This window comes from Zophobas morio, unplaced genomic scaffold (assembly GCF_036711695.1).
Source record: "Zophobas morio isolate AGI-343-1 ecotype UQ-CSIRO unplaced genomic scaffold, CSIRO_AGI_Zmor_V1 ptg000194l, whole genome shotgun sequence".
Classification (NCBI taxonomy): Eukaryota; Metazoa; Arthropoda; class Insecta; order Coleoptera; family Tenebrionidae; genus Zophobas; species Zophobas morio.
This window is the reverse complement of record NW_026972298.1, coordinates 1-54,635: the sequence shown is the minus strand read 5'-3', so window position 1 is coordinate 54,635 and position 54,635 is coordinate 1. Positions and strand designations below refer to the sequence as shown.

Here is a 54,635-nt window from a genome sequence, read left to right as displayed (position 1 = left end):
CTGATATATAAAAGGAAAAGTTTGATTGAAATTGAAACCACGAAGAAGCTTTACATCAAAGAGGCAACGTACTAAGATAACTTTTTTCTTACAGGATACCAAAGGGTTGGGGCGTTAAAAAGTAAAAAGCAAGGAAATGGAATACTTAATAGTAAAATTTATTGGTTCAAAAGTGATACTATCTAAGGTGGTAACGCAAGTTATTATATCAATTTAAAAAGTCCCGAAAAAAAAATTGTGTAGCGTTGCCTAAAAGAACAAGTGTTTATTAAAGCCCACTAAAAAAAAGATGTACTGGGTGCCGCTCAGTCAATTAAAAGTTTATGCTTATGCTTATAAGCAGTAATGCAATTTACTGTTTGCGTGGCGTTGCTTTTAGTTAGTTTAAATATGCGTGTAAACATCTTCACTCACCCCAAGCGGTTATGAAAGCAAAGCAATTCAACAAGCCTATTTCCTCTCTTACTTAACACCCTAGTTCTAGGCGCTACAGTTTAACCTTGACTACGCCCACGGTTAGCTAGAATTAACAAAAGTAACAAAAGAAAAATTTTTAGAAGTAAAAGCGATTGTCCTTACAATTTTAACTCGTTAACAACGCCAAATAACTCTATTATGAGGAGAAAATCGACATTATAGTTTATATCGTGCCTTCACAATGTTGAAAGAATAAGGGTACATTGTAAAGTGCTACTTACAAACTGTGAACGCGTTATTTCATATTAAAAGTTTGATACACATCACAGCTTTGTGAACGCATACCTTTATAGTGCTAGTTGTTGAATGCGAAAAAAAGCATATATTAATATGCTTATAGAGTTGAAGTTATGAGACTATAATTGTTAAAAAAAGATTAGATAAATTAAGTTGGCAATCTACATGGCAGCAAGAGTTTAAATTAGTACAGAAGAGGTTAAAACTTTAAAGAGTATGTTTAATTATAAAATAAAGGAAACTCTTAAAGCCATTATATTATTAACAGTGCGATTGTTACCAAACGGCTTTTTCAAACTATTACGAAGCAAGGTCCCAACAATAAGTAATAGGCTCCAAGAACACAATAAATCTTCGCTTAACTTAACAAAAGAAAGGTTTATCCTAAAAAAATGCTTTATAAACAAGAATTCAAATGGAACAAGGATAATTTAATGTAAAACTATAACGAAAGTTGTTAGAGAACCAGAACTAAAACTGATCTTAAAATGAAATAAACTAGACTAAAATAGCAGAACTTCCAATAAAAATTAAAAGCAAAACTTGAAGCTTGACAAAAGCGACAAGCGTTTAATTTAAGAGAAAATAACAGAATTTGAGTTTTATATTTATTAATAAAAAACAACAATAAGAAAGCTTTTACCAAATTTGGAAATGAAAATGTAGGCAGATTTATGATTAATTTTTCGTTTTTAATTGAAAGAATTCCCACCACGCCGGAAAGTGGAGAGTTATCTTGAGGGGGCAGGCATTCATTATTGAGTCATAGAGACCTGACACCTTACTAAATAACTTTGATTTTAACTTCAATTTAAGAGCGTTACCCTTACATTAATCCAAATTTAGTAAAAACTAATTTTCGGGGAGTGGGGGCCTCTAATAAGTTAGATACGTAAAGCCATTAACACCTGTATTGAGAGTTGTCGTGGTAGCTCAGCGCTCAAGAGTATTGGCTGGAAAACTCAAGGCCGTAGGTCCAATTCCACTCACGCGATTTACAATTTCGGCTTCGATGGTTGCGCTAATAACCTCGCTCTCCTAAATTTTGGTAGAACCAAACTAGAAGGTTATACCAGTAAAAGGCTTATCTAATTATAATTAAAGATGTTAAAGGGACCATTAAGCGGTAAAATGGTAAAGACCATTCTTTCTATTACTTGCATACTTTTATAAATTAAGAGCAGAAATCAAAAGATTTTTAAATGGTAGTCATTATATTATCCATTCATCTTAAGCAAGCCAAAAAACAATTATTAATTAGAGTGGGGAGCTCCATAAAAATAGCAGTTTTGGGGTTGGTGAAAGTTATAGCAAAAGCGATAATTAACCTGTGCAAATTTATTGACATTTTTATCTAAAATCAATTCAATTAAGTCCCTCCCTAATTTTCGAGGTTTCCTAAATAATAATAACGAACTTAGTGACACTTAACACCACTAGAATTTTTGAAGTAGTAACTATAAGAGATACACAAAGACCATGAATTACGCCATTAGTTTCAAGTGGTAAACCGCCGTGTAACTTATCTCATACGCATCTCCTTGTTTTAACAGATATTTCTTCAGTTCGTACTATTACTTTTAATGTTTCAACTACCCTTAAAACTTTCTTCCTTTTTTATTAATAAAAAGACAATTACTTTAGTGAAATTTCAACGCTCATGTAAGGATGTTATATGTCATTTAATTCTCTGTTATTAGTTTTTCTAATAGTTTACGTAACAATGGAGCCCTTTCAAGATTCTTTCAGGTGGAAATATGGCTTGCAACCTCTGGAATACGATGATGCTGGTCTAATAATTGTGCCATTTATAAATTTATAATTAATGTTTCCATATATTTTGCAATATGACGTTTTTCAGGTAAAGTTGTTAGTGCTTACTGCAAGTTTTGTAGAAGTGCTACTCTGACAGGTGCCTCTTTTTCACTAAAGTTGTTGTAAATATTTTTATACCTCTACTTAGATTCTTCAGTTCATTCATCTGATAAGGACGAACAGGTACCTTTCATAAAGTATTTCAAAAGTTTCTTTTTTAAGTTTATTTATATAAAATAACAGGGGACTCCCTTAAAAAAAAGGTCATTCAATTTTAAATAATTTTTTCCTTCCTATATAAATCTCTCTTTGAAGAAGTCAAGTGGTTGTGACAGTTTTTGAAAACTTTCAAGACAATAATATCGTTTCACACTTGGAGTCGGCCCATCACACTATCTGGAAAAGTTTCAAGCAAAAATCGGAAAATGAAAAAAAGAATTTTTTTTCAGGTTATTTATATTTTACTCTCTGTTATTTATAAGGACATATACTTTTAACTACCTTTTTAACTCTTAATTTTTATACTTTAGTTTATTCAAGTATATTATCTTATATAAATAGATCATTTAGTTATTACGTTAATTTTTACTAGTGTGCCAACCTTTTTGTTTATTTTTTCGTCAGATTACTTTTTTGATTTCAATTTTTTGTGAGATTTTATATCGTATAATAAAAAATAAATTTATAAAATTTAATTTTATTACAATAGAAAAAGACCTCTCTGGACCTAGCCGCTGTCGTACTGAAAGTGATTCCATGGGAGACATAGAGATTGATACTGCGAACTATTGGGGTGCGCAGACTCAGCGTTCGTTATATTTTTTTAATATTGGAAACGACCATTTTCCCAGAGGTACTAACAACGCAGTGCTTCTTTCTCTTTACAATATATAGATATATATAGTAGTGCTTGTTGTATTTTTACTTTCGAGTTATATATTATTAATTTTTTTTACGTTTGCTCAGTAATGATAAGAGCTTTGGGCATATTAAAAAAGGCTGCCGCGCTCACCAACAAGCGTGAGCATATTTTATAATACTTTGCACGCTTACATTATTATACTTGATATAAAAGAACTCGGGCTTCTTACTTCAGAAAAGGCCCATCTCATCTGCACTGCGGCGGATGAAGTAATTGAAGGTTTACTTACATAAATCAATTTTTTTTTTACCTTCTTCTTTATGTAAGATTCACATTCTTTTATTTATGTAAAAGTTGTTCGGCATTTATATTATAATTAAAATATATATTATAAGGAAGGTGATATATATTTGTAGTTATATATAATTTTAAAAAAACCCCCTTTTCATATATTTCGCTTATTTAAATGCTATTAATCACACTTTATATAATATAAAGGATTTCATAATTGTTATTTTTTGTATTTAAATATTTTTAATCAATTTGGTTGATCTTTTACTTTCTGGTTATATATATATCGCAATTATTTGTATATCTTCCATACAGGAAAACTGGATGCACATTTTCCTTTGCACGTTTGGCAAACAGGAAGTGGCACTCAAACAAACATGAACGCGAACGAAGTATTTTTTCGTTTTTTATCGCTTCATTATATTGCCTACAAGTACTGTAGTGTATACACCCTTTGGGTTATTTCGTAGATTTATAAGAAATGGTAAACCGCCCTTTAAAACTTTTTCATTGTATTTATTTTTGTTTACTTTCTTATAATATCTTGAAGGTAATAGCAAACCGGGCCATCGAGCTTAGCGGCGGAAAGGTCGGCTCAAAGACTCCAATTCACCCTAACGACGACGGTTAACTTTATCATTGGCTGTTACCTTAATAGAGCATATATAGTTGTATACTGAGCCCCCTCTTTATCCAATCGGCTTTAGTTATCAACACGCGCTAATGTTTTGATTCGTGTAGTTAACCGCGGGCAATCGTCCAACGACACGTTTCCGACGGCCATGCATATTGCTGCTGCCGAAGTGACTGTTTACCGCGTTCTGCCAAACGTACGTACATACAAGATATAGGCTTTATTTGGCCTGAGTTGTTGTACTTCTTTGTACTTTTGCTTTCAGGTAAAGTCCCTCAGAAACGCCCTCGAAGCAAAGTCTGCCGAGTTCAAAGGTATTATCAAGTGCGGAAGGACGCACATGATGGTATGAAGATGTGCTACTGGTAAATAAACTTGTACTAAGGCGTATACTCCGTGGCTACAGGATGCTGTTCCTTTGTCGCTCGAGCAGGAATTCGGCGGGTACTTGTATGGCTGTTTTATTATTGTGCAATTCTTATAAATTATGTAGTTACGTTGCTATGCTTGATATCGGAATTCAACAGCTGGAAACATCACTAAATTTTGTAATAATATATTATCTTTATTAAAACCGTGATTGTCGTGATTGGCTCTCTTTAAATATCATTTTACCAATGGATATGCGCTGATTATTTTTTTATAAGGTTTACCAATTGGCGCTTGGAGGGACTGCGGTGGGGACAGGCCTGAACACTCATAAAGACTATGCAACGGTTTGCTTTTCACACGCTTGTTTTGCTTATTATTATATTAGTGGTAAACCAATGAACTTTTGTGCAAGCACCAATATAATATATAATAAACCTAAAAGTTTCATTAAAAGATCAGCGCTCAATTCATAAGCAAATTGACGGGGCTCCCCTTTGTGACTGCTCCCAACAAATTTCAAGTTTGTTGCATATAAACTATTTTTCTCTGAATATTTAGCCGACCGACACTGTTATTAAAGACAAGTTCACTATTATAGGCGTTGAGCGGGCACGAGCCATTGGTTGGTCTTCATGCGTCGTTCCGGTGCATTGCGTCTTCCCTTCATAAAATCGGTATTGTTTATTCTTTTCATTATTTAGTACGCATATTGTTGGCTTAATCTTTCAATTAGCCAATGATATCAGGTTAATGGGGAGCGGCCCACGATGTGGTATTCACTATATTTTTGCTTATAATACTTGACTTATTTATTGTAAAGGAATAAGTGAACTTGTGTTGCCTGCGAACGAGCCTGGTAGTTCTATAATGCCCGGAAAAGTCAATCCGACTCAGTGCGAAGCGCTCACAATGGTTGCCGCTCAGATCGCAGGTTTATCGCTTGATCCATTTACTGAGTGCCCACAACGTTGCTCAACATTTGACCTTTAAGCAAGCATGTGCGAGACTATACTAATGTTTAAAGCTTTTATCCATTGTTAGTGTTTTATTTTATTATTGTGCAAGTCTATAAGTTATTTTAATGAAGTTGGCTACTACTATATATCAACTTTTAAGAAAACTTAAGAGAAAAGGTTACTCGGTGCATTGGTATAGGCTTCCTTCCTGCACAGACTTGTCTCTATAATGAACTTTATATTTCGTAATTGTAAAGATATTTGTGCTATAAAGTGGTTTCATTAATTATATAGAAGTTGGATATCTGCGATGGTTGTAAGCATGTGATTGTTTGACTCTTCTCAAAACTATGATGTTTCTTTGTGCAGGAAACGACGTTGCTGTTGGCTTTGGGGCCATGTGCGGTCATTTCGAGCTCAATGTTTACAAGCCGCTCATCATTCACAACATCTTGCAGAGTGCGACTTTACTTGCTGATAGTACTCGCAATTTTGAACGCCACTGCGTGAAAGGTTGTGAGTTGTTATTTTATATTACCTAAAAAATCCTTAAAAATTATCCTCTTTAGGAATTCGTGCGAATAAAGAAATGATACAAAAGCATCTCTCCAATTCATTGATGCTGGTAACTGCCCTCAACCCGCACATTGGCTACGACAATGCCGCAAAAATAGCTAAACTGGCTAACTCAAAGGTTATATCATTATTATTACTATATTTTCCAAATTAATTTTTGCGGATTTTTCTTATGTACCTTATATTATGAAGCTTCAGCTTTATTGCTAGTGATTTATAGAGACTGCTATAACAATGCTAATTTTCGATCAATAACTATTTGATTACACTGCGCACTAAAGGGAATTTCTCTCCGCGAGGCCGCCGTCTTGAGCGACTTATTAACTGGAGAGCAGTTCGACGAGCTCGTCAAACCAGAAAACATGATTTAAAACATGACTTGCCCTTAAACTTTCTTTGCATTTTTATATAAATAAAATATTATCATCAGTGCGCTCTGCTCTTTCCAGAATATTATAACGACTTTATCGAAGGAGACCGATTGCATACTGTTTGTGTAATCGCAAATTGTAGTAGAGAAAAGAAAGATAGGCATGAACAAAAAGTTGCAGGATGTGTAACAAAGTTAGAGCGTTTGTTTGATCGTAATGACTTTTTATTATCATTACGATTCCGACACTTTCCACATGCGAACAACATTACCCGTTAGTAAAGTAAAGAAGAAAGTGAGCAGTACGGAAGTCAGGGAAACGACGTTGTACGGCATTGAAAAGTCCGGCGCTGGAATGAGCACCACAAGGTTTGACGAGTACATCACAACAGCCCTTCAGAGTCGCAGTAAGCATATTACAGCCAACTTATTACGACAACTACTCGTACACAAATTTTAGCGACCAAATAAAAACATAGAGAACCTTTTGTTAGTAACTTGGAAGAATTCTGCAGGAAGACCCCGGATTATTAAAGCCGCCGGACCCATATGGAATCCTTATAAATCATAAAATATTAAGAAATCTAACGGAAGAATCCATTTTTGCGTAAGTATTCTAATAAAACAGAGCAGTGCAGTAGAGTACCTCTGTGAGGGTCGTAAGGATATTCCAAGTACCTCAAAAACTTTGTATACATGTCGAATGAGATGGTAACTTCGCTGGCAGAAGGCAGTACACAGACCTGAAATATACAGAAAACTCTGAATGTTAATTTTATAAATCCTTATAAATAAATTAGTTAGCCTATAACCAGTTCAAGCAAAGCTGATCTATTGCGATCGATAGAAGGAATATAGTTCACAAACTGAAGAATATTTTCTCGATTTCCTTGGAAAGTATAAAAAAGAGATACGGTTTCTACTGAATAGTCATAATCACAAAATAATTTCATAAAACCAGCTTTGGAAGTCACTGCCAAGGAGTGCAGAAAAGGCTGCATTTGCCAGGGAAGCGTTTCTAGATAAGTAACCGATATATTTCCCTTCATGTTGTTTCGTAGGTGCACTAATATTCCTAAAGGTTATCAAAGTTTATATTTATTTATTTATTTTTGCGTAAAATATAGATGTAAAAGCTGACGAGTTTTAATATATAAAAACCATATGACCTCTCTTTTGTTTTCCCGAGCCAGTTAGACGTCGTTCCATTTCCACAGGAAACTTACTATCCCAAAGCCAATACTTTCGTTCTTTTTCTTTTTCTTTTTCTTTCTGTAAAAAAGTGTTGTTCTCGTCCATCAGTAGTCCATCTTTAACTTCTTGAATTGTTTTAGTTATAGCAAATATTCCGCTTCCATCCGGATCGAACGATACATAACTTTGCTCAGCCAGAGCACAGGAGTCCAGCTGAGAAAAAGACTAAAGACAAACAATAATACCTTTTCAGTGACGATACATCATTTCATAATAATAAAAGTATACAAAACAAGAAAGAACCATAATAATACGTTCTTTTTAATGAATAATAAACAATATACATTTTTGAACAAGAAATGCAACAAAGAATTTCCCAACGAGAGCGGCTCTCTTTCCGTTACGTATGAAACAGTAACAACCAATTCACCGCTCCGCACGTCACAAAGAGACTTTTCATATGGACAATAGCGCTTCCAAAATAGCGATAACGAAGTGTACTTGGCAGAAAATAGTTTTGAGGGGTCTATGAGGGAAGAAAGTCCTTGCGCCTATTGAAAAATAAGAGTTAGCCAAAGTTTATCAATAACTTTTAATATATTTTTTTACATCAACAAAAAAGTTTTCACTCTCGTAAAAGAAATTATGTTAGAGTTGTAAAGTTATCAAGTATATGTAACTAATAATCGATGGCTTTCACGAAAATGTATTACAAAATGGTAGCGAAAGTCATACAATCCGCAATGTTTTCAAAATGTGAAGTTATAATTTGTTTTATTAATGCGCCACTGCTGCCCAGTCCCTTAAGCGTGTACCGCTACCCCAAACACGTGTGTGCGCTTCGATTAAATATACCAGATGACTCCGTGATATACTAGTTTCTGAGCGGCTGTTCTAACAAATGAAGAAAATTTTGTGGTGACTTTTGTGAAGCCTGCAGTTAAATCTCCCCATGCCCAACTTATTTACTATTATATATCAATTTTTTTCCGGCTATAATAAAAATAATTCACTGCTCTTGTAACCAAAAGTGACGCTATTCATAGTTAAAAGATTACTAAATTGTATAAAACTAAATCTATAGAAGAATGCAATAAAGAAGTGAAAGATACAAATTAAAAATAATGAAAAGTCTACAAGTAATTTTAGGTAACCGTGTTTTACTCCAAAAGTAGCAATTTTTTATTATATATATTACTTGGTATTGTGTTTCTTTATATATAAATAATATTTGATTTCAATTAAATGTTTATAAACAGAAAAATAATAAAGTTCAGAAATTATTATAAACTCCTACTGCAATGCTTATTTTAATTTCATATATTAGTGAAAGGTAAAATTCGATAAAGCTATAAAAAAAGTACGGAGCGACAAGGCAAAAGCCTCAAAAGAGGCAGAAGATTTTCAGTACAAACTCGTTCTATTGGATAGTGGGATAAAAATAATTTCTGATTGGCCCTCTTTTTCTCACATGGATTTTTTTTAGAAACAGAAGAGGAAAACAGCGAATCAAGCCACATCGAGTAGCGCTTGCTTTTATGCGTGCGCAATAAAAGTTGTTCTATCGCACAATATAAAAGTTAGCGGAACCAAGTCTTTTCTTTAATCTATAAAGCAGTTGCAAGGTCAACCTCTTTTATAGGAACCCTCAGAGGAAAAATGTGCCTTTCCGGTCGGTTCAAAGGAGAAAGACGGGCTGAATGTATTATGCTGATCTTCAATAAAACTAAAAGAGCCGCACAGATAGCCTGACAAACTACTACTGAGAAGCTTCCACTGCGACTGCAACTGCGTCTCCTTATAGAAATAATAATTCCTTTAAAAAAAAACACATGTGAATAGAACTGCTTAACTTCCTCGCGAAGCAAAGAAATATCGTGTAAATTTGAGTCGTCCACATCGAACCAAGCTGTCAGACGTCCTCCGAAGGGCGCCGCTTCCGAGATGGGGGCGCCCCACTGTTTCCATCTTGAAAAGGTTTATCAATAAGTAACACACGTATTATAAGAAATCTATAATAAAGGTCTCTCTATTTTCGTCTTAGAAGATCAGTAAAGGATTAACAAAACTTCAAAGTGTGAAGCAATATTTCCACAATATTTCAACTTCTCATATCCTTTAACAGAAAAGAATATGCATTTTCGATGACTACTACATATTTTTGATGGTCCACTTTAACATATATAAACAAATGCAGTAAAGCTGCTTGCTTTCTAACTTTTTTATTGATACTTTTTTTCTAAAAACAGTTTCATTCTAGTTTTAAGCTCAAGAATTCGGCAAACAAGTTTTTATTTACATTCTATTTTTTAATTCGCACTCGAAACTGATCCCTTAATTCTGCTCTGCTGGATTAGCGAGCTTCAACTTTATTAAAAAAGAGAATTTGTGATGCTTAGCAGTTGTAGATTACCGTACAAAAGCAGTGAATCGTTTTGTATTTTGTAACTAATTTTGCGAAAATTAAAGTGAATAATATTTTAAAAATTATAGAATATTAATAGAGAATTTGCTAACACACCACAATAAGATAGACAATTATAATATTTAAATAAAATATATAACAAATCCGTAAAAGGTAGAGCATATATATAATTTGCCAAAAAAAAAATATATAAACGTAATAAATTATGTAATAACTATAGATTGTCTGCATTAAATTTAATCCAATTAATATTCAATTATTTGGATGAGCAATAAATCTTGAGTTTAAAGAAAACTTTAAAAGACTGAAATGCAAGAAAAAAAAATAGTGGTTATTAAGCCAAAATATAAATATTTGAAACTACTTATATAAAGGTAAAAATCTGCAAGCTAAAATAATATATTCTTCTTTAAATCTTTTATATAAATAATATTAAAAAAAAACTTACAAGCAAATGTATAGCGACTTAAAAAATAATAATATAAAGAAAATTTCAAAAGATCATTAAAACCGATCACACAAAGATAAAAAAAGTTTTTAAAAAAAATCTTGGAAAAGGATTGTCTATGAAGTGCTCAACCTCAAGCAAATAGTTCAAATATTATATACTTAAGTATGTAAAATATAATAAAACCTCCAATTGCCTTGTGTTAATGAGACCTTAAATTCCGAAACGTTTGAAGGTTCTACAAGTTGAGCGAAACTTCTAGGGAAAATATCAAAATTCCTATATAGGAATAAACACAAAAATACTTAAAAAAATTATTAAAGTGAAAAAGCCAAATGAAGAATAAACCTGTACTGATATATATCCACTGAGGAACGGTTAAAAAACCGACGCAAAATAAACTCAAATTCAACTTGTACAAGATTGTGAGAAAGTGGTTTCACCTTTAAATTTTCATTAAAAGAATCTTTACAATGAGCAATAATGAAAAGACCTATTAAAAATAATTTATATTTAAGTGATATGCAACAAAGTTTATAAAGTAATATATTGTAAATGCATAAGTGACAAAAATATATAAAAACTAAAAGAAGCAACCTATAGAACTAACTATTTAATAAGAGTACCATCAAAAATAAATTGAAAATCACAAAGACAATAAAACTAGTGTAAGGTGATAACCGTAAAACTTGCTTATTACAAAGTAAATTATCAAGTTGAAGTTTTTCATCTTTTGCTAATTGTGTGACGAGAATAATAACGACTATGATAAAGGAGTGAAGCAAGACATCGCCCACAAATAGTGCAACTCTGTGTCATTAGCAATAATTTACAATGTAACTATAAAAGAGTAGGGGGGACAACTACTGAATACCTACTGATTGAAGCGTTATATATTAAAGTTAGGCCTTAGAGAAAAATTGGCGACCGAGTCTGGTATTAGGCCAAGAAGAGGCCCCCACTTTTTCTTGCAAGTAAAATCTTTTGTTGTATCTCTATAAAACTCTGCAATTCCCAAGTGGTGGAGCGCTCTACAAAATTTGCTTTAAGATATACATGGGGCGTATTTTCTTAACCTTGTTAAAATATCTAAAATTTTGTACAAAAATAGCTCGCTTTTTAGACAAAATTAATGTTTGAAACTCATTATTTAATATATAGTCTATACCTAACACTAGGTGTATGTTAACGATGCCTATAACGAATTAATTTCGCCAGTAAATATTGCACCTTACTTTACGGAAACTCTTTTCTAAAAATTCTTGCGGATCTTATATACCTTCTGGAGCTATTCAGAACGTGCTCTTTAATCTCCTTAACTCTGTAATTGTGCATGCTCTCTAGACATTGGACTCCCCTTGCTTGACTACCTACAGTATAAACGATACAACTTTGTCTTTAAATTGCACTTAAGACTAAAAGAACGTCACAAAACAACTGAATAAAATTAAAAAAAAAAAAATTTCTGTTGCTTGAATGGGTCGTAAAAAAATTTCCAAGTTCTCAACAGGATGCAAATGTACAACCTAGACAATTTTTTTTACTTTTTGCCCTAGCCCTTATAATAAATACAACAAAAATTTAAAGCGCGCTGTGCGATCGACGATGGCATGTGCCTTCCCAAGGTTCATAGCTGAGCTATTCTGCCAGTACTCATTTAATTTACTGAAAAAAGGGTAGCCAGAAGCTCAACTGGAGGTCATTGTAGAGCATATCAAACTAACAACATATATAATTAACCCTCAATTACATAGAGAAACCCCATATATATTACCCTCTAAATAATTGTACATACTATACAAACTTAAAGGAATCATATACATTTCATATATAGAACAAGAGATTGTTGAGATTAACTCCAATCTTTCTGATGACATAAATACAACGAAAATTTAGAGGCAAAGTTTAGAGCAAAACTCAAATACCAATGAAAATAATCAAACATAGAATCACAACTAATTAAAAATCTTTTTTTTCACTTTACTTAACAAAAAAAACCTTTAACTAATTTTACTTAAATGAAACCAAATTAAATGAGCGCTATATAATTGTTTTTTTCAACTAAACGGAGATACAAAATGGAAAAATTAATTTAAATCCTCGTTTTAGAAAAAAAAAAAGGAAGATTAAAAACATAGCAATATTCGTAACAAATAACCGGAAAAAATGTATAAATACGCGCCATGTTGAGGCTAATTGAATGATTGCTAACATTTACTAGCATTTACGAATTTTTTTTATTACAAACAACCACAACGCGCCCGTCATACATTATGGCAATAGCATCGTATCAGCGCTCTCTAATGACTTATTAGATTAATCTGTTTTTCTTAAAATAATTATATACGAGTGTTTTTATATAGCTGACGCCAAACTAGTGTCTAGCATAAATATTAACCTCATTTATTGTAATGAGCACCCAATTTTAGTTTCTCTTCTTCTCTTGCAGGTATATAAATTAAACGTCTTCTTCTGAAAGGAACGGGATTCTGCTTATTCTTATAATAAAGCGCTATCTTTACGCATTTTAAGTTCTTTTGTTTTCAATTATTGTTCTGCGATCTTCTTAACTCTATTTCTACGATCTTAGTAACCTTATTGTCCTCGTTTAGTTTCCTATTTTCTACCTTGCTTAACGGTAGTTCCTTCTATCTAATGTTAGTTACACTCTTGCATTTGTTACTCTATCACATAATTTTGCGGTTTTTTTTTTATCTTCATAGGACTTTATAATCGGCTTGGTTATAACATCGTGAGACGTAGCAGATGGTTTTGTCTTACTAGAAGGGAAGTAGACCTTCTCTTTGAATCGTCAGAGGAAGCAGACTCGTGTTTCTATAGATTTTGAATATCTATATACAAAGGGTTGAGATTAATTCTCCCAGATCTAATTAGTTTTAACGCTGGGGCTAAAATTCGGTGATACTAATGCATTAAAAAAAAATTCGACAAATGTGCTAATTTAACTGCTTTCTGACAGACAAATATTCATCAATATAAAATGTGGTAAATTGTGGCGCGTCAGCCTCCCTCTTGTCTTTAACATAATTTTTAAAGTTAAAATTATAAAAGTAGGATTATTTTATTATTTCTTAGTCTTTAACAGTATCCAGAACGAAATACCGCAGAGATAAACTTTATATTATTAAAAAATACAGATTTTTTAATACACTCTAGTATTGGTAATCTTTGCGTTTTTTCCATTTAAATTCCAAGATATGCTTACTTTGTTCAGTTAAGTAAATTAAGTATTCTTAAATTTCTTTAGGGTTAAGGTTAGGCTTACAACACGCTTAACCCCCATCATGCTGATTGTAATAAAAGTTTTTTTCGCATAATTAATAATTTCGTAAAGGAACTATCTAAGTCCTTAGCACTATAGATCAAACTCCGACCCGAAGTTCAGATTGGTAAGCTAGAATATTACTAAAAAATTCTTAGAGCTCCAATTAGATGTTTAGAAGAGTTTACATGCTACAACTACCACCAAGTGTTATAACGCGTTTTCCCATGCAAAACTTAAAACATGTTTAATAAAAACCCCGTTCAACAGAAAAACAATAACTAAAACACTACTTTACTTGAAATAAAAATTTCGAATTTACTCAGTGACTAAGGATTTTTTAAAAAGAAATAAGAGCCATAATATATATAACGTAGATTCCTTAGATTCATGTGTTTCGAAAATAGTTTAATCGAAACTCGTGATTCACAGTAATTAGAGACTAAATACAGCTACACAATAAATTTCGAAATCAATAAAATTTTTTTGATATTCGGGGAAATTTTATTTGTTATACTTTTTCTAACAGCGTACGGCCCAAGTAAGAAATGATATATTTTAAAGCAAACAAGCTCAATTTTATTTTTATAAAAATATGGTCTAACCTAGCATGAATAAAACATCGGTAAAGCCCACTTTTTTCTTTTGTTTTGACTATACCAATTCCAATCAGTAGCCACATTGAGATTGGAGCAAAAGTTGTTATATTAAATAGTAAAATTTAGTTGTTCCAGTGAAGCTTCTTTTTACTCAGTTGTAGGCTGCCTGCATTTGCATATAAGCTTCTATGTGTAAACTTATACTATTTGTTAGCACGTACGTCCATTGAGTTAGCATACCATGGATATATATAGAGATAGCACACTCCTGTAGGAGGGGATCTAACCTTTTCTACTCTTTATTTCCCGCGTAGAACGTGTGGTGGTATAGAGAGGCCATCTAATTTTCGTATTATCTTGTAAATTTATTTATACATATATCTACTCTTTTGCAGTCACTATCCGCGTGAGACTACCATTCTAGGGATAACACAGTCGCCAATGATTCCCCTTTAATAAAGCTTTTTCATTATTATTTTTTTTTAGCACTGGCAAACTACGATCGGTCTCCTTAAACCATAAGCCGCTTAATCTGAATTCCCCTCTACTGCAGGGGTTGGGACACGAGTGCCCACTAGTGTACGCTTTGGAGACACCTGCCAGCACCACTACCAGCCAGGCCTCCCTGACTATGAGCTCCTCACCAGAAGGGTGGAACCCGTTAGTAAGACTTTTTACTTTTCATAATATCATTTAAGGGTTGCACGCCTTAAACATCTGACTTCAAAGTGAGGGTTACGTTTTTAACCACCATTATCACCAAGTCCTTTTAAATGTATTCGTTGATAGAATTATACAAAGGCATTTTTTGCATACAATTTACAATGTGGAAAACATCAATATATTTATAAAAAAAATTGCGTATATTTAGAAAACCCTTCCATATAAGTGTTTTCAATGCCTTCCTTCCATAGTCTTTTGGGCAACTAATAATAAAATAAAAAAGATTGAAAATAATTAGTATGATTCACTAGAGGGGGAATGGTTAAAGTTTTGCAAGCTTTAGCAGTGTTCCAGCAATAAAGCTACCGTGATAAACATAGAATTCATGTTTAATTTGATGTGTTTTAAGGGTGAGCGTAATTTGCACTAACTTAAGACAAGTTTTTAGCACGGGGTAAAATATAGAATACATGCTTCCAACTACATTAGATGGTAACAACATATGAACTAACTAACTTAAAAATTCTGATAATAGTGCTATTATGAAAAAAAAAGCAAGCAGCTTACTGAACTAAACTATCAAGCGTACACTCAAATTACAATTATTAGTTTCAAGTTTCGCTTTTATCAAAGCAGCATACTTGGACCAACAGGTTTTCCACTACGTAACAATAAGTAGAACTCTCCGTTTGAAATTAATTCATTTTTGCTACATTTATTTTTAAGTATTTTGTCGAATGTGGTTCTTGCATGTGACCTAAAGCTAGCATTGGAAAAATTCTACTGTAATATTAATTCTGCACACTAAGACATCGCTGATATTTCCTTGTTCCATTAATAACGAAAATACTGAAGTATAACGGAAAATATATTAATATTTCGAGGATCTTAGAGTAAAAAACTGTTGTATTCTACTTTATAGATGATTTGTGGGCACTCCTTGATTGTCTTTCTATATGAAATAGCAAAAAAATTTTACCCGTTAAATGCATGTATACTATTAGTAGCCACTGAACTATTATCAAAAGAACCAAAATATTCTGGTCCCTTGTGTAATGACAGGTGATAAAAGTTTTCATCTTAGTACTAACGCGCCACATGGCGCACAAAAATTTTGCTTTATTTCAGCACTCTTCGGCAGCGCTAAATTTAGCAATCGTTCAGTGCTGCCATTTTTGATTAAATAATACTACACTATTGTACTAGCACCTTAACCAGTGTCAATTAAATATCAACATACATCGTTTACTAAAATAAATTTAAGCGTTATACTGTCATATGCATTAGTTACCTATATAGAGGCAGTATATTACCATAAGAAGGGATATAACCCCCCCTGTTCCTTAATTCCGAAAGGGACCGGTCACGGTGTTAAGGGTAGCCTAATTACTGTGTGAACCACATCTCTTATAAATAGGAGAAAAGGTGGATGATTCCACTATTAGTAGTTAAAATAGTAATATCAATGGAACCCTGTTTGAATAACCCGCCCGAGCTTTAGTGCAAGAAGTGTATGTTGGTCTTACATTTGTTTGTGCTAACACGTTGAAATGCTATAAACATATTTGTTAGTTTGCGTAATTCTTGCTTTCAAGCAGTACAAGGTAAGGTTTTTTCGCTAGACCTTATGGAATTTTTTTAATATTTAGAACAGTTTCATGAAACTATCGCGAAACCAATCAAAAGGATTATTGATTCGAGCAACTTGCTAAGATACACTCTTAGATTAGAAGGTCAAAATATGGCAAGAAATTACCGCAATAAATTTACAAGGTTTGTGATTAATGCACTGGCAGACCATATATATTTAAAAAAAATTTTTTAAAATAAGTAAAGCTCCTACATTTTAAAGCTGTTTGCGTTGAAGAAAAGATCCCAGTGCACAAGTTTTAACGGAAATTACCATTTTTAGGCAATATTTTATGATTATTATTGATTATTCATTGCTTAGCTGTTAGTAAATAATGAAGGTTCACGCAAAATAAACTGGCAGTCGTGTTAATTTTTTTGTGTTTTTTAATTTTTTAGTCACATCTGTACATCTATATATATATATATATACATTTGCTTACAATTAATTTTAAAGGGCTTATAGGTTCAAATACCAGTCAGTAAAGGTTTAAATACCCCAACAATTTGTTTTTTGCCTACAGGGTTTAACATCAACCTAAATTATAACCATCATAAAAAGTTAGTAGCCTACAGGGTTACTAGAAACACTTGAAATTACTATTATTAAAACAACATATAGCTTTAGTATATTCCTAATTCGGCTGTACCGACGCTTCTTATAGCCACAGAAAGGGTTAAAAAAAACTACACGTCACTTGCACATGAATACTTTGTCACTACGACTTCTAGTTAAAAATTTAATAAGAAATAAACGCGCGATTAAAAGGTTACGCTAACATAAAATTCAATTGCGCTTATTAAGTGCTAATATTTTGGTCATAGTAAACCAAATAAAGGCTAAAACAAGAAAATAATTTCTTTTTTAATAGATTTGGTTTAAATCAATTTAAAGCTGCAAAACTTCGCTCTTAATTTTAGCTTTAAGGTTAAGAATAAGTGAATAGTAATTACGCTGGGTGCATATAGCGTGTAATCAAACTTTGAAAGTGATCGTGTATAATAGATAGTAAATCTTTCATCACGCCTAAAGCGGGCGCCTACCTTAAGGGGGGCAGTAGTTTATTTATAAAGGTATCAAGTTCAACAAGTAGTGATTCATGGATTTTTAATGTCTTCTATTACGTTAATAGGAGTTATAATATCTGTTAACAATATTTTTTGGTAGTAAGAAGGGCTAGAATTTGTTGTTAAAATCAATTGCAAGTGACGATAAAAAAGCTTCGAGGCTTCTCCAGCGATATAAACCTAAGCATTAGGCCACAACCCGCCTGTTTGGGCGCCTACCATCCAAGAGCCGTTCGTGCTACGACGCGTAGACCTTATACAACTTTACTTTATCCCTCCCCATAATGGTTAACAGTGTTTAGAGGTTTCTAATTTCTTAATGTTTAATAGCTAAATTCACCTTACCGCAAAAATTTCGTCCTGGATACAATCTAACACGCAGAGGGTTATTTAAGGGCTGAGGTAGAGGGCGCGCGTGCGTTGTATAAACACGGCGGTACCTTCACTCCTTCTTCGGCTTGCTAAATACTCGATAATTAAATGAAGCCTTTAAGCGGATTTCCTATTTACGTGGGAAACGTTGAACTTACTGAGAATGTTTTGTTGTCCTTGCAGGCTGATCTGCGTTCAGTTTGCGCTGAGGCCAAGAAAAAGTTTCCTTTAGTGAAGGAGGTTTACAATTTATTAGTTTAGTAACTTATTATATATAAACTGTTCGGTTATATCCGCTTTTGTAGGCGGCCGAGAAGGCTATATTGCAACTTCGATCTTTATCTGACTCACCCCAGACCAACTATCAAGCTGGTAGTTTTATTTGCCTTCTATAGCTTAGATATTGTGAATTTTATTAAGCTCTTAAAATCTTACAATCTTACAATAATTTAAACTCTATAATTTATACAGTCGTATATCTTTTTTTTTTACTTTAAAGTTATATATCAACTAGTTGTTGCTGATCTTACTGAAGTTCCGGCCGCTTTAATTCTTGCTTGTCAAACTAACAACCCGAATCTGATTAAAATTTCTCTGGCTTGTTTAAATAAACTCATATCTTTTAATGCCATCTCCAAAGTAAATATTGTTATTCATTTATGTATATTATTTTAAGAAGTTGTTTTAAATATTTATAACTTGAAACTCGTCAGCGCTTACTCCTGACTGAATTTTTGGGGTTGTCCCCCTTATTACTTTGGCTTTTCTTTTACATATTTTATTTTTGGGCAAACTGAAATACTTTTATTATGTTTTAAAAAAATATTTAAGACTTTATTATAATCAAAAGTTTTTACTGTTATACATTTTACATCGCCCCGTTGTTTTAACTTTGGTTTTATTATAATAAGTTATTCTTAATTAAGTATGCTCGCAATGGTAATTCTTCGTTCTTCATTTTATATATTCTACTTTATTAACAATATGTTGTAATTCGTAGTCATATTTAAGTTTAAAAGCTAAGCAGTTAAACTCTATAAAGTTGTTGGGCTAACGAAATTCTGAGGATTTGCTATACAATTTTAAAAGCTCAATGTTTATTGTATATTTCTCCATCTTTCAAGTTAATTCGCAGTTTTTTGGAAAGTTAGGGAGGAATATTTCTATTTTTATTTATTATAGAAATCCTTGAATATTTTTTTACTTAGATAATTTGGACATAAAGGTTCTAAAAATGATATTGTTTTACTATGTATAAGTATACAATATTTAAATATTTTTGGCATTCTACAATTGTGGGTATAATTTTCAAAAATCAGCATTGCTTTATTAAACATTTAGGAGGGAATATCGACCACTGTCGATCTCTTGTTCACACTTTTGGACTCCCATCTTGAGCTGATCAGAGTTTGTCAGATTGTTAATACGCTTCTCACTGGTTCTTATTTAGTTAAAGGAAAGATTCTTGCAGGAGTAAAATTATATTAAATACTTATTCTTATCTAAATTTTTTTTGGTTTATTTTGTTAAGTTCCTTTTTTTCTGCTCGTTTAATTTAATTTCGTTTTATTTAAAATATTATTTCGTGAACTACTACTCTTTTTTATTACTTCATAAGTTTCTTAAAAAATCTAAATTCTTTTTAACTTTTCCTATCGGCAAACAGCTTTGTTCAGTTTGTTTTAAGCTGTATATGAGCAACGACGTAGTGATCAGCAACACCGCCGCTGCGTCTTTACGGCAGTTCCTCACCATCTCGTTAGAACGAGCCGATAAGGAAATCGCTGACTCCGAATTTGGTAAGAGGATTTTGTTAGCTCTATTTTATTTTTTACACGTCTTTTATTTACCTTCTATTATAATAATGAAGTAGTTTACTATTATATATGGTTAAATTCGATTTATTAAAGACTTTAAACATCCGTAAATGTATTATATATACTTTAGCGTTTCTTCTGTTTGTTATACTTATAGATATGTGTAGGATCTGATTAGCTGTTCTGCCTTATTTTTATATTATATCCATAAAACATTAGTGAATAGCAACGAGTTTCCCCTCTCCTCTTACTGCAGCGACATTCTACTGTTTTTGAAGGTATTTATTGCCATCTGCAGGCTTAGTGCGTTCCAGTAGCATTCCGATGGTAGGACCTCTGCCATATTATTCGCGGGGAAGAACTCCAGTTTGTTGAACATGCGCCAGTGATATCTGCCCACTTCTCATTGGAGCTTATTGAAACCGCGTTGGCCTCTTACGAAGTTCATATACTGAAAGTATTATTTATCTGCTACTGTAGTTGTTTGCAAGCTACTTATAATCGAAGCAGACTCCTTCATTTGAGCATTTTATCAAGACTTCAGTGTGTCCAATGATCATCAGCGATCTATTCCATCCCTCAGAAAGTACTAACGCGGTACTTGATTGACTGTTTCCCCTCCAAAGTTTTTACGTTTCGAATTGCAGAATTCCAATGGAAAAATCACTTTTCCCCTTTTTGTTCGTCTTTTGAGGATTATGAAAGTCTTGATGGAAAACTTTTTCGATATTCTGGTTTCTCTGCTTCATGTTTTATTGTTTATATATTTGTAAAGTACTTTCACCTATTGTATAGCCAACTGAATGCGAGGTCTTTTTTACTATACTCGTTAAATATCTCGACGAGGATCAACCGGTGAGCTTTACACATGTGACAGTGATAGTTTATAAAACATGTGCGAGTGGGGTCCATTCGGAATCGTTTTCTTTACAATTGGGTAATTATAAAGGGGGGCCTACCAGACTATCGCTTGGTACTGTCACCATGTGGATGTTTGCTGTTGTCGATTCATCTATTCTGCTTCTATTTTTATGTATTTTTTAAAAAGTTATGGAAAAGAGCCGTAACTGCTGAGGTGCTCAACAATTTGTGCGGCAGCGCCACCACCCTGAGGTTTTCTTTTGTATATCGTGGAACCCTGCATTACTTCTTACGAGTACTTTTTGAATGAAACATTATTCATATGCTCCATTTTTTTAAGAGCTCTCTGCCAACTCTCAGCGGCTGATATTATAGTGAACAGTTTTATTGCAAAGTTGGCCGAAAGTGAGTTGCTATGATTTATTGTGTGAACGTCTTTGTGATCTATCCACGTCATTTTAGTTATCTGTAGCGTTTCCTATTCCGATTCCACCAATCAACTCTCTGATGAGTTAAGCTATCGTAAGCAAGCACTGTAATAGTTAATATAAACCACGACGAATACAAAACTGATGGACCGAATCAGACTGGACTTGCTCGATAAACTCGGCCCTTCTTCGGCACCGCCGGATTATTTTTACTCCCTGTGCGTCTCGTGCATGTTAAATATTTTTCAAACCGCGGACGTCATCACCAGAGACGAACTGAAGGGCCGATTGTTGGGCAGTCCGACGAGCATACATACCGATTCCGATAAAAGCGATCCGTCTTTCTCTATAGGAAAGTACATCATCAAACTTTCCTGGTGCGTGGGTATCATTATTACTTAAAAATTGTTTTAAAATTTTTTTTTTGGTCAGGAGTTTATTTTTAAAACCATTGGTAGCAGTCGCAGAGGAAACTTCGCAAGAACAAATGCTTGCTAAAGTTTTTAATGGTATCCTTCATAAGTATTGGTGTAAGCAATCGATCTCGTTTAAATAGATATCGCTATTATAAAAGCGTTTGAGACTGTTTGCCAGTTGGCCGCCATTGTAGAGCTACCCAAAGTTTGCGAATCTTATTTGTTGGCTTTATATAAATTTGTTGTTCCTGCACCAATTAAAGTAGACGACGGTTTGTTTATGTATTTTTAAACGATTTTTTATGAGAATATGGTTATTGTTAGTTTATGAGAATGAAGAAACCTGCTCTTTTACACCGCCTAATGAGACACCCATTCTTACTCAGAAGGTTTTTATTATAATAATAATAGTAATAATAATAGCAATAATAATGATACAAAAGAATAAATTAGCCGCTCATGTTTTTTTAAACATTGTGGAAGTAACATATAAAGTTCTTGACACCTCGTGGCTTGCCGTTCTGCTGCGATTGCAAGTAAAACTTCGCTGTATATTGTCCTCTTTATAATAGTTGACAATATTTAATATAATTTTTATGATAACAATGAAACCATAAGCATTAATTTTTGTTGTTATTGTTTGGTTAAAAAATTATGACACCAGCAAGAGCCTTGAAGTGGAGATTGGCCCTTTTCAATAAAGCCACCAGCGTGGTTAGAGAATGCTCTTTGCGAGCTTATTGGCCTAAATAAATACCATCGATAGTCATTAGTACTGTTCCTATTAGTAATACTCGAAAACAACCTAACTTGTATATATTTGTAATGAATGCCTTTGTTTGTTCTTCTCTCTTTTCTTTATTAATGTTTAATAACTTTACACCTGATAGGTTATTGACTATGTTATTACTAAAAGCTATAAACTTCTTCCCTTGTCCGGGTATAATAAGACTCTTTGACCCTCAAAAACTTCCATTTCAGCTTTTTTAATATTTATTGTTAATCAATAAGAGCCGATGAACCAACGGAAACCGCAGAACTGAGCGAATTCAGTTGCACTCAGCGTACTTTGACCCCGCATGAGCTTTTGGATCGGGTACAGCTACTGGCGCGCATGCTATCATCTGCCATAATAATGCGCCACTTCTTTTATAGATCCCACGTTTTCTTTCCGCAACGTCATGCTTTTCTTCCACCTCTTTTGAACGCTTTCTGGAGGTTTTTTTCAAATTGACCTCCACGTGGGTGTCTTCTACTTTTTCGAACCGGGCCTTTGCCTCTTCACTGTTCTTTACACGTTTGCTCATTGTCTGTTGTGGTAACTGAAAAGTTCGTAGTGAAGTTTTTGCTTCAAAATTTAAGTTTATGGTTTATATAAGCGAATGTCGAAAGAATATCGTCTTATTGGCCAAAAGTATTATCCTTTTTACGCGGTTTGTCCAGAAGCGAAACTTCTCTCATCCGTGTAGGCGCTGTTGAAACACTTTCAAAAGTTGGCCTTCTTTTAGTTTTTTTCAATATAAATTTTTTGTTATTTTCCTTTTCTGCTCAAGCTTACTCATTATTTTTATACCCCTTTTTAGTTTGTACACTTCTTACTAAAGTCAAGAGAATCGCGCAGTTTCGACTGCTCTTCTGAGGTTCTCGAAGGTTTTCATCATTATTATTCCTATTATTCCTATTACTACTGTTATATGCGATGCAGAGAATATATTTAGCGGGCTGAGAACGATAGGAAGCGAATATTTAGATACTCAAGAGAGGCAACTGGAGTGCCTCCAAACGCTTCTTCAGACTTTTGGCCAATCCCTGTGTGTTGGGTATTTGTTCAAAATATCCAAGTTATTAATGAAGCTACTTATATGCGCTCCACAGATGGCCGTATATACTAGAAATTTGCTGCTCTTTTTCTTTTAACGATAAAAATTTTACTGGTTTACTTTTTTGGTCATCACTTTATATGATCGCGCCTACTTTTTTAACCAATGGCAGGTGTTAAAGATGATAAAGTGATGGTTATCCGCAATATCAGAGCAGCCTTCGAAAGTTTGCAGGTTATATAATAAACTACACAACTATGAAGTAAAGGGGGAATAATTATTATAATAATAGTTAACTGTTACGGACTTTCTTTCTGTTCTTCCGAATGAATGCTTGTACGCGTGCATGGAGAGCGGTTGGTTGTCCTTATAGTTTTTCAGTGCTTTCATCTTTTTATTTTCCTTTATTGATGTCAAATGTTGGTTTACAAGTAGTAGAAATTTACCCTTTTTTTGGGATTACTTGCAGTTTTTATGGTGCTTTATAGTGGAATTTTTTACTATTGTAAAGGTTTTTATGTTTCCCCCCCTCATATTTCTTTAAGTGGGGTTTTTTGGAACCCAAAAGTTGGATGTCAATATCAGCTTAACTGCAGTTGGCTTGCTATGGAACATTGCGGACTACTTACACACGTACTTTATTTCTTTTGCTTTCGTTTCTTTTGTCTCCCTTTTTTATTGGTTAAATTGTGTGCGTTTAGAATGTGATTTTAGCCATGAGATTATGCTTAAAGCCTCTTTATAATATATATATATATTTATAAGCGGCAGGGAAGCCAAACTTTCTTCTTTCCCGCTGTCCAACAATGCAGTAATTCTCGAAGGTTTTATATTTTATTTTTATGTCCACTAAAAGCTAGCCATTGGTCACGCATATAAGTAAGCTTTTTTTATAGAAATTTTGACATGTGTCATATTAAACCGCTTTGCTTGAAGCCAGTAAAGAAGCTATAGCAAAGGTTAGCGTAGAGAAGTGGCTGCAGAGCCATGTGATGAGGTCTTTCAGAATGTTCGGGGCATTATAATCCAATAGTAGTATAAATCCATTGTAAGAGGAGCTCCTACGTAACACGTGTGTTGGCGTCCGCCGCCCTTTTTCTGGCGTTTGCCTCGAACAACTTCCGTTATTTATCTCTTGCTGTGTTGATTGTTACGTTTACGAAAACATCATTTTATGCGTGCCAGTTAAAATTAAGGATAAGACGAACTGTGCTCTGAGTGGTGCAGTCCGTCCGCCATGACGGCTTTTTTAATAACTTATAACACTCGCAAGCAAACCTCTTTTTTTACTGTTTGCAAGCTATAAAAATGCAACTTGTACTCTTCTTTTATGAAGAGTACAAGCTTTCCAAAGTTCAAGCACTTCATTAAAAGCAAACTAAAAGTTTCTGTCAGTCCACCTTTAATATTCCACTACTAAAAATAATGATGAACTAAAGAAATAGAAAATGACGCCCATCACGTGGCAATCCGACTCGGATCCTCCATGAAAAACTCTTATGATTCGCTTTGGATCACGTTGTTTTCCCAACTCGCTAAACTTTGTGTTGACCAAAGACCAGAAGTGCGAAAAAGCAGCAACCAGACATTATTTGGTATTTTTTATATGTTAAACCTCAGAAACTTTTGAAAGCACATGTATAGAAATAAGAAAATTACTATACTATAGAAGATGAACTTTTATTACTATGAAAAAACTTTAGTGTATTTCTTGTATTAGAAACTTTAAGAAGCCACGGAATTCATTTTAGTACGGATGTTTGGCTAATTATATTTTGGGAAGTTTTATTTCCCTTATTTGTTAATGTTCAGGATTCTTCTGAAGACGCCGCAGGAATGGTAACTTTTGTTTATTTTTATTGGCTATTAATTTTTTTTGTTTGATTGGTTTTTTAAATCCATCAGTTTTCTTCTAGATTTTATATGAAGCACTATTATGAGATATCTTTTTCTTAGGAGCAGCCTCCCGCTGTTAATTTGTTATTTCGTCCTCAGCAAAGTACTATAATCGAGCAGTGGGACGAAACGAAAATTGATATTATTAAAGGTCCGTCCTTCGATAAATAATTATACAACACGTGAAAATTGATTATAAATAAGGAACGACCAGCTTGTTTGAAGCTCACACCGCCGTGATATATGCGCTTCCTTCCTTCCATGTTAAGTGGCGCGCGCTTTTGCACTACATGAAAAGCTTTGCGCTACTTCCCAGCAAAGCGGTTTCTCACCGGGCCATGATTGGCTACATAGAGCTCGTAAAGTCATTAGGTAATTTGTTGGATGCATTATTATTTGAAATAAAATTATTCATTACTTTTTTGAGACTTAACTTTTTTTATTTTTTCAGACAGTCTTTTTGGGAAAAGTACTACACATGCTGAAGTAAAACTTTTTGCTCAATATTTATGCTTTTCCTTATTTTGTTTATTATAGTAACCAGTATTTACTTAGTACTGTGTAATACATTCTAATATTACTTTCCCTTTTACTATGCCTGGTGCCATTTTAAGCGTGAATCTCTTCCTGCACTTCATATATTGTAGTGAATTTGTGACCTCTAGCTAATTATATATTGAAAGGGACATGGACAACCCCCCGTGGCCGCCCGGAAGACGCTGTGGAATTCTGCTTGGCAGACTTGGGCCTGCATTTTTGCTGTATAACTCGATAAATTTTAAGAAGACGTTAAATGCAGCAATAAAAGTTGGTTTCTGTTAACTTATCAGATGCAGTCGCTGGAGGCTCATGTTCCTCTTGCAAATGTCTTCCCTTTGATTTATAAGAACATTCGGTCTTTTATCGCTTTTCCTTTTCATTATTTTTTTTTCTTAAGTATCTACCGCAGTTCCGAGTTTGCACGTCCGGAACTTTGCGTTTTTTTTAAAGTTTGCCGGGAAGTTGTTTTGATGGACATTCATTTTTGGTGGCCCACGTATTCTAATAAGCATTATAGTAGAGATTGGCCTTCTTTAAGGACCTCGTCTTTCCAATCTTCCGTGTTTAAGCTTCTGTGTTTGGTGGTTTCTCCAGTGTGCGACAGTGATTGGCCCTTTATCTTTTCAGAGTGGCTCTACTACCTATCATTGGGCTACCAAGAAAGTGTGAATAGAGCTGTTTTTGGTAACAATTTCTGCCAGAATAATACCGATGCTACTAAGAAATCTACTGATAACGGACTATGTAACGATGACCTCAGTGATAATAGTGAGGGCGATAATAGAAGTATTACCAACAACCATAATAGTACTGCTCATAAGCTTCTTAGTAAACACGCTAAACATGACATGAAGACACCTAATAAGAAAAAGAAGGAAAATAACAACAACGGAGGCCGCCAGGAGAAAACTGCTAAAGTTCTAAATAGATCTCCCAGGTTACGTGTTTATCTGAGCAGTAAAGCCCAATTATTTCTCATTGGTTTTTATAGAGAAGTACTTTTCTATTATTATTTTCAATGATTACTGATTTACTATAAAGTTTGTATGCTTTCCTATGTAAATTGCATCAAACTCTTTCCTCATTTCCTTTTATGTTACAGCGAAATAGTGCAAGAGCCTTCAACTTTTCTAGTTTACTACTGTTCCACCTTTCAAGGCAGCATTTTGGAACTTTTTCAGACATATTACGAAGAGTTCTATAACAACAAACATGTGGTCCGCGAAAAAGTTTTACTTCAGTTCATTCAGGTCCGCATTGGTTCACACGTGATTGGTTAACCTTGTAATCACGTGTGATTTGAGACTTGCAGTGGAATAGTTCCCATTTGCCTTCTTTTTCTATATTTTTCTTATATTTAGCCTTTATTACTATTTTACTGGCTATCATCCCTTTTTATTATATGACTGAATTCTGTTTAATTATAGTAAAACCATTTCCCTTTTCTTTTTCTTTTTGCTTACATTGTTATTATACTCTGGAGTACTGTTTTCATACTGTTTATTATCTATATATTATTAGACTTCTCGTTATATTTTACAAACGAAATATAAATTTTTCAAGTGCTTGTTATGGAGAAAAGCCGTCGAGACACTGCTGTTCGTTGCAAATCTCGGTTTCCTGCATATTCAGGATCACAGTAACCAATATTTGTAGTTTCACGGCTTTTATCATAACCTCATTGGTGGATTTTTTTTCTTGCTGAAATTATAATGAAACCTTTCAGCGCAAGGAAACAAATTGTTATCTCAAACTTGGACGGCTTTGCAAATTTCGCTCGAGTTATTTTTTTTTCACTTCAAGTAAATTAATATTATTATTATCAAAATTATTATTATTATTATTATTATAAAACTAGGCCTACTTATAAAGTTGACTATAAATCTCTTGAAGAGGATGAACAACTGGATATACTTTTAATAAAGTGTTTAATAAAAAATGCATTTGAATTATTACCTCATCTCAGTGATAAAAGCCTTCTTGCTTTCGAAAAACTTCTAAGAAAAGGTCTTTCAATATAACCTTTTCTTATTGGCTACCAGCATGCTTACTTTTCGCTCTAATTTTAGCGTCCACGCTTGATTTACGCCCTGCGAACCAACGCACCAATAAGATGCCCGGCTATGTGAGGGAGAAGTTTCGTGAAGAGTCTTTCAATTACTTCTTGTCGCTGGCCTTCCCGCCAGGTGTGGATGACGCCCATTCAGGCAAGCCCTTTTATATAAATATAAATACAGACTTGTTCCGGTAAAAGTTTTATATATCTTCAAAAAATTGTGTGAATTGTTATTAATTTTTTTTTTTAATTTACAAACTTCGTGTAGTTTTCACTGCAGACCTTATAGATTTCTGTTCGAAGACATTAATAGGGTATGCCAAAGATTCTCACTTTCGCGGCCTGCTTCCTCTTGATTGGTTAGAATCGATTACTACATGAATACAATAAATTTTAAAGTTCATTATTTTGGTTGAACTTTTTTGATGGGTTTATATAGTAATTTAAATCAATAAGGAGAAAAGCATTTTGTCTGCATTGTTATCGATTTTGACTCTAAATTTATTATGAGATCTATTTTTATTAGTATTAATTATTTGGTTTTGAATTTCAAGTTTTTAGTTTTTAGTAGTATATTAACCTGAAGTATAGTTCAATATACTAATGAATGTATTAATATTATTTTTATTGTTTTCTTTATAATAATTATAACATTATTATAAAACTGTATATTAATAAAAGTACAACTTTTATTACAATCTTAAAAATATATAGCCTTAGTAAGAATGACATTGTCAGAAACAATTTTGTATCCTTTTTCTATAATAACGAAACTTTTATAGAAGTAATTTTAATAACAAATATCTAACATTAATTCCTAGTTGCCTCTTAATTGTTTAAAAGTCCAGCTTTACTATTTTTTCTGTAAAAGTGATCTAAAATTTTTATTACCAACGAAAGGCCTCGAGTACTTGAAGTTGAAACTACACTGAGAGCGCTCGACACGATAATTGGTCTTTTCATGGAAGCAGGTGCATATTTTTTTCTCGTCCCCCGTACTTCTTGCTCTACTATTTAACATCATACAATTTTTCTTATAAGCTTTTTATAAAAACTATTCAAATCCTTATAAATTTAATTTATATTTAATGTGATATACAGAAAAAGAGACCTTAAAAAAAAAAATTATATTGATCTCTAAACTCTACGAACCATTGGTTAACTGTATTGGCTGTAATAGTAATAATAAAGGCATCCATCTCTCTTTGCAGCGTCTCCTTTTGAAATATGGAAAAATTTTTTTTAACTGCTGCGAGGGAGAATGAGGTGTTGTACTCGTAATAAATATATCCTCAAACATTTCATTATCTGATTACTATTGAACTTGGCAAGTTTCAAGAACAGCTAAAGATATCATTTTTTATAAAATTGAGCATGTGATAAATGACTACACTTGGCATACACGTGGTAAAGAACCCTTGTTTTTTTACGGTTATATTTTACAATACAGTTTTACGCATTTTCCTCTTTTTGGCCAAAGTTTCAGAGTTATATTAATTTCTATTTACAATAATTTTTTCAAGTGAATGAAGGGCTTTGCATAAGCTTAATACCATTTTTCAATTAAATTTCTATACAATAAACTGGATTTTTTAAAATGGTAGAAAAGTGACCTTAGTTTTTAAATCTTTAGTTTTTAAGGCCGAAACTCTATTGCTCTATGTAAGGAACCACACTGATAAATGTTTTAAGTTATGGTGTTTATAGTTTACAGTTAAAAAAACTTTTGTAGCTCTTGTTTTCATTTATTGTCCTTCTAAAAGTACTTATGCTGTTTTCGTGGTAAGCGGGCTATTGGTTTTCAGGTAATAGATATTCTTCCTTATCTCATGCTGTTAAAACTCTATATTTATTTTAACATATAAATCTTATGAGAAAACGAAATTACGAACCACAAAAATAGAACAACGGTGAGATTTAAGAGATTATTCCATATGTAAAGGTAACTTCTCGAAATTTGGTAAATTGCTAAGTTAGTTTATGGGATGACACTAATTTTCTTTGAATTTACCCGAAAAGATTTCCATATTTCTAAATGGGGCCTCATATATTCTATTCATTTAGTTTGCATATTTTATTTCGTCCTGTTAGTATTTAATCGCTAAATTTGTTTTCCTTTTCTCAAGAAAAAATATTCCCAGAAACTACCAACGACAGTCTTGGGAAACAAAAATAGCGAAGCCAAAAAAAAAACTCGGGTTGGGGTTGGGCGTCTCCTTTAAAAAAACCACCACGGCGAGAGGTGGCCACCGCCCCCTGGACGCCGATCAGTGTCGCTTTTTAGACAATTGCCACTAAGAGCTGTTAGATGCTTTTTAATTATACATTAGCTATGCTGACATGCTACTTATCTTATAAGTTTTAAAATTTTATGACTCTTAGGAAACCTTGACTCAACTTTTTAAAAAAGTTTGAAATTTTCAATTTAATAGTTAATTATTCGGGCATACTACTCTTTTTAAGAGTTTAAAATTCCTATTGATGTTAAAACTTCTTTTTATTGTTTACTGTAATAAAGTATTTATCCGACTTCCTTGTTTTTTCTGTATGAACAGTAACTAATAAAAATGGTCATCTCCCCATAGACTGTCTACATATGTGAAGGTATAGGCAAAACTGTAACTGTGTGCTTAAAGCGCACACGGGGCCTTCAGGATCGTGCGCCTTTCCAGGGTTCGTATGTAAGTTCTTGAATCCACTGGTGGTTTGGATGCCTACTAACAGGTTCAAATGAAACTGAAGTTGCAATTCGGAAAAAGCCCAAGAGTCGTTCCAAACTCAGGTCGTCATGTAATGTATCGTTTCGCAAGAAAAAAGGTGCGCCGGTCTTTGGTCGCAGGAACTTACTTCGCTGCGTCTGAGGGTGCAATCGTTGACGATTAATTGCAAGTCCAAACAACAGATGCGTAAGCCATAATAGGGTGCACGCATACTTTATAAAAGCGCAGTTTATTGCGCAGGGACATTGCGCTTATAGCACATAGCAGCGGTGGAGTGCGTAAATTACTGCTTTGACCCTAGTCGTAACGTACTCTAAGTGTTGCCTCCAATTTAGTCGCTTATCGATGATGACTCACAAGTATCTGGCCTGGGAGCCCCATGGGCTTTTAACAGCTTCGAGGGTTAGAGAAGGAGGGGCGTGATGCTCTTCGATCCATGAATGTTTTCTCCTCATTTCCTACACCAGTCGGCAAATTCTTCCAAATAACTCTGCAGGTGTTGCCGTAATAATGAGGGGCTCTTTGAGAGCGCGCCAACTGCAATGTCATCAACATAGAGCGCAACACGGGCGTGAGGGTTTCCAGGGAGAGCGAAAAGTAGGGGCGAGAGCAGAGAGCCTTGCAGACACCAGTTGTCAGCCCACGGTTGGCGACAGCGCAGCCCCAACTCTCACTCGAAAGGTGTGTCCGTGTAGAAAGGCCGCAAGTGCTGTAGAGAGCTAACGGAGTACCTATGTCCGTAGCTTGCGTAAGAGACCCACTTGCCTACGCGGTCAAAGGCCTTGTCAACGTGCTAAATACAACGCCAGTGGATTTCTTTAGATTGAAGTTCCGAGTTGCCCATTCAACAAAGCGCAAAAGTTGTTGTGTCGTCGGTGGCCTCTTGGGAATCCAAATGAAAATTCTGAGAGCACCATGTTTTTCTACAAACTCTCCTGGCCTGTGTAGTAAAGCAGCCTCCACTGTTTCGCCCACCACTGAAAGAAGGTTAATGGAGCGATATTTTCTGGGTCTGCTAAAGTCGCAGGGCCTTAGGTAGCATCACGACAGTTGGCTGTCTTCCATCGCGTTGGGAAGGAGCCAAAACACACTGCAGAAGTTGCAAGAGAGGAGAAATGGTTAATCTCCACCGGCGGCAGTTTTTTTAGCATTTCGTTAGTAATACCGTCGAGGCCGGGTGTTTTCAGTCGTGAAAGTGCAGAAACTATATCAGTGATTTCATCAGGTGAGCTCGGTTTAATAGAACTGTCCACAATAATCAAGGGGTACCGCGCCGCTTATATATATAATACTTGCTAACAATACTCTTAGCATCATAGCAACAAAGGGAAGGTGATCGGATGAGAGCTCACGCAGTCATGCGAGCGATATCGACTGGTGCATATCTTCTATGTCGAGGAGATCTTAATTGCCCATTTTGTTGCCAGGTGCGTCGAATGTTGAGGTGGCAGCACGCGAATGTTGTGTCGGTCCGTGAATTTCTCAAGAATTTTTCACTCGACTGTTCCAAGCAGTGTGTTTGCGATTTAAAGTCACCACAAAGAACGACGGGTAAGCCGCGTTGTAGTTGCTTATTCCGATCACTTGTGAGCAGCGGCATGTTGGGAGGTTTATAGACAGACATCACGTCAGTCAGTCTCCCTACGATCTCCACGCCCTTTAGGTTTGGGAGTGCAAGCGAGTGGCGTGGTAGATTTCGCCCACCAGAATAGCTACTCAATCGTCGCGTCTGTCAAGATGGCCAAAACGGTACGTTGCATAGAGTTAGAGCACAGACCATTCACCCCCTTTCAAGTGCGTCTCGCTTAACAATGTGACATCCATATCTAAACTCTACAACAGCTGAAGCAGTTCATCCTTTTTGCAGTGCACATCGTTGGCATTTCACTGCAAGTTTCCGGTGGCGTAATAGAGGTGTTTTAACAACCATTTGCGGCCGGCAGGTTGCGAGCGGTACCAGAATCTCGCTAATGGGATGCAGAGCAATAGGACTTTGTTGTTGAGCGGGTTGCGGCCCATGAGTTTTTTTCCCATCATGACTGCGATAGAGATCGTCGGCGTTACTGGTTGCGTTTCCGTGGGGTGTTGACGTGTCAGTGGTAGAGAAACGATTTTTCGAGGATATTATAAACACCCTTGGTAATTTGCTGCTTGGGCCTCGCCATAGTTAGTGTATTTAGCGGGCAACTCTAGGGGTTTCACACATTGAATCGTTAAATAGTTTTTCCCCACACTTGACGCAGCGTGGAGTGATGGCAGCGCTGACACCGCCCCATGCGGTTATGGTTCAACGCTTATTTTAGGATGACATAACGATCAATGCGTAGGCTACAGGTCTTTACTTTCTCGGCAAGTGTACGAGGAACAGTGGCAGTAACCACTTAATGCGGTTCTCGCCGACTGAGCGGGTTGTAGGAAGTCCTGCAATGTGGAGGGGAGCTGAGCACGTAGCGCCGTTTCAATGTCAACTATAGGTAGATTGGTGTGAAGACGTCAAAGAACGAGCTTGACGGGTTCGTCCTCCAATAGCTGGGTAGTGCTTGTAAGAGCGCTCCCCTTAGTAGTTCTACTATTCTGCGGTACTCCTCGGCAGTTGATGACAATAGGCGGAGGCCGTCGCGGAGATCACGGGCTGGAAGGGCCTTTGCGCCCTGAGTGTTCCGGTATTTCACTAGCGTAGGCCACATTTTCTTGTCAACAAGAATGATAGGGGGGATTTTTTTACTTTACGCGTCGGTGGCCCTTCCGGGGCTGCTCGTGTTTTTTTTTTGCAGTTTTTTCAGAGGTCGTGTCTGCTTTTATTCTATCCAACTCTGGTTGGGTTAACGGTTGTTCTGGCAGAGGGGTGGTTAAAGCAATTTTACGTTAATATTGTCCTTACTATTACAACTATCATTACAAATAATATTATTACTTTTATCACTTGTTTTACTATTAGTAATATCATGGTTACTATTATGGCTGCTGTAGTTATTTTTTTTAAAGCTTTCTTCTGTTATTACTTTTGTTAATAAAATAATTATTATGAATACTATTATCACCACTTGAGGGTGTTTCATGTAGTTAACTATCTCCCAGAAGTTCTCTTTTATTGACCAAGGTTTGTCTAGAAGGAATAGCGCAGAAATATAATTAGTATTTGCAATACTTTAAGTTTAAAAAATTCTTTGCGCCTTTTTAGCATTTTTTCCAGGATTTTTTTTATTTTCCAGTTGATTAAGTTTTGCTTTAAGAAATTCTAATTCATTTTTCATAGTCGCGTTGGCAACCAACAAGTTTGTTGATTAGACCTTGTCGCCAGTTTTTTGATGAAGGACCCATTATAACCGTTCAAAAAGAAATTATTATATATACCTAAAAAACCCCGTTATAACAATAGTAATAATTAGTAGTAATTTAAAAGATATACATACATAGGTAGGTAGGTGAATGCTTTTATTTAAATCTTTAGTGCATAGTACTTTATCTGAGTCGTTATACGTAGCAATAGTAATTATATGGCCGGTTGACTGAAATTAAATGTTCAAAAGGTGATTTGATAATTTTAGTTGTGTTTTACGGCACATCCCAAGATATTTTAAAATTATATTAGTAGAGAATGGTACCTTTAGATTTGTTGGTCGCTTGAATTGATACATAAATTTTAGTTATTAAATAATTTTGCCATAATTAACGGAGGGCGGTCTAACTACACCATAAAGGTGTTATTACTGAACATGGTAATACCACTTACATCCACAATAATAGAAGGCTAACATAAATAATAATCTATTTTCTCGTACAGAAAATTAAAGAAAACTGTTAACATTCAAACTCTCTTCACTTTCTCTGCGCTTTTTGATTAGTTTTCAACCTTTATTTTACCTAAGTATTTATAAATCCCTGGTTTATAAAACCGCCCACCTTTATGACAACATATACACAATTTTTATAATGAAAGATGCATCCTTTAATTTTTGCTTTTAATTCATCTATACTTAATTAACCGTGATGACTTTTTTTTGTTGGGAGGGAGGGGGGCGGGGGAAGCAGTAGTTATAAAAATATTTACAGTCGCTGAATGAAGGAAAGATAATTCTATTTTCGCAGTTGGTTAAAGCTCTCTTGCTAAGCATTATCTTTTTATTAATGAGCGCCTCTACCGTCATCCATTATCTTAAACCCGTTATAAATAAGTTTATTAAATTCTGCAATTTCATATGTTCTTTTTATATTTGGATCTTAGAATTCTTTGCTTAAGTAATTATAAAATTACTGTCGGTCGTAGCTTATGTTTTACCTATTCACTGTCAGTGTCATGTGTTTCTGTATAATTGTCTGTTAGCTTGTTCAGGTGTCATTGATGTTAGTTCAAGTATTTGATCTCAAAATTTTCTCGTGAATACTAGTTATACTCAGAGCTTAATAATCAATAACACCCTTAGACATAGTGTAAGATTTCGAGTCTGTCAGCACCTGAGGTTTCTATAATGTTGTACTGGTGATTGGATTTTAATTTAACTGTTATTTTTAGAACGACAGTACCACAAGTAGTGGTTGTAAAAAGCGTAAATATACACCCAAAGTAGGATTATATATATAAATTTTTAAAGACATATACATGACTCAGGCGGGAATTAAGCCGAACCCTTAAACTACAACACGTTCCACCCAAGAAATGAAGGTGTAAAATTTAGATAACCTCCTGCGGAGGCTTGCTATCTCTATTTTTGTTTTGGCATGCTAAACTAATAACTGCTCGTGGCCAACTTAACCTCATAAACTAAGATTTAGTCTCCTAATTTATGAACGTGGATAATCATAATTATTCTATTTGAAGATCTTGACATAGTCCACTATAATTAAATCTTTTAATCCCATTTCGTAAATGAAGATAGCACTGCTTTAATACTTTCAAATATAACACTTTAGAGATTTGTACCTTAATTTGGCTACTTACGGTATTCATAACAATATTATCGTGTTATCCGTTTTAATCATAGGTATGAGGGTCGCGTGGCGGAAAATAAGCCTAGACAAGTAAGACTAATTTAAAAAACTATTATATTTTTTATTTTATAATATAATCTCCATCTATATCAATGCATCTTCCACATCGGCCGTGCAATTGTTTTATAATGCAAAAAAAAGTATTCCGAAACTTTGTCTGCAAAAAGCTCTACAGCCCACCTCACTTCGTTTTCATCGGAAAATCTTTTAGGACATAACCTCGGCGCGTTTTTTAATCCTCTTGTTATTTTCTTTGTAAGGTTTGGTTTGGTGCTCCTGGGAGTCCTAAATTTAAAAAAATTTTTACAGTTCCTTTAGTCCTTCCACTTTATAATTATATTACGTTAAAGTCTATAGTATATCTTATTACCATATTATATAACTTAGGTTTTATATTTTTTCTTGAGGACTTTCGGTCTGTAAAATCAACAAATGGGAGAATTCCTCTTCTATGTTTGTCCCTACATTTCTCAATAATTGCTTTTCAATAGGATGGTAAAGTTAGCTATTCGTTCTTCTCTAGGGAGGTGGCCCACCATAATTATTCCTGCGCTACCCCAGAATATCGTTGCCATAATTTTGGTAACCACTCTCACAATCTTAAACTTGCGCGGTGGTTATTCTTCCTTTTTATCTACTCCAGGGAATTATGTTTGGATTCTGGAGCGTACTGATAAATCCATGTTTCATCGCAGGTTGCAATTCTATTTGTCATCGCACTCCAATCATATTCTCACATAAACGATGAAATTTACGCTAACTTTCCACTCTTCGTTCCCGACCAAGGGGAGTTAAGATTTTGGGGGCCCAGCCCCCGCTCACCTTGCTGGTCTTTAGTTTATCTGCTATCTAGCAAATCTGTTTTTTCACGGCCTTCATGGACTAATATTTTCTTCCGTAACGACCGTGTAAGCCTGTTCTAGGTGCCCATCGTCTTTAAGTGGCGGTCGTCCTTTTTAAAACAGCCTTGCATGTAGTGCAAGAGGTGAGATTTTAAATAATCCATTACAGAGGCAAAAAAACCTGAATCTGTTGTGGCAAATAAAATAATGGTGGTTAAAAAAGGTTATACAAATTTAAGACAAGGTGCGGGCGGTTTTTAAAATTGGTTACTTAGTGTATAACCTGTACTATTGCTCGGATTAACCAATTTGCACTTAAGGATACTATGCTTCTTAATTACTACTGTCAAGATTTTAGACTTTGGTTTATGTTATTGTGTGTGCCGATTTTGGGTTGTGAATAGCAGGCATCTAGCCGTATATATATTGATTTGTTTCTTAGGTCAAGTTTTTTCCAGTTTTTTTTTATAAATATACGTTAAGCAGGTGTTTAATATGAGTAAATATCATTATTTGCCAAACGTAACTAAACATTACGAAACTTCTAAACAAAGTTCTTAAATAAAAGTAATTATAAAAGTGGAGTTATTTAGATAAATGTATCCACAAAAGAACTTTGTAATTACAAACAGAACTGTTTTGTTGAACTGATCACGGTAATTCCAATTTTTCTAATAATTAGAAACTATCCTTAAATTCCCAGCCCTCATTTTAACATATAATAAAGTGTTGTAATAACTCCCGGGACAAATATACCTTTTTGTTGTATTGGTTTGAATAAACTGTAAGACAGGATAACTAAAACATAAATTAATAATTAAGATGATGAACAAAGTAAAAATAAAAAATTACTATCCTAATGGTAATAAGGTTTTTTATAAGAAATAATTTGTTATCGAATTTAAAGAATGCTTCTTATTTTATAAACAGCTACCTTTATTCACAAATCAATAATAATTATAAATAAAAACATCCACTTAAAAAATTAATAGTTAATTATCCTTCAAAAACAATTACTTTCTGCTTTACGAAGTCAAGCCAGATAAGCCTAACCCTCAACTAATCTTAAGGTAAGCATCCAAATCTATTTAGTTGCAGCTATACCGCAAAACAACGTTTTCATGAGATTCTGGCGTAGACAAGCCGAGATAGGTAAAAAGTCAAATATTTACAAACAGGCTAATTTAATAAAATGTGTTAAAGCATCCGCCACACCCAAAAGTTGGGCCATCCAAGGACGCAGAAGATCGTTTATTACAGGACCCTACTCTAAATGGTTGGCAAACTACAAAGTTTTTGTTTTACAATTATGTATCTGTTAATTGGTACCTGAAGTTATAGATGGTGTACGCCCAACAAATAGTTTACGGAAGCAAAAAAAGTCGCCTAAGCTAAAGTAGGTAAGGAAGTTTGGAACTTCCTCATTCTCCAAGTAGTAACTCCTAATTGCAGTAAACTAGGAATAGTTTAATAAACACATACACTATGTCCTGGTAATGCATTATTATTACTTTAAAATTTATAGTAGTCGCTCACAACTGTTTATAACAACCAATACAAAATTTATAAAAACTTATCGAAAATAGGGTCCTACAATTTTGGTTACCACGTTTTGTGGAAGTTAATTGTCTTACTATATTAAATAACTTTAAATATATATTTTTTGGTAGTTTCGATAAGCTTTAAGCTATTAGGTTTAAATAAAACTTTAAACATTTCTCAGTCGAAAGTAAAACGGTTGGACAATTTTTTTTTTAATTGGGCTCCAAACTTAATAGGGGGTAGGTTTTGTGCACGTGGTAGCAACAATTTTCTTGCTTAATACTTTTTTGTTAACTGTTGAGCAATTTAACTTTTTAAGTAAATTTAAAGTTATTATGGTACTTTATAATATTTTATTAATAACGTAATTATTAAAATATTTTTATATAGGCCACCGCCTTGAATCCTGTTCCTTTTTTAACCGAGTTAGTAGGTCGCCCAGGTGTTTTCTTATTTTAATTATTGTTATATAATAATTTATTAATTTTGTGCTTATCTAAAGTCTTGCATATGTTTACTTAGTTATTTGTAAGCTTAAATGGGGTATGGAATACAAAGGCCTTTTAAAATGCTTTGACGCTTACATGAATATTCAAGTATATTATTATTAATAATCTCAGATTATTGTAATCTACACTTTTTTATTAAAAGCTAGCAGGAGCTGAAGAATATGTAGATGGGGTAAAAGTTGGAAGCCTCGGAAACATTTTTATACGTTGTAACAACATTATGTATATTAGAAAAGTTGTCAGTGAGCAAACCTCATAATATTTTAATAGTATTAAACAATAGAGAATTTTATGTTACCTTAAATAAACTTACTTCTACCCAGAAAAATTTGATTATATTTTTACTATTTTGAATTTATATGTTTTAACCATAATATAACTAAAATTTTATTTTATTTCTCTGTGATATTGCAATAAAGCATGTTTAGTTTTGTGGTGCAGCCTAGCTATTTCCTTTTTTTCTTAATATTACCTATTTGCGTTAAAATATTTATAACTAACTTATTTAATATATAAACACGTTTTTCTTTCAACAAAAATTAATATGAAAGACTGGTCTTAAGTAGTATATCTGTTGATGAAAGTATTTCAGCTGCTTATTTTCTAGCTGTATTGCCCATTATAGATTTGACTCTTTTAAACTTTTAAGCATATGGAAATAATAATTTTTATTTAAGTATGGTGTTTAACGCTATCTTCAGATAACTTTTTTTATTTTCATTATCAATTTATTTTTTAGTTTATTTATTAATAAATTTGGAAAAAAAAATCTGTCAATAAACTGCTATACCTTATGAAAACCATCTTGTGCCTACTTTCTTGATGGATACCTAGTTTTTATAAATTTCTTGTATACATTCACAGTTTTATAAGTTATAGCTTTTATTGAAGACATTAGTATTGAGTATAGTTCCTTAAAGACTTGTTTGTATAAAAGAAGATTCTAAGGGATGCTGAGCAAACTTAGTTAATATTTTTAACTTGAAATAAATAATTTGTTGCCAAAGGTGATAAGATTTTTTTTAGAAAAAAAAAGCGGATTTCTTACTCTATAAATATAATAATTAAATCAAAACAGGTATAATAACTGATCTATAAATTATTCCACTTTTAACAGTAATCTTTTAAGATTTTAAAGTTAAATTAATTTTTTGTTTTTCGAAGCTTCTTTGTACAATAATTATTCTTTTTTTTACTAAATATTTGGTTTACTAGTAAAAAGCTTGCCATCCAATTTATCGGTGCCTAAGCGAGCACTCACTACAGACCCAATTTTTTTCTTAAAGGACTGTAGAGTAGCGGATTAGTGTTACCATTTCTTTAAAAAATACTTTCTAGGAAAGGCAGATAGGGCGTAATATTGGTACCGTTAGGATTCGCTTGCCTGCTTTGCTAGCCTTGGCCCCCTTAAGGGTTGAAAAGAGCGTTCACTTGTTACTAGCACTTTATGCTAATTTAAGTAATTCTTTAATAAAATGAGTACAGGCATTATTTGGAAGCTTGTAGTCGCTTAAGTTTAGATTGTAATTGAAACTTATTTGTAAGTTATGACGTGGCCCTATAATATTAAAAAAAAGGCTGTTGTTAAGCTTTCAATAGTATCTAACTCTTAGCCCTCATCCGCCAAGTTACACTCGTCGTGTAAAGATTTATTTGTGAGAAACCAAATCGTTTATAAAAGTTAAGAAAACTTGAAGCGCCTTTCGCAACATGGCTATGTGTGCTGTTGAAATATATTGAGGCTTCTACTGCAGCATAAGTCCTTTATTAGTCTTGGCAACGATTAGTAAACAAGTGGTATAAATTGAATTAAACTATATGTAGTAAAAGACGCAAAATTTTAGAACTTCTCTCACTTTATGGAGGACGGAGTCTGCAAAATACCTCAATATTATATATTTTGTATTAGAGGATTGGAAAGACTAAGTTTACGTTTTCGTGACCACATGATGATTTTTGTTTTATTAGAGTTGATAGTGGTCCGCCAAGACTTAAATTTTTATATTAAGTGACAAGTCATTCTACGTGAGGCATCAAAAACTGTAGTAAAGTATTGTGCCAGCAGTTGTGCTACGAAGTAGTACGGAAAAAATCTGCCATGGAAACTGTAGGGAGCTGATACTGTAAATGTATTCGCCCCCTTATGGTTGTCGTCCTAACACCCTAATTATTTGTCGTTTACTCAATTAGAATATTATTATAATTTAGTTTATATATAGAAGAAAAGCAGTGTAATAAGGTATATTCATTACTCAAATTATTTTATTATTGTTGTTGTTAACTACTTATCTTATTTTTTTTGTTCTAATAAAGTCTATTTTGTTTAATATGGTTGCTGTTTTTGTTTACTTCTTTCTCTTATAACTGCCCATGAGCTTGTACGCATACATTGGAGATGCGACTCCGAGGAGGATTTAACTAGCTAACATGTCTAGACTGTTAGTTAGTTATAACTTTTCAAAGGTGAAAGAACCTAATTATAAACTATATTAGGAAGATACTAGTAATGATATCAAAACTAAAAAGTAATCTTGGTTATCGAGCCTTAGGTGGATGACAAAGTACTGTGAAGGAATATATGCAATAGAACCCTACATGCAACCTAATACTGAGGCGTACCGTCGATGGTAGTACCTTCTTTAATTTAAAAAATTTAATTTGTCAAAATAGTGTGTTTACTATATCTATTTAACACCTTTATTGACACGTTATAAAAGATGTGAGCTCGTTAACTTGCTTCTCGTTTCGCACTTTCTCTCGTGCGTCCATTGTACGAGCTTGTGTCGGAACCTAGACTTGACCGTAACTGCAGGCATAGGTCCAGTAGGTTGATAAAGTTATAACCTTTGGCAACTGCATAGGTCGGCCACTAGATGGGGGGTCGCGCGGTGGCAGCAGGCGGCTGCGTCGTGTTCACGACTGTTGGCAACCTTTTGGGGCCTTCGTTAAGTTTTGTACATCCTTCATGCAAGCAAGGTTTGCGACTTTTAGACTCAATTTTGACCCTAGATGCATGTCGTATCGTGACCAAAAAAGATTGGTCCCTATAGTACGTGGTTCATACGTTCGTTATTCTCGATGTCTTTCGGTACGTTTTTGCCACAGAATTTAGACTACGATGGCCATCCATAGATGGTTTGTCGATTCGTGAGTAGATTGAATGAAATGACGTCGTGTCTAATAACCCTCTACTATGATTGGGTCCTTTGAGCTTAAGTGAATTAATAGTACCCGAACCTCTCTGGGTTCTTTACCAAACTTTCATCGTGAATATGGTTATCCGGCTTAAATCTAGTTTGATTCAGGCACGATCGATGCTTTGGAGAGACGAAGGCTTATTGCTACGTGTGGGAACACATGCTCTTAAAAATGGTAAAAACGACGTATGAAATAGGTTCATTTAGGCAGGTTTTATCTTACCTGTAGTCAAAGGAGTAGTACTACTATCTCTGACTTGTGCTCGCCCAAGTTTATCCCATCGACGGGAAGAGTTTAGCATACTATAGCTGGTTTGACTAACCTATTGGATGAAACTATCTTATTATCCAATACGAGGTATACTAGGTTACCTTCCAGAGGCGGCCCTCTGTGGAAATCAGTGGAAGTTACGTGTAAACCTTTGTGTGTTCACTTTTAGCATACTTATGGAGCACGTATAAGTTGTATACATTCTACTTCTTGTAAGTCACTAACTGCGTGCGAAGGCTTTTGTTAAGCAAGATGTATACAATGGGTAACATGGGAGCACTTTGCCATCAGCCAAGCGACTGAGGTCTAGTCAAGGCTTCGGCTATCGACTATTGATTCTCGCGTGTAACGGTACTAGTTCTATACTAGCGAATTTCGTGGTATAGTACAGGGTACTGTTGGTGAATCATGACCGGGTTTGAGCTAAGCGTACTGTCTTGTGCGGTTGCGCCTGGATCCTTCCTTACCTCTCATAATGTTTAAGAGGGAAATAAAGATAAAGCAACAAAGATGTGCTATGCATACTGACTGTAGTATGGCAGTAAAAAATATAATTAATATATGGTGGTCGTCCAATTCTTGGCGTGACGGGAAATCTAAGTAATAGTAGTGTTTAGAATATACGATTAGAAAACAAGAATGAATTAATTGAAAATAGTTATGTACCTCTAGTTAATCATATTAACTAATGACCTTAGTGTCAATTCCTGCGGTTTTTTTTAGCTTTAATTATCCGTCCCAGCAGGCATAATATCTGTTTCGTAGTAATATTCTTTACGAAAAACATATTAGAGAAACAAAAATTCTATTGAAACTGTCAAGCTCCCGCTGTAGTCTTGTTAAAAAACAGTTTTTGCTTATTGTATTAAGTTAAAAGGTTATTTACAGAATATTATATTATGCCTTACTAAAATATAATTAGAGTTTAAAAACTACATTAAGTAAAGAAGAAGCAAAAAGAGTAAGAGGCAAGAAATGAGTAGTATTAAGCATATAGAAAATTAGTCCAGCTCAACGGCTTTTATACGGATTACTTGATCGGTCATATCTTTTACTCACCACTGTTAGCCAACAGTTTTTTATTAATTCAACTTATAGTTATTAGTCACCACTAAAATATACTTTCCGGATGCAGAGCGTTAAAGGTTGAACGTGATTAACAAATACAAGAACGCCTTGATCTTCTGGATAGTAGGCTACACATCGGGTCTATTTTATAAATGCAAATACAAGTACCACTGTGTGTATGTCGATATCAAAAATTAATGAGGTTACTAAGATGAATTTCCAGTTATGTAAAAAGCTATTATGTCCGTCAAAAAAGATTCGACTTACTATAAACTGAAAATTAAAAACTTTTAAATATATTTTCTACCCCTTTTATCTCCCTCCCCCTTTTTATAAAAACTTTTAAGGTATTTTATTTAGAAGTTCACCTCTGTTGCAAATTTAAGCACCTTTGCGGAAAATGTTAGAGTTAATTATTATAAACAGAAACTAAGAAGAGCTTATACACCAGCCGAAGCCCTGTACAACTAAGACGTTTTAACTTTACTAAACTTGTAAAAATACTAATAGAGAACTACCTCTAAATTATAACACGTAAGAGTTAGAAAAGTCTCCCCTTTCCCTATAGATTAATAGTAAAAACTTTGTAACACTTCTACACTTTTTTCTAAATCATGATAGAATAAGACGTTTTTAATCTAAGTTTTTAGTTTTATAAAGTCACCAAAATGTTAAAAATGTAGTAAAATACTAATATATATCTCTTCCATAACTTTAAGGATTGTTAAACAAAACTTTTAAAAATTTTTAGAAGTAAGAAAACGGATGGGCTTTTAAGCACTGGTCGATATAAAGTTTTTATGTGAAAAACTACAGTTGAGAACGAAAGGGAGATAGGAAGAAAGGAAAAACTACAACAGTTGAGAACGAAAGGGAGATTGGAAGCAAGGAAAAAAAAGAATTGGCGCTTCACGTTTTTGCGTGTCATCCTTGTGCAGGGGCCATGCTAATCTTCTCTGTATCGTTCCAATTTTAGTAGATGTCCAAGCGCCGAAGCGCTGGACATAAGACCTTCTTCAAGTTAACTTATATAGTCTGCAATTCTAAAAAAAGTCGAAAATGTGTTATATTTAGTCACGTGTTTTTTTGCTTACGCGTTTAACCCCCAGCAGCTCGCCCGCCCCCAATTTGGGTAACGTCAGATGCCACAAGAAAAAAAAAATTTATTTGTTCTCTTAGGTTGTAGTAAATACTTTTACTATAAATGTGATGTTATAACTCAAAAATCGAACTATAATTTATTTATAAAAAAAATCACCTCATTTGTAGTAGTAAATCTCATAAGTTTAAGTTTTAAACAAAACTTTGCTCTTAATGTTACTATATAATTAAAAAAAAATCGATCGATTGTTTTTAAAAGAAGTAATAATACGTATAAATAAATTGGGAATGGTTTAAAATAACAATATTAACTGATTTAACCTTTGAGTAGCCAGATAAACTTTAGATCGAGTCTAGTCGCTATTTAGACTATTTATTAAAATCAGGGATGAATAGTTCTTAATTAAATAGTTAAAAGGTCTGCTAATTAAATTTTTTTTTTCTATGCACAGATGAATTAGGCATAGAAGGATACATTAAAAAGGAACTAAATATTAGCACAATAACCGCATTTTTTCAATAAAGTTTGTCAAGTATTATAACGCCCAATTAGTAATTATTGTAAACCCAGTTTACAGAGGTGATCTACTTAAAAGTAATTGATAGTAAAATATATAGATAAAGAAATTTTTTTATAGCTTAAGACTAACTTTAATGATCCCTGATTTTAATAAATAGTCTAAATAGCGACTAGACTCGATCTAAAGTTTATCTGGCTACTCAAAGGTTAAATCAGTTAATATTGTTATTTTAAACCATTCCCAATTTATTTATACGTATTATTACTTCTTTTAAAAACAATCGATCGATTTTTTTTTAATTATATAGTAACATTAAGAGCAAAGTTTTGTTTAAAACTTAAACTTATGAGATTTACTACTACAAATGAGGTGATTTTTTTTATAAATAAATTATAGTTCGATTTTTGAGTTATAACATCACATTTATAGTAAAAGTATTTACTACAACCTAAGAGAACAAATAAATTTTTTTTTTCTTGTGGCATCTGACGTTACCCAAATTGGGGGCGGGCGAGCTGCTGGGGGTTAAACGCGTAAGCAAAAAAACACGTGACTAAATATAACACATTTTCGACTTTTTTTAGAATTGCAGACTATATAAGTTAACTTGAAGAAGGTCTTATGTCCAGCGCTTCGGCGCTTGGACATCTACTAAAATTGGAACGATACAGAGAAGATTAGCATGGCCCCTGCACAAGGATGACACGCAAAAACGTGAAGCGCCAATTCTTTTTTTTCCTTGCTTCCAATCTCCCTTTCGTTCTCAACTGTTGTAGTTTTTCCTTTCTTCCTATCTCCCTTTCGTTCTCAACTGTAGTTTTTCACATAAAAACTTTATATCGACCAGTGCTTAAAAGCCCATCCGTTTTCTTACTTCTAAAAATTTTTAAAAGTTTTGTTTAACAATCCTTAAAGTTATGGAAGAGATATATATTAGTATTTTACTACATTTTTAACATTTTGGTGACTTTATAAAACTAAAAACTTAGATTAAAAACGTCTTATTCTATCATGATTTAGAAAAAAGTGTAGAAGTGTTACAAAGTTTTTACTATTAATCTATAGGGAAAGGGGAGACTTTTCTAACTCTTACGTGTTATAATTTAGAGGTAGTTCTCTATTAGTATTTTTACAAGTTTAGTAAAGTTAAAACGTCTTAGTTGTACAGGGCTTCGGCTGGTGTATAAGCTCTTCTTAGTTTCTGTTTATAATAATTAACTCTAACATTTTCCGCAAAGGTGCTTAAATTTGCAACAGAGGTGAACTTCTAAATAAAATACCTTAAAAGTTTTTATAAAAAGGGGGAGGGAGATAAAAGGGGTAGAAAATATATTTAAAAGTTTTTAATTTTCAGTTTATAGTAAGTCGAATCTTTTTTGACGGACATAATAGCTTTTTACATAACTGGAAATTCATCTTAGTAACCTCATTAATTTTTGATATCGACATACACACAGTGGTACTTGTATTTGCATTTATAAAATAGACCCGATGTGTAGCCTACTATCCAGAAGATCAAGGCGTTCTTGTATTTGTTAATCACGTTCAACCTTTAACGCTCTGCATCCGGAAAGTGAGCTCTAAGTTTATAGGAAGTAAGATATTTCTTTAAATAAACGTGCTATTTTAGTAGGAATTATTATATTTTTAAAATAAGATTTGCTGAATTTTATTGATAAGCATTATTGTTATAAAAGGCTGCTATCTTGTAGAAATACAAAAAGGTAGGAATATTTTTGTTGTTCGTTAATTTCATGTTGGCAAAGCTGCTGTAGAGAGTATAAAACTATAGTATGTTATATAGGCCAATATTATAGGCAATTTAACTGGTACTAGTGAAGCTTACCCACGTAGTACGAAAAGATTGTGCGTTTGTTTTATTTTTATATATATTTTTAATAGATTTTATTATGTTCTCAATAAAATAATATGGTTATATAATAAAAAAACAAATTAAGTGAGAATAAGTAGCTGCACCGAGGCTTTCAGAAGATCGTGTTTTTAACTTTTTTTTTAATAAATAGAATTTGTATTAAATAGCTAACAATTTTTACCAGTCATGCTAGGAACATCATTTCTTTTTGGCGTTCTATATTGATTCTATTCTCTCGCCTAATCTTTAGATAAGACTAATAATAATCATAACTTTGTAAAGTGGCCGGGTATTCACCAATTTAAAACTTAAAAATATTGTTATTCACCGAAGTTTGCCCTTCTTCCTGTTATCTTTACTTCGCTTTACACCTGTTCCTCATATGTTATTATTTAAAACTTTTTTATTGACTTAGTCTCCGTTTTACAATCTGAGTATGTTATATAACGTCAACCTTATCAGATCCCCTATAACTGCCAAGGAACCTTTTCCTCTTTAAAGCCTTCGTTGCTGTTTAAGCATTACCCTTGTTAATAGTTAACCTATGCCCTCATTTCCACTATGGTCGGCTATAACTAGAGTTAATAACACAACTAGTTATTTATTTTCCCTTTCTATAATTATTTGTTTAACCGAAAAGAAGATCTGTAAACAGAACGTGTTAAAAAACAGTTGGCCAATAATGTTTCTTATTTGGACTGCTCTATAACAAGTCAAAAACCATCAAAGTCAGTTCTTACCTTAAACAAATAATATTTTAACTTACAAGACAACCTTGCTTGGTTAGATCAAGTAGGGTTGGATTAAGAATAAGGGATCATATAAGCGATTATCAGTACTATTTATATTGCAGAAGGAATATAAACTATAGATGTTTAGATTGTGCAATTATGATGTTCTGGCCTTAAGAACTGACATCCGTGAAAATATCTGTTTTACAGACTTAATTAAATCAAAATAGTTATGCAAAAAAGTAGTCATCTTGTTTTCAACGGGTGAAGCTACCAATGAATGTTTAAGAGAGTTGAATCTTCCTCTTGCTTTGGATATATGTGATCTAATAAACACTTAAAAGGAAGGGTTTTAAATTTTTTCACCTTCCTCACAATTGTTAAAAGGTATTTTTTTAGTTCATTCCACGCTCTTAGAGCTCTTATAAAAAAGATTTAAAGAAAAAAAAAGTAAATTGTTTTTCCTCTTTAGGTTTACTTCATTTGTTTACCTTAAATTGTGCATCATGGTAACCTTTAAAGTAGACGTTGTTTCTTAAAAACTAGTATTATTTTACTTCTATTCAGTGTTTTTTAGGACAAAGAATTGTTTGAATATATTTTATGTTTTGGGAGAGAGTAGTTCTTCATATATTTATATTGGATAAAGTCTTAAATTAAGCTTTATTAGAGTTTACTAGGAAAAAATTCTAGAGGTTATTGTTGGAATGGGCGACTGCATTAGAAGATTACCCTCCATATAGCCTTGTTCACAAAACCTACGAACTACTAAAAGACGAAAGTAACCAACCTCATTATTTTAATTTCTACTTTTTTTAAAAAACTCGATAATAACCTGTAAGTTATTAAATTTTCATAACTCTTAATTGTTTTGTTTTGTTAACGTGATATTACTTTAATTAAATAACTCAAAAGGGTTTTGTATTATCTAATTAATTGTTTTCAAATCCCTTTTTTTGTTATTAACATTAGTTGTAAATGTTCATAAGTATATAAGCGTATAATTTTTATAAGTAAAGTTATTTCAATTAAAACTTCTATTTGAATTGTTTAAGATTTGGTAATATATGGAACATTTGACTTTCGTAGATCTTTTCTTGTGTTTTTTCAATAATAGTATCAATTTTTTTTCTATTGTGAAACATAATCTTTTTTAACGGTATTATTAGTGTATATGGTTGAATTATACTAAAATTAAAAACTTTTTAGGGTTTTTTTTTTCTTGAATTAGAGAAGAAAGCTTACGCGCCTATTTGTTTGCTGTTTCCAGTACTAGTTTAAGAAATGTTAATATTACGAAGTTTATTTTTTGTAACATTAAAAAAATATTTTTGCACTCATTAAATAATAGAATTTAGAAAATTTTTTTTAAGTATTAGAGAAATATATGTACAAACCTATAATAAGATTCGTTTATGGAAAGTATATATTTTTTTATTTAAGATAATTTAGGTCACGTAGTTGTAGTTGTAGTTGTTTAAAAAAAAGTTATCAACCTATGCATTTTTAATTATGTGGTTTTGAAAATATATTATATTTTTATATAGTAATATACAAGAAAAGAAACTATAACGAGATTATCAATCTTCATCTTTTGTTTAATTAATTTATAAAAGATGCAAATTCTGCGGTTTACTATAAAATATTTAAATTTTTAAAGTTTTTCTTGTTTTTTCTTTTTAGAAATTATAAATTAAAAGTTTTATTTTTCAACACCTTTTTTTTACACGAAGTGCGTGCGAGTTTCAATATGACGAAAAATGACATCAATTTATTGATAGGACTATGAATCTCAAATTCTTCCAGACTCGTGCGAAAATAGGTTGGTTATTACTTTTTTTTACCTTATACGCGCATCTTTTTTTATTTTAGAATCTAACTATTTCTCTTTTTTATTTACTTCCTTTAGCTTTACTTGGCAATTGTAACTTTAAAATAAACTTATGAGTTTATTTTAAAAAATATATTACTGTAATGTTGGTTTTTTTATACTTTTATCTGTCTAGAGTTTGTATGATGTTGAAATGTTGTAATGCAAACTAACCTCCCTTCTGGGACTCTCTGAACCCATGGATCTTTGCGAGGCGGTTCTCATACATTCCAAACATTTAGGCAACAAAGTTTTTACTATAATTTTTCGGCATAAAATCTAAACGTTTTTATGAAAGTAAAAAATTGATAGTAAGTTTAGTAAGTTTAGTGCCTACGTGGTTAGTGAGTGTAAGTAATATTATGCCTATATATATTATTTTGAATCTCGTTTAATTTTATTTATGCACCGAAATCCACGTGGCGATTAGCGGCAGGTTAACTGTTTTTTATATATTTTAGGACCAAATAACACGTGCTAATGCGCTGCAGGAATGTCTCGTTAGTCTTATCCACGACTCATCTTTGGAAGCTCACTTGGATTTTTTTTGGTGATTTTATTGGCTACTTATATTTTTAGAACGTGTCCTATTCACTTTTTATTCTTTCATATATTGTTATTTATTATTTTCTTTAAAATATCTCGAGGCCTTCGAATTGTATTCACTTTTCAGTATACTCTTTATTAGTTTTTTTTTAATTAATCTTAATAAGTTTACTGTTCTCTACACTTTTATGAGTCATATTTTAGCAAATTAATTTTTGCAGGAGCTCTGCTTTCCATGAATGACAAGCTTTCGGCTTTTCTTATGTGTCTTGAAGATAAACACTTCGATTGCCAAGAAGGTTATACAGAAAATACTAACAACAACACTTAATTAAAGTTAGTAATTGGTTAGTAGAAATGGCACTGGTCTTACAAAATGTTATTGTTGAGAGTTCACGTGGTTAAAAAAGTTTTTTTTACTATCGCTTCTTATATAAGCTAGCGTTTAGCCAGTAAATAAAGCTAATAATATTAATTATATACCAATAATTATAAACGTATAAATATTTGTAAGAATCTTTTATTAACTTAAAAATTTTATATATTATTACTTTTATTATAACAACTTACGTTACTTTTTTTTTCTAATAAGCTTAAGCTTTTTAAAATACTCTCTCTACAAAATTTAAAGCACTTTTCTTAGTTTATATTAGGAAAAGTTTTGTATTAACATTATAAAGTTCATTATATCAAAATTTTTTGACATTCCTTTTGTGGTCTTTATATATATATACTGCACAGTTGTTCAGATTTATCATAAAAAATATTAATTTACTATTATGTTTCTTTCTTCTTACAACAATTGTTATGCCTTTTTTATAGTGTTTTTTATGTTTATTACTACTTGCGGACATTCATTATGAATATAATGCAATTTAATTATCATATGTACGATATTAATGTTTACTATATGAAATCTACTTAATTATTTTTTTAAGTTTAATTAATTATTAACGATTATTTTTATAATGTTTATTAAGTTTATCTAAAGTATATATTCTTTATAAATACTTTTTCCTTTTCATTTTTTTTAATTTTTATTTAATGTTTTATATGTTTAAGTAAATAAATATTTATAGTATCGACTTTATTGGCTCCAGTAGAAGCTCACGAACAACTTTCCGACGTCTCTGCTAATAGTTCTATCAACTAAATTCTTATGCTAATAAAATTATACTTTTCGCAGTTATCCGCCGCGTATCTCTGCTGTGTTTCCTGGTGGACACCGTTGCGCACGTGTTTTCTTATCTAATTTTATTGCATCCTACTTTATTATAACCTTTCTTTCTAGTGCTCTTTATATTATCATGCATTGTCGGTAGCAAATGTGGACCGATAGAAAATGCTGTAAACGCATGTATAAAAGTATTCAGCTAAACAGAGATAATTCTTTAAATATATTATTCCAATGTATGCAAGAGGAAAATTGTTAATCATAAAGCGCTTTACGAGGAGAGCACCTCCACGTCTACTTAGCAGTACTGAAAACTTGCTTGACTTTTTGCTTATAAAGCGAGACGCTGTTTTTCTGTCGTATTTAAGCTCTATATTAATTGTAATAATATTAACTAATCGAGAAAAAAATATTTTTTTCTACTACTGAGTGCGGCGGATTTTAAGCTATATTCACACTTTGGTAAGTTAATGTGTTGCTTGTGCTTGATATATTCTTATTGGCACACTTTCTGTACTTTCATATAAAGTAAATTTTATGATTCACGAAAGCTTCTAAACTTGTCTTTTCTCGGCCACTTGTGGTTTTTTGATTACACTAGCACGCGGGGCTGTCAAACTTTTTTTTTTTGCATTATATTGATTCTGCTTTAGGATTTTTATTTAAAAAATATTTTTAAACTTTTATAAGCTTGAGTTTTAAAAATTCGCATAATATTATAATTTTAAGTTCCTTTATTCATTATATTTTTTATGTATATAAATATTCCGCTTAACTGTATTTTTTTTCTTTTTATTAGAAGTTATTATTATTACTACTTTTTTTTAACTATTTTTGTTTTATTTAAAAATAAAGAATTTGAGAAGTTTGTTTGGCAAAAGATTGATAGATAAGTAAAAACTCTATATAAAATTTAAATTATTTATTATATATAACTTTAATTAATCTTTTATATAGAACGCATTAAAAAATTAAAATTATTTTTTATTTAAGGTTCTCATTATTAACATTTATAAAACCTTTTTTATTTACTAAAGTCTTCATAAATTTTATTGGGAACGTATAAACTAATTACATGTCTCCTACACTTTGAATATTCGATTACTGACTTTTTTTTAAAAAAATTCTTTTTATTTATAATGTTAATTAATCGTTATACTTTACTATTTCGCTATTCATTATCTCATTGCTACTTCTTTGTATGTTAATAAACTTTTAAAAAACTTAAATCCATTTAATTTTTGTTTGTAGGTGTACAAATTTTTATTCATAGCATTTCTATTTAGTGATTTTTTTTTAATATTTAATTATAATATTAACAGTTTGAAAACTTTATTAAGGCTTCTTCTTATAAATTTGGTTTCTTTTTTTTAAATTTTGTTTCATAAGTCTGATAATTTTTACTAAGCTAAAAAGCAGACTAGTTAGAAACATTATTTAAGGAAACCCTTTATTTATTTCATTTATGAGGTTTTCTAGATTCTATTGAATTGTTATTTATAATATATTTTGTATCTTTTAAAATAAACTACATTTTTAACTTAATTTTCATAAATAACTTTTCATTGCAAATTCTAAGTCTTCGTTAGAAAAAAGTCCTATAGAATTTTTTTAAAAAAATTAAGCGATCTGTTTAAATTGTTTACTTGCAAAGTGAGAGTTTTTAAAAGTTACAACATATAAATTTTAAGAGAGCAGCATTTATTACCCATTAAGTATTCTTATTAAAAAAATTAAGTCTTAAAATTAATTATTAAGTAGTTTTGCTGCCTTTATTTTCTCACATATAAAATTTATATATATAATATTATAACTACCACTGAACTTTATTTCGAGTATGCATTGAGCTTTTGATAATAACTTAATAGTGCGAAAGTTTTTAAGTATAAGTATAAAGGAATTTTGTCCAGGTGCTTACTTTCATATAAATATTTTAAAATTTAACAATAACTTTGTTTACTACCGTTCATCTATTATTCGAATATATCCTATTTTTCTATAGTTTTGTGGAGAATATTCGAGCTCAGCTTCCTTGACACCTTTTATTTTTAAAGGATAGAAGAACGGACCATAATAAGCTAATAAAGATTTTTATTCCAACTTTTATTTTAATGTTAAAGTTTTTATCTTTTAATAACAACGGCCGCTAAAATGTTTAAATAATATCAAAAAATCTAAATAACTTTATTAGCTCTCTGCGTTTTCTTGCTCAGTTTATAAGATGAACTGTTTGTTACTAACCGTTGGTGAAACCAAAGTACTTAAATTACAAAGTAACTTAGTTATGTAGTAAATAAGATTTACCTTGCTTGCTCTTGTAATTATTTATTTTAAAACTATAAAATCTTTTTTTTTGAAGTCGAATTCTCAGCTATAAAACTTATTTAGTCTGCAGCGCAAATATATATCTACGAGGGTGTTATTTAAGATTGGATAAGTGTGACGCCAAGCCTGTCTTCTCAGTCAATCTGATACACTAACTTTTAAATTTAAATATTTTTGTTCACTTAGTTCCAAATTCGTTGCAATATAAATGATTTTTTAGCGCCAGAATGCGACACAACGCGAAGAAATCAAAAAATGTGATAAGATATGGCTTACTGCCGAACATTGTTGGTGACAATGTAGAAAAGTTTAAATAAGATATAAGGAAGAGCGCAATGTATGCTTTTTTGTAAAATTCTTCATGTTACTAAGCAGGCCATAGCAGTTTGTGAAGTGCTGCCCCAGTTTACTATGCATTCATTGCTTAAGAAAGTTAAGCATATGTGCTAGGGCCTCGTGCTCTTTATTCGGAAGAGGATGAAGATCTTACGTTGCTTCTTCGAGCTTCCACAGAATTTACAGTTCGTGGTCGATGGACGTTTTAAAATAATTGGCCAAAGCATGATATAAAATAAGACCTAGAGGCAACAAAGTGCACTCTCTGAACTGAAAAGCGCTTTGCTCATCGACTTTTACAAAGACTTGTTAACCTCTGTCGGTGAGTGTGTCTTCGAACATAGATAGTGGGATGGAATTGTACTGGTTGCAGTGTTTGATGTACGACGGAGGGCGATAATAGTCTTATAACGAATAAGCGCCTTTTTCAAGACCCTATCGTCATGCAGCACCTCTATGGCAAGCGGACGTGGTCTTGTTAGCGCAGTGCCGACCTGATTATGGAAGACGCGGTTACTAAGAAAAGAATTAAAGAGTTTGTGAGACACACGGCGTACCCAGTGCCTTTCTGAAGTCTGGCCACTGTGACTTGTATCTGGGCGATGGTGCGTTAAATGTTAAACCTACTTTCGGTAACACATCACAGCTCGCACTACCAACGGGCCCTCCAGCAATATTTGTTAGGGTTTAGGGTAGACCGCGGTATCTTCAAGAATCCTAGTCCTCGAAGGAACCAAGCGACATCAGAGTATTTTAAGCAGGTCTTGTTGGTATTGCGTTAAGGTCAGCTCGGGGCAGTATGAGTATATAGCATATAATAGTTATTCAATTAGATGCGCCCGAATTAATTTATCAGCATCGGTCAAAAGGCAAGCGAAGTTTTGTCTTTTAATGCCGGAAACACGTAAAGTTATG

General features: G+C 33.0%; 3 protein-coding genes, 3 long non-coding RNA genes and 2 other non-coding genes across 8 annotated transcripts; 6 read left to right on the top strand and 2 right to left on the bottom strand.

Moving 5' to 3' along the window:
* Window positions 1-2,307: 2,307 nt before the first annotated feature.
* On the top strand, window positions 2,308-6,599 carry LOC135145856 (fumarate hydratase class II-like). Its single transcript, XM_064077985.1, has 23 exons — window positions 2,308-2,376; window positions 2,427-2,504; window positions 2,576-2,626; window positions 2,678-2,712; window positions 2,773-2,792; window positions 2,845-2,978; window positions 3,239-3,382; window positions 3,496-3,549; window positions 3,605-3,670; window positions 3,998-4,074; window positions 4,233-4,308; window positions 4,424-4,512; window positions 4,582-4,662; window positions 4,723-4,760; window positions 4,810-4,864; window positions 4,964-5,032; window positions 5,143-5,208; window positions 5,287-5,362; window positions 5,422-5,460; window positions 5,509-5,619; window positions 6,014-6,157; window positions 6,214-6,338; window positions 6,502-6,599. Exons 2-23 carry the CDS (start codon window positions 2,438-2,440, stop codon window positions 6,589-6,591), a joined length of 1,707 nt encoding a protein of 568 aa, XP_063934055.1. The 5' UTR covers window positions 2,308-2,376; window positions 2,427-2,437; the 3' UTR covers window positions 6,592-6,599.
* Window positions 6,600-6,824: 225 nt separating this feature from the next.
* LOC135145864 (GPI transamidase component PIG-T-like) lies at window positions 6,825-11,402 on the bottom strand. Its single transcript, XM_064077993.1, has 13 exons — window positions 11,339-11,402; window positions 11,006-11,150; window positions 10,844-10,936; window positions 9,638-9,752; window positions 9,416-9,581; window positions 9,149-9,345; window positions 8,129-8,335; window positions 7,760-8,009; window positions 7,549-7,665; window positions 7,403-7,479; window positions 7,237-7,333; window positions 7,075-7,147; window positions 6,825-6,984 (listed from the first exon to the last, which is right to left on the bottom strand). The coding sequence occupies exons 1-13, from the start codon at window positions 11,385-11,387 to the stop codon at window positions 6,825-6,827; spliced, it is 1,746 nt and encodes a 581-aa protein (XP_063934063.1). The 5' UTR covers window positions 11,388-11,402.
* A 6,470-nt stretch (window positions 11,403-17,872) lies between these two features.
* On the top strand, window positions 17,873-29,370 carry LOC135145863 (protein MON2 homolog). The gene is made up of 45 exons (XM_064077992.1): window positions 17,873-18,511; window positions 18,577-18,643; window positions 18,786-18,910; window positions 19,613-19,744; window positions 19,938-20,070; window positions 20,308-20,366; window positions 20,420-20,545; window positions 20,599-20,685; window positions 20,736-20,822; window positions 20,884-20,943; window positions 21,137-21,201; window positions 21,290-21,354; window positions 21,412-21,484; window positions 21,536-21,754; window positions 21,810-21,886; window positions 21,952-22,065; window positions 22,118-22,182; window positions 22,237-22,329; window positions 22,684-22,733; window positions 22,805-22,889; window positions 22,949-23,111; window positions 23,173-23,285; window positions 23,377-23,443; window positions 23,499-23,613; window positions 23,669-23,727; window positions 23,786-23,847; window positions 23,906-23,969; window positions 24,159-24,246; window positions 24,379-24,437; window positions 25,053-25,208; window positions 25,334-25,452; window positions 25,570-25,660; window positions 25,714-25,881; window positions 25,961-25,995; window positions 26,193-26,270; window positions 26,340-26,404; window positions 26,459-26,986; window positions 27,152-27,299; window positions 27,571-27,688; window positions 27,776-27,851; window positions 27,908-28,056; window positions 28,119-28,256; window positions 28,374-28,464; window positions 29,006-29,076; window positions 29,207-29,370. Exons 1-45 carry the CDS (start codon window positions 18,380-18,382, stop codon window positions 29,368-29,370), a joined length of 4,899 nt encoding a protein of 1,632 aa, XP_063934062.1. The 5' UTR covers window positions 17,873-18,379.
* A 9,113-nt stretch (window positions 29,371-38,483) lies between these two features.
* Window positions 38,484-38,978, top strand: LOC135145885 (uncharacterized). The gene is made up of 4 exons (XR_010283606.1): window positions 38,484-38,536; window positions 38,589-38,640; window positions 38,721-38,794; window positions 38,850-38,978. It is a non-coding gene; the product is annotated as an uncharacterized LOC135145885 (long non-coding RNA).
* Window positions 38,979-44,136: 5,158 nt separating this feature from the next.
* Window positions 44,137-44,247, bottom strand: LOC135145889 (U6 spliceosomal RNA). Its single transcript, XR_010283609.1, has one exon. It is a non-coding gene; the product is annotated as a U6 spliceosomal RNA (small nuclear RNA).
* Window positions 44,248-45,488: 1,241 nt separating this feature from the next.
* LOC135145887 (U6 spliceosomal RNA) lies at window positions 45,489-45,599 on the top strand. Its single transcript, XR_010283608.1, has one exon. It is a non-coding gene; the product is annotated as a U6 spliceosomal RNA (small nuclear RNA).
* Window positions 45,600-49,208: 3,609 nt separating this feature from the next.
* On the top strand, window positions 49,209-49,881 carry LOC135145851 (uncharacterized). The gene is made up of 3 exons (XR_010283582.1): window positions 49,209-49,291; window positions 49,476-49,556; window positions 49,801-49,881. It is a non-coding gene; the product is annotated as an uncharacterized LOC135145851 (long non-coding RNA).
* Window positions 49,882-50,108: 227 nt separating this feature from the next.
* LOC135145882 (uncharacterized) lies at window positions 50,109-53,139 on the top strand. Its single transcript, XR_010283603.1, has 6 exons — window positions 50,109-50,184; window positions 50,965-51,011; window positions 51,072-51,121; window positions 51,177-51,242; window positions 51,305-51,521; window positions 53,062-53,139. It is a non-coding gene; the product is annotated as an uncharacterized LOC135145882 (long non-coding RNA).
* The last annotated feature ends 1,496 nt before the right edge of the window (window positions 53,140-54,635 follow it).

Excerpts from the sequence above, each read along its gene's own strand:
- LOC135145856 (XM_064077985.1), top strand. The coding sequence starts at position 2,438 with ATGGAGCCCTTTCAAGATTCTTTCAGGTGGAAATATGGCTTGCAACCT. Across the intron at positions 2,627-2,677 it reads TAGAAGTGCTACTCTGACAG|ATTCTTCAGTTCATTCATCT; the intron begins GTGCCTCTTTTT and ends ACCTCTACTTAG. Across the intron at positions 5,620-6,013 it reads GGTTGCCGCTCAGATCGCAG|GAAACGACGTTGCTGTTGGC; the intron begins GTTTATCGCTTG and ends TTCTTTGTGCAG.
- LOC135145864 (XM_064077993.1), bottom strand. The coding sequence starts at position 11,387 with ATGAAAAACTTCAACTTGATAATTTACTTTGTAATAAGCAAGTTTTAC. Across the intron at positions 10,937-11,005 it reads GTGGATATATATCAGTACAG|GAATTTTGATATTTTCCCTA; the intron begins GTTTATTCTTCA and ends ATTCCTATATAG. Across the intron at positions 7,666-7,759 it reads CTCGGGAAAACAAAAGAGAG|GAATATTAGTGCACCTACGA; the intron begins GTCATATGGTTT and ends GATAACCTTTAG.
- LOC135145863 (XM_064077992.1), top strand. The coding sequence starts at position 18,380 with ATGAAGCCTTTAAGCGGATTTCCTATTTACGTGGGAAACGTTGAACTT. Across the intron at positions 20,686-20,735 it reads CCTCAGAAAGTACTAACGCG|AATTCCAATGGAAAAATCAC; the intron begins GTACTTGATTGA and ends TTCGAATTGCAG. Across the intron at positions 21,887-21,951 it reads GCTTGCTAAAGTTTTTAATG|CGTTTGAGACTGTTTGCCAG; the intron begins GTATCCTTCATA and ends CTATTATAAAAG.